This window comes from Anolis carolinensis, chromosome 2, assembly GCF_035594765.1.
Source record: "Anolis carolinensis isolate JA03-04 chromosome 2, rAnoCar3.1.pri, whole genome shotgun sequence".
Classification (NCBI taxonomy): Eukaryota; Metazoa; Chordata; class Lepidosauria; order Squamata; family Dactyloidae; genus Anolis; species Anolis carolinensis.
In genome coordinates, this window is record NC_085842.1 from 187671221 (window position 1) to 187743309 (window position 72089).

At 43.0% G+C, this 72089-nt stretch overlaps 1 protein-coding gene across 1 annotated transcript; it reads right to left on the bottom strand.

Moving 5' to 3' along the window:
* Positions 1–18481: 18481 nt before the first annotated feature.
* icam1 (intercellular adhesion molecule 1) lies at positions 18482–45433 on the bottom strand. The gene is made up of 7 exons (XM_062971324.1): positions 45015–45433; positions 34624–34884; positions 32203–32520; positions 29864–30142; positions 26587–26868; positions 23642–23884; positions 18482–21541 (listed from the first exon to the last, which is right to left on the bottom strand). The coding sequence occupies exons 1-7, from the start codon at positions 45067–45069 to the stop codon at positions 21348–21350; spliced, it is 1632 nt and encodes a 543-aa protein (XP_062827394.1). The 5' UTR covers positions 45070–45433; the 3' UTR covers positions 18482–21347.
* Positions 45434–72089: the final 26656 nt, after the last annotated feature.

The following is a 72089-nucleotide window of genomic DNA, read 5'->3' on the forward strand; positions in this document are numbered from 1 at the left end:
CTGTAAAGCCCATTGCGTAGCATTTTGTTCATTGTGGATCCTGCTTTCATTGCAAGTGGTTCATTCTGTAGTGCATGGCATTCTGTTCATTGTGGACCTTTTCATTGCAACTGGTTCTGTACAGCCCAGTGCATGGCATTATGTTCCTTGTGGATCCTCCTTTCATTGCAAGGGGTTCATTCTATTAAGCCCAGTACTTACCATTGTACTAATTGTGGACCCTAGGATTGTGCTCTTTGTGGACCCTTATTTCATTGCAAGTGCTTAATTCTGGTATTTAATGGGCTTTGAAGATTGAACCAGTTGCAATGAAATAAGGTTCCACAAAGGTCACAATGCTACGTATTGGGCTTTACAGAATGAACCAGTTGCAATGAAAGAAGTGTCCATAATGATCACATGCTACGTACTGGGCTTTACAGAATTAACCAGTTACAATGAAAGAAGTGTCTATAATGATCACATGCTATGTACTGGGCTTTATAGAATGAACGAATTGCAATGAAATAAGGGTCCATAATTAGCACATTGGTAAGTACTGGGCTTTATAGAATGAACCTCTTGCAATGAAAGCATGATCCACAAATGAACATAATGCTTTGAACTGGGCTTTCAGAATTAACCACTTGCAATTAAATAAGAGTCCACAATGAGCACAATCCTATGTACTGGGCCAGAATGAACCAGTTGCAATGAAATAAGGGTCCACAATGATCACAATGGTATTTAATGGGCTTTGACGATTGAACCAGTTGCAATGAAATAAGGTTCCACAAGGGTCACAATGCTACGAACTGGGCTTTACAGAATGAACCACTAGCAATGAAGGAAGGGTCCTTAAGGAACATAATCCTATGTACTGGGCTTTATAGAATGAACCCCATCCAATGAAAGGAGGATCCACAAGGAACATAATGCCATGCACTGGGCTCTACAGAATGAACGACTTGCAATGGAATAAGGATCCACAATGAACAAAATGATATGTACCGGTCTTTACAGAATGAACCCCTTGCAATGAAAGCAATTAACAAAATGTTATGTACTGGGAAATGTACCAGTCGCAATGAATTAAGCGTACATAATGAACACAATGCTGTGTACTGGGCTTTACAGAATGAAATAGTTGCAATGAAATAAGGGTCCTTAAGGAACATAATCCTATGTACTTGGCTTTATAGAATGAACCCCTTCCAATGAAAGGAGGATCCACAAGGAACATAATGCCATGCACTGGGCTCTACAGAATGAACGACTTGCAATGAAATAAGGGTCCTTAAGGAACATAATCCTATGTACTTGGCTTTATAGAATTAATCCCTTCCAATGAAAGGAGGAACCACAAGGAACATAATGCCATGCACTGGGCTCTACTGATTGAACGACTTGCAATGAAATGGGTCCACAATGAACAAAATGATATGTACTGGTCTTTACAGAATGAACCTCTTGCAATTAAAGCAAGATCCACAAATGAACATAAAGCTTTTAACTGGGCTTTACAGAAGCAACTACTTGCAATGAAAGAAGGGTCCCTAATGATCACAATGCTATGTACTGGGCTTAACAGAATTAACCACTTGCAATAAAATAGGGGTCCACAATGAGCATAATCCTATGTACTGGGCTTTACAGAATTAACCACTTGCAATAAAATAAGGTTCCACAATGATCACAATGCTACGTACTGGGATTTACGGAATGAAAAGCAGGACCCACAATGAACAAAATGCTATGTACTGGTCTTTACAGAATGAACCTCTTGCTATGAAAGCAAGATCTACAAATGAACATAATGCTTTGAACTGGGCTGTACAGAAGCAATAACTTGCAATGAAAGAAGTGTCCCTAATGATCGCATTGCTATGTACTGGGCTTTACAAAATTAACCACTTGCAATGAAATAAGGTTCCACAAAGGTCACAATGCTACGTACTAGGCTTTAGAGAATCAACCACTAGCAATGAGAGAAGGGTCCGTAATGATCACATGCTACGTACTGGATTTTACCGAATGAACCAGTTGCAATGAAAGCAAGATCCAGAATGAACAAAATGTTATGTACTGGGCGATGTAGTATGAACTTGCAATGAAATAAGGGTCCACAAAGGTCTCAATGCTACGAACTGGGCTTTACAGAATCAACCAGTTGCAATCAAATAAGGTCCACAATGAGCACAAGCCTATGTACTGTGCTTTACAGAATGAACCAGTTGCAATGAAAGAAGGGTCCATAATGATCACATGCTACGTACTGGACTTTACAGAATGAACCAATTGCAATGAAATAAGGGTACATAATGAACACAACGCTATGTACTGGGCTTTACAGAATGATCCAGTTGCAATGAAATAAGGGTCCATAAGGAACATAATCCTATGTACTCGGCTTTCCAGAATGAACCAGTTCCAATGAAAGGGTCCACAATGACCAGAATGCTATGCACTGCGCTTTACAGAATGAACCTCTTTGCAATGAAATAAGGGTCCACAATGAGCACAACCCTATGTTCTCTGAATCTCCTGGTGCACTGTGAAAGAATTACCGTATATATTCGAAGATAAGCCGAGTTTTTCAGCCCTTTTTATGAGCTGAAAAAGCCTCCCCTGGCTTATAATCAGGTCGTCAAGCCGGCAGCAGAGCCTGGAGGTCGTTGCTTATAATATATGATATATTTATCTCTCATCTTACCCTTCCCTTATCAGTGTTTACTTTTCCAAAGCCTCCCTCGCACTTAACCAAGGGAATGTTTTGAAAAGGAAAAGAAGCCCTTGCAAGTCAGGAAGAAGAAAAAGTAAACACTGATAAGGGAAGGGTAAGATGAGAGATAAATATATCATAATTATATACCCATAATATTATATACCCATAATACCCATTAATTTTCCCCTGAAATATTTGTTAATCTCTGCTACAGATATATAGGCCTTTTCCCCTGCAAGCCTAAATGCGCCTAAATATTTGTATCAATCTATATACATTAATTTTATCTATGAATTTCCCCCTCATATGTTTGCAAGTCTTTGCAAATCCTATACAGATATAATTATTGATACATAGATGTCTATATATATATTAATATAGATATATAGGGCTTGCAAATATTGCAGGGGAAATGCACACACACACACACACATATAGAGATTTCTAGATAGATATAAGCATAAATATATATGTCTTGCAAATATTGTAGGAGGAATGCACATATATATATAGAGAGAGGATTTGCAAATGTTTCAGGGGAAATGCATATGTAAAATTAGTATATATAATTATAATCTATATCAAGCTCTGCATTGTTTATTGTAGGCATTGAATGTTTTACTGGTTTTTTTTGGTGGAAGCTGGCCTGTCCCCATGGGGAGATGGGGTGGGGTACAAATGAAGTTTTATTATTATTATTAAGTTATTGTTAATACCATATTGTTTTTTGGCTCTACTTTTCCATTTAGAGAGCTAGTTTACTGTTTATCTTTGAAATACGGTAAATATTCAAAAATCTTTAACCTACTGATGCCTCAATATAATTTCATTGGGATCTATTTTCATTTTGAAATTTACCACTATCTGCTGCATTTCCCACCCTCGGCTTATAAAGTCAATAACTTTCCCCAGTTTTTTGTGGTAAAATTAGGTGCCTTGGCTTATATTAGGGTCGGCTTATACTCGAATATATATGGTATGCCAATTTGGGGAATCATTTTCTAATGTGGTGAGGCATAATTCCAAGGAAATTCATGAGAGGTTATTACAGGGCAAAATGGCCCAATAGAGCCGCATATAATTCATAATTTTGCTTTCTACTTTTTCGATAACACCATCGGAAGGCATCAAATTCTTCTGCTTATTGTGTTTTTAAACTAATTCTTTTTCACTGACTCCCTGGAGCTGAAGATGTTATTAATAGCTCTTCCACACACCCACCTCATTTTTATTTTAACCACCCTGTGAAGTAGGTTAGACAAAGATGTGATAAATTCAATGGAAGTACATAAGGTTGACGGGGAGGCTGAGATATATATACATGTAAAGTGTGTTGAGCAGATAGGGTGGAAATGTTCCACAAATGCAGTGGAATACAGTCAGACCACATTCAGCAGGGTTAGAGACACAGGATCCCCATGAACATCAAAAATTGCTATTTTTTAATCTGAGAGAACCTCTTTATTAATTTCTAAGTCATCCAGCACAACTCTCTGCTTGGTTCACCAAAGATGGCCATAAAATCACATCAGAAGACTTAGAAATTCTAGGGAGGTGCTCCATCTAGAAAACTTTAGGTTCTCTAGCATGACTGGAGAAAGCTAGCCATGGAATCACACTGGTGGACTTAGAGATTCCTAGAGAGAACAATTTAAGTCCATAAATAATTAAATCTGCAAAAGTCAAATCTGCAAATGTGGGAAGCTTACTGTATTTATAATCATGCTTTATTTATACACAGAGTATTACATTTATGGTTTAGGTTTCTCTTTACATCCAGCACTAAATTCAGTATGTATGCAAATACATTTCTCTATTTAAACTAGTAGGAGCCTCCGGTGGCCTAGGGGATAAAAGCCTCATGACTTGAAGGTTGGGTTGCTGACCTGAAACTGCCAGGTTCGAATCCCACCCGGGGAGAGCGCGGATTTAGCTCCTGCCAAACTAGCAGTTCGAAAACACGCAAATGGGAGTAGATCAATGGGTACCATCTTGACAGGTAGGCAAAAAAATGCTCCAAGCAGTCATGCTGGCCACATGAACAGGAGGGGTCCACACTTGCATATAATCCAGTTCAAAGCAGATAATCTGCATTTTATATAGCAGTGTAGAAAGGGCCTATGACCTCTTTCGATTTTTCTTCCATAGCCCAGTGGCACAGTGGGTTAAACCCTTGTGCTGGCAGGACTGATTTCAAGGTTGGGTTGCTGACCTGAAGGTTGTTAGTTTGAATCCAATCCGGGGAGAGTGCGGATGACCTCCCACTATCAGCTCCAGCTCCATGCGGGGACATAAGAGAAGCCTCCCACAAGGATGGTAAAAACATCAAAAACATCCAGGTGTTCCCTGGGGAACATGCTTGCAAATGGCCAATTCTCTCTCACCAGAAGCGACTTGCAGTTTCTCAAGTTGCTCCTGACATGGAAAAAAAGGTGTTGTCATTCATCAGTAGATGGTGCTAACGCACAGCTTTTCAGATGGAATGGTAGCTGAGTGTCAAACAACTGCCAAATCTTGATAGGTTTGAAGAGTTCTGAAGATGAATTCTTGCTACTGCACATATAGCAAAAATAACCTTCTTGAAGATGAACCCAGGAAATAGATTTTTGGTAGGTAGATTTATTACTTTTACACATACATTCTAACTGAAAGATCTACACCACCTTGCTCAACCATTTGAAAATTTAGGATAAGGGACATGATTTGCATCTTTCTAGATCTTATTACATTGTATCCAACTCCTACAACTGTGTGAATATGCTTGATACCTGAGACCTTAATATCACTCATATTGCATCTGAGGAAGTGGGTTTATATCCACAAAAGAATAAGAATATATCCATGCTAGAATATATCCATGCTAGAATAAGAAGACTTTTTCATTCCCTCTATTTGTTCTTTTTTAAATTTTATACAAAATGTTTCTTGTGGTATACTTTCAAGTCAAGACCAATTTAGCTGTGACTTGGCCAGATTTGCTCAGAGGAGTTTCCTTTTTCCCTTAGGTGAGATAACGTGCCTTTTGTAAGGTCACCCATTTGGTTGTCTAGCTGAGTGGGAGTCAAATCCAATTGTTCTGCACACAAAATAGGTGTTTATTAATGCACAATTTCACACAAGGTATGGGTTTTTATTTTGAATTTTTTTTCCACTTTTACAAAAGTCCTGCATCCCTACTCTATTGATCCCTATAATACGTCCCTATAATACAGGGCTGACTGTACTATGGAGGTTGAAATCAATCAGGAGAGAATTGTATTACCACTAAGATCAGCAGTGAGGCATTCCAGATGGACAGGTTGCTTACCTGTAACCATGTTTCTTCGAGTGTACTCTGTGAATTCACATTAATGGAGAGACTGTGCCTGCGCGGGCTCCAACAGATACTCTTCCAAGCTAAAAGTTTGAAATTTGGCGGTAACCCTGCCCCTCTCCCCGGAGGGCATAAAAGGCGCCCTTCGTGCTCACTCCCCAGTTCCTGCGCCGCAAAGGCGATGAGAAAGGGAGAGGTTTGCACGTGGGGAAGGAAGGGCGGGATTGTGTGAATTCACAGAGTACACTCAAAGAAACACGGTTACAGGTAAGGAACCTGTCCTTTTTCTTCGTGTACTCTGTGAATGCACACTAATGGAGATTAGCAAGCTAAGGTATAGGTAGGTGGGACATAGCAAACCCGACAACGAGTTGAGTGTCCGAAATAACACCTTTATTCATGCACAAAGTGCAAAAAAACAGGTAAGTGCAGTAGTAAAGAAAGTTGTAACCACACATTAGTGCAACACAGATCCTAGAAGACTCAGGATCAAGAACATATACAAATAACAGTATCACATACCAATAAGTATGCAATATTCATAGAGAAAAAATAAAACAGATGTAAGTACAACAGTGTTCCAGAGCGAAGGCACTGGGAGATGCCTGCGACGAGGCAAAGCACGGCCCCGAGAGAGGAGAAGTGCCATTCTAGCAGCAACCAGCGAGCTGCAAGAAGGAGAAAGAAACCTATACCGTTGATGAAGGCAATGGCAGGTCATAGTACACAAGCATTGTGCTGAGGAACAACCAAACATATCAATAAAAGGGTGTCTGAAAAACATCCATACATAGTAAGAAGGCAACAAAACTGGCTTTGAGTAAGACAAGAAATGTTATGAAAGGCAGGAGGAAAGGATTGACCTGGCGAAGGCCAAGTCTCGGAGGTTTTTTGAGTCCATCCTGTAATGGGACACAGACGGGGTAAACCAGATAGTCGCTTGACAGATGGAATCGAGAGGGATACCCCTTAGGAAGGCAGTAGAGGTAGAAAGACCCCTCGTCGATTGAGGGCGGATCGATGGGGGGGGGGGCGGCGGGCGTTTAGCCAGCTGATAGGCCAGTTTGAGCAATCCAATGAGAAAGTCTTTGAGAAGAAATTGGTTCGCCCAGCTTGTGGGTAGCATATGCCACAAAGAGTCTGGGAGATTTGCGCATGTCCTTAGTCCTGTCCCTGTAGAAAAGAAGAGCCCTTCTTACGTCAAGAAGGTGAAGCTTCCGCTCCAGAGCGGAAGTTGGGTTAGGGAAGAAAGCAGGAAGGACAATATCCTGGTTAAGATGGAAGGCAGAGACCACCTTAGGCAGGAAGGTGATGTCTGGACGAAGAACGGCCCTGTTGTGGTGGAAACGCAGGTAGGGTTCATCCACCCGAAGGGCAGCCAGCTCCGACGGTCTGCGCGCAGAGGTGATAGCCACAAGAAAAGCAGCCTTCCAGGAGAGAAGGTGGAGGTCAGCGGAGGCCATAGGTTCGAAAGGTGCCGAAGCAAGTTGAGAAAGGCTCCATTCGGGGGTTGGGGGTTGAACTGGGGGCCATAGGTTGTTGTAACCCCGAAGAAAAGTCTTGATAAGATTATTAGAGAAAAGAGAAGGTTGCCCACGACTTTGAAAGTGCCAGGAGAGAGCAGCCAGGTAGGATTTCATTGAAGCCAAAGAGAGTTGACGATCCGCGTGAGAGAGAAGAAAGTCTAGAACTAGCGGAATCGAAGTAGAGGAGGGATTGACGGCTCGGTCCCGAAGAAAAGATTGAAACTTAGCCAGCTTGTATGCATAAGCCCTTGACGTAGCCGGTTTATGAGCAGCACGGAGGATTGCTTGTAGGTCCGGGTGGAGGGTACTCAGGGAAGTATCCTCCAAGCTGTCAGGTGCAGCGACGGAATGTCGGGATGGAGCACGTGCCCCTTCTGCGAGGATAGGAGATGAGGGAGTGTCAGAAGTGTGTGGGGGGACCCCGTGCACATCTGGAGAAGCGTTGGGTACCATGGCTGGCATGGCCAGGCAGGGACTATCAGGATGGCTGACGAAGGCCTCAGAAAAAGTCTCTCTATCACCCTCGAGATTAGAGGGAAAGGAGGAAAGAGGTAGACGGGTTTGGCTGTCCAGTCGAGAAGAAACGCGTCTCTGAGACAGCCCGGGACTGAATTTGCAGGGAGTCCCGCTCCGAAGCGAGGGAGCTGAGCCTTCGAGGGGGAGGCAAACAGATCCAGTTGGCCAACCCCAATCGTTGAAGACAGAGTGCAGGACTTAGGGATCGAGGCGCCACTCGTGGGGGAGGTCGCTATCCTGCTTAAAGTCCGCTAGCGTGTTTTGGGCACCCGGCAGGTGGATTGCTGAAAGGGATATGTGTCTCGCTATGCACTATAGACAGATGTCCATCGAGAGAGCCATCAGTTTCCTCGAGCCCGTGCCTCCTTGTTTGTTTACGTAATACATGGCTACCGCATTGTCTGTCTGAATTAGTAGTCTTGTGGGGAAGAAGGCGAGCAAAGGCTTGAAGGGCGTTGAAAATTGCCAATGGTGCTAGAAAGTTTATGTGGTGAGACTTTTCTTGAGTGGACCAAAGGTCCCTGACCGTGAGGTTCGACATATGTGCTCCCCACGCGAAATTGGAGGCATCGGTTGTAATGGTGACCGATGGGAGTGGGGGGTGAAAAGGTAGTCCCGCACAAACATTCGCCGGGTTTTGCCACCAACGAAGGGAGAGGCGAACCTGGTCGGTACCGTGAGAAACATCAAGCTCGGGTGCTGTTGGGGTTTGAAAGTGTCTATAAACCATCTTTGGAGAGGTCTGAGACGCAGCCTGGCGAACGGGGTGACTATGACCGTGGAGGCCATGTGACCGAGAAGGTCCTGGACAGCATGGGCTCGAACCCTGCGGTTATGTAGAAGGAGAAGAAGATGCTCCTGGAGGGCCAGAAACCTGTCCGACGATAGAGAGGCCATTTGCGTGAGGGAGTTGAAGAGAGCTCCGATGAATCGAATTTTGGTGGCCGGTGTCAGCTGAGACTTTTCGGTATTCAGCTGAAGACGAAGCCGTTGGAGCAGAGAAAGAGTCTGAGAGACATGGCTTTGAAGGGATGAGGGCTCGGCAGTGACAATCATCCAATCGTCCAGGTAAGGAAAGATCATTATGCCTTTTTTCTTAGATGAGCTGCCACAACGGTGACTACCTTGGTGAAGACCCGTGGGGCCGTGACGAGACCGAACGGGAGAACTGTGAACTGGTAAGATTGTCCCAGGACCCTTGAAGGAGAGAAAGTGTGGGAGCGACGTAACGAGACATGGAAATACGCGTCCCGCAAGTCTATGGAGGCGAAATAGTCTCCACGTTGGAGCATCGGGAGAATGGAGGCCACCGAGACCATTCTAAATTTTGAAGGTAAGATGAAGAGGTTTAAGGCCCGCAAGTCGAGGATGGGCTGAAGTTCTCTGCCCCTTTTCGGAACCGTGAAGTATCTCGAGAAGAAACCTCGAGAGTCCTGCTCAGAAGGAGAAGGCTGGATTGCGCCTTTGGCCAAGAGGGAGTCGACCTTGGTGCGGATCTCTGGCAAAGGGTTGGTAGAAAGGATGTGGCCTGTGGGAGGCAAGCTTTCAAATTCCAAGGCATAGCCGTCCCGGACAATTTGGAGAACCCAAGCATTTGAGGTGACAGACTCCCATTTGTGGTAGAAAGGAGCTAGAAGATCTTGGAAATGGCAATGGGGAGGGTTCGGGTCGAGGTTCACCAAAGGCATGGCGGTGGCAATGGTATCGAAGATAGAAATGGCCTTGAGAGAGTGGGCGTCAGGCCCGTCGCTGAGGTTGTGGCACTGTGGCTGCACCTCTACCTCTATTTTTTGAGGCTTGATGCTGACGGCCAGGCTGTTGCTGATGGCTGTGCTGACTCGAACTGGACGATCGCCGAAAGGTTTGATGGCGAAAAGGTTGAGGAAAGTGACGGTACCTTTGGGGGAACCATCGGGTCCGTTGAGCGTGAGGCTGGTCGGTCCCGCACTTAGATGCAAGAATTTTGAAATCATGGTTGGATTTCAATTTATCGTCAGTCCCCGAGTTGAAAAGTCTGAGAGTGTCAAAAGGAAGGTCCTCGATTACTTGTCAAGAAGAGGAAGAGAGGCCCGAGGATCTCAGCCAGGCGTGGCATCTGATCGCGACCACATGAGCAATCATCTTTCCGGCGGTATCGCCGGTGTGTTTTGCCATCTGAATTCTATGGTGTGCAAGAGAGTCCGCCTCCTGTTGGAGGGTCGAAAGAACTGAGTGGTCTTCGTCGGAGAGTTTAGAGAAAAGGGGTTGGGCCTTTTCCCAGAGGATCTGTTAGTATGCGCCCATACAGGCTCCGTAGTTTGCCATTCGGCACAAGAGGAGTGCACCGGAATAAAGCTTCCGACCTACTGCATCAAATCTCTTACCCTCCCTATTGGCTGGAGAGTTAGACTGCCGGCCAGAGGATTGGGAGGCTTTAACCACCATGGAGTTGGGGTCGGGGTGGTGTTTTAGCCACTCTAGGGCTTCGTCATCTGTACGGTACCAGGCCTCTATCTTTTTAGAGGTTGGAGGTATCGAAGATGGGGTTTTCCAAGAGGCCTGGATGACATTTCCAAGAGGCCAGGAAGGAACAGCAGCAGCATGGCTGGCGGGGCTTGAGCCTGGACCCTTTTGAAAATGGGGTCGGTGACGGGCTTCGAGGTTTGCTTAATTTCCATCCCCAGAGCGTCTGCCATTCTGACCAGTTGGTCGGAAAAAGCTCAGATATTATCTGTCGGGAAAGGTGGGTCGACCTCATAAGCATCATGAGGTGGGGAGAGATCGAGACCAGGGGAGATGACAGACGGCGAAAGAATCGATTCTGGGTGTTCGACCTTGAGGTCATCCTCCACGGCTCCTTGAGGGGACCGGGGAGGAGAAACAAGCACAGTGTCCTGATGAGGTATCGCCTCAAGAGCAGCAGCGGGCTGTGGGCGATTGTCTTTAGAGGCAGAGGCCTGAACTGCTCGAGCGAGGCGGGTCATCTGCCTTCCCCTTTCGGGTGTCTGAGCCAGAGGAAAAAGTTCTTGCCGAGCCTGTGGACGTGAGGGAACCGGCTGGGGAGCTTTAATTACTGTGCGTGTCGAGCGGTCAAGTGACACCTGGAGACCTCCTTCCGAAGACCGACCAGGAGGAGAAGGAGATCGAGGGCGTTGTGCCGGTTGGATCGGGGAGGATCTTCTCGAGGAAGCAATTGAGGAGGAGGGAATGTCCTTCTTAGAAGAAGTAGAGGAGGAAGACCGTTGGGTCATACACCTCTTGGCAGGAGGTTGCTTTGACGCGACCCTTATGGACTTTCCCGGTGTCAGTGGAATTTGGCACACAGCCGCCGAGTCGGATTGGGCCCTCCTGGATTCCTCTTGGGCCCTTTTGAAGGCAATCTTCATAGCGGAAGAGGATGGCGGTGAAGCCATACAAGATCGAGTGGAGACGACAGAGGCCATGGAACTCGAAGTCGATGAAGGGTCCATCTTGCTCGACCGGGTCGATACAGTGGCTGTAGTGACCATACAGGGTGGTTTGGAGGATTTACCCTTCGAGGTCTTCGAGGCTCTGGATGAGACCGAAGCAAGTGGTTTAGGAGGCCTAGTAGCCATCGAGGCCAAAGCAGAGGCTCGGGAGCAAGAGACTTCTCGTAGAGAGCTTCTCGAAGTCTCACAGCCCTGTTTCTTCGGGCCTGGGCTGTGAAGGCCAGGCAGATCCGGCAGGTACCGACGACGTGACTCTCACCAAGGCAGAAAAGACACTTGGCGTGGCCGTTGGAATCCGGAATTTTAGCGGCACATTGAGTGCACCGCTTGAAGCGCGTAGTCGACATAAGAAGGAACGAAGAGTCCGATATGAGCTTTGCGGCGGAAAAAAAGGAACTGGGGAGTGAGCGCGAAGGGCGCCTTTTATGCCCTCTGGGGAGAGGGGCGGGGTTACCGCCAAATTTCAAACTTTTAGCTTGGAAGAGTATCCGTTGGAGTCTGCGCAGGCGCAGTCTCTACATTAGTGTGCATTCACAGAGTACACGTAGAAAAAGTATAGATTTCAAGTCCCAGCAACCCAAGGCAGTATAGTTTATACTGAGAATGCTGGATATTGCAGTTTGACAACATCTGATTCCCATTCTGGCTTCCACATTCAACTCAATGACACTTTCCAAAGTGTTTCACTAAGGATGCTGTCTGTTCTGCAATGAAGCAATTAAAAAAAAATAAGATAGGAGGAGAGATTGGAAATTGAAGTGGCAAAGACATAACCAGACTAGGAAGAATTTGATGCTACCCTGTTTCCCCTAAAATAAGACATCCCCAGAAAATAAGACCTAGTAGAAGTTTTGCTGAATTGCTAAATATAAGTCCTCCCCGAAAGTAAGACCTAGTAAAGTTTTTGTTTGGAAGCATGTCCAACGAACAGAACACCAGAGCATGCAGGATCGGTAAATGTACATACCATAGAGTGTTGCACAGTAGAGTCTCACTTATCCAACATTTGCTTATCCAACGTTCTGGATTATCCAACACATTTTTGTCGTCAATGTTTTCAATATATCGTGATATTTTGTTGCTAAATTCATAAATACAGTAATTACTACATAGCATCACCGTGCATTGAACTACGTTTTCTGTCTAATTTGTTGTATAACATGATGTTTTGGTGCTTAATTTGTAAAATCATAACCTAATTTGATGTTTAATAGGCTTTTCCTTAATCTCTCCTTATTATCCAACACATTCGCTTATCCAACGTTCTGCCGGCCCGTTTACGTTGGATAAGCGAGACTCTACTGTACATGGAAATAATGGTAGTAACAAGAAATTCTTGATAGGATTCACAGTTTGTCTGGTTATGCTGGTTTATGATGACAACTATTGTATATAATAAATGTTCATTTTTTTGTTCAACAACAAATGTGAATTCTTCATGGAAAAATAAGACATCCCCTGAAAATAAGACCTAGAGCATCTTTGGGAGCAAAAATTAACATAAGACACTGTCTTATTTTCAGGGAAACACGGTACAGATAAAATGCAAATAAACTGCAACAAAAGAGAGCAAGGCAAGTGGCTGTTAGTTCAGCTGGGTTACTTGTGTTTTCTTGGAATAGTTGCTGAGCTTTTGAAAAGGTTAGCTGGTTTTCTCCCCCCCCCCCCCCCCCCCCCAAAATTTCCGGAGAGTAATGCTCCAGCTAATTTGATTTTTATGGTCTTTGGGAGCTGAGCACACAGGAAATGGGGGCCTTTCAATTATTTTGTGAGTATATTTTTTCAATTAGACCTACCATGTCCAACTTTCACAAAACCTAAAGACATGTGTGGCACCAAGGAAAAGGAGGGAAAGGCGTGCACCTTTACCTCCTTCTCCTTTGCCTTCCTCGGCAGTGGCTCCCTCCTCCTCCACCAAGGAAGGCAAAGGAGGAGGGAAAGGTGCGTGCCTTTCCCTCCTTTGCGTCACATGTGCCTTCCTCAGCGGAGATGGAGGTAGCAAACTAAGACATCCCCTGAAAATAAGACCTAGCATGTCTTTGGGAGCAAAAATTAATACAGTAGAGTCTCACTTATCCAACATAAACGGGCCGGCAGAATGTTGGATAAGCAAATATGTTGGATAATAAGGAGGGATTAAGGAAAAGCCTATTAAACCTCAAATTAGGTTATGATTTTACAAATTGAGCACCAAAACATCATGTTATACAACAAATTTGACAGAAAAAGTAGTTCAATACGCAGTAATGTTATGTAGTAATTACTGTATTTACGAATTTAGCACCAAAATATCACGATATATTGAAAACATTTACTACAAAAATGGCTTGGATAATCCAGAAGCTTGGATAAGCGAGGCTTGGATAAGTGAGACTCTACTGTATAAGACACTGTCTTATTTTCTGAGAAACATGGTAATCTATTAATTTCTTTCTCCAATCTCTCTTGAGTAGTTCTTCTTTCATGATTTCGCTATAACCAAAACCAATTGTTGGTACAGTGGAGTCACTTATCCAACGTTCTGGATTATCCAACGCATTTTTGTAGTCAATGTTTTCAATACATCGTGATATTTTGGTGCTAAATTTGTAAATACAGTAATTACTACATAGCATTACTGTGTAATGAACTACTTTTTCTGTCAAATTTGTTGTATAACATAACGTTTTGGTCCTTAGTTTGTAAAATCATAACCTAATTTAATGTTTAATAGGCTTTTCCTTAATCTCTCCTTATTATCCAACATATTCGCTTATCCAACATTCTTCTGGCCCGTTTACGTTGGATAAGCGAGACTCTACTGTACCTAATTCTTCTCTTCCTTTTAGGTTCCAATGATCTTTAAAAAATCCCTATAAGATCTTATTTCATCTTTGGATATTGGTCTTAGGAACGTTTCTAATGCACATAACCAAAAAGGAGTTTTCTGTACCATCCCTCTTCTTTGTATTTCATAGAATCATAGAATCATAGAATAGTAGAGTTGGAAGAGACCACATGGGCCATCTAGTCCAACCCCCTGCTAAGAAGCAGGAAATCGCATTCAAAGCACCCCCGACAGATGGCCATCCAGCCTCTGCTTAAAAGCTTCCAAGGAAGGAGCCTCCACCACAGCCCCGGGGAGAGAGTTCCACTGTCGAACAGCTCTCACAGTGAGGAAGTTCTTCCTGATGTTCAGGTGGAATCTCCTTTCCTGTAGTTTGAAGCCATTGTTCCGTGTCCTAGTCTGCAGGGCAGCAGAAAACAAGCTTGCTCCCTCTTCCCTATGACTTCCCTTCACATATTTGTACATGGCTATCATGTCTCCTCTCAGCCTTCTCTTCTGCAGGCTAAACATGCCCAGCTCTTTAAGCCGCTCCTCATAGGGCTTGTTCTCCAGACCCTTAATCATTTTAGTCGCCCTCTTCTGGATGCTTTCCAGCTTGTCAACATCTCCCTTCAACTGTGGTGCCCAAAATTGGACACAGTGTGATTCCAGGTGTGGTCTGACCAAGGCAGAATAGAGGGGGAGCATAACTTCCCTGGATCTAGACGCTATTCCCCTATTGATGCAGGCCAGAATCCCATTGGCTTTTTTAGCAGCCGCATCACATTGTTGGCTCATGTTTAACTTGTTGTCCACGAGGACTCCAAGGTCTTTTTCGCACACACTGCTGTCAAGCCAGGCGTCCCCCATTCTGTATCTTTGATTTCCATTTTTTCTGCCGAAGTGAAGTATCTTGCATTTGTCCCTGTTGAACTTCATTTTGTTAGTTTTGGCCCATCTCTCTAGTCTGTCAAGATCGTTTTGAATTCTGCTCCTGTCTTCTGGAGTGTTAGCTATCCCTCCCAGTTTTGTGTCGTCTGCAAACTTGATGATCGTGCCTTCTAACCCTTCGTCTAAGTCATTAATAAAGATGTTGAACAGAACCGGGCCCAGGACGGAGCCCTGCGGCACTCCACTTGTCACTTCTTTCCATGATGAAGACGACGCATTGGTGAGCACCCTTTGGGTTCGTTCGCTTAGCCAATTACAGATCCACCTAACCGTAGTTTTGTCTAGCCCACATTTTACTAGTTTGTTTGCCAGAAGGTCGTGGGGGACTTTGTCGAAGGCCTTACTGAAATCCAGGTACGCTACATCCACAGCATTCCCTGTATCGACCCAACTCGTAACTCTATCGAAAAAAGAGATCAGATTAGTCTGGCATGACTTGTTTTTGGTAAATCCGTGTTGACTATTAGTAATGACCGCATTTGTTTCTAAGTGTTCGCAGACTACTTCCTTGATGATCTTTTCCAGAATTTTGCCTGGTATTGATGTGAGGCTGACCGGACGGTAATTGTTTGGGTCATTCTTTTTTCCCTTCTTGAAGATAGGGACCACGTTCGCCCTCCTCCAATCTGCTGGGACTTCTCCCGTTCTCCAAGAACTCTCGAAGATTTCTTCCATATTGTAAGCAGATTTGGTCTTACAATTTATTTTAATAATTTAATTATAATTTATTTTAATGTATAAGTTACTTTGAGTCCTAATTTTGGGGGAAAGACAATGTCTAAATAATGGGATGTTGCCGCTGGTGACAAGACTGTGGTCATCTAATGTTTCTTTTTTGTGTGGGGTTAAGACTCCTACTAAGAGAACCCTGGAATCATATTCTGAAACTGGACAACAAACAGTTAATTATTACTTCAAATCTAAAGTCATGGTATTTACTAGAAAAAAGTGAAGCATAAATGCCAGGTTGGTAATAAGCCCATTGAGCAAGTTATGTTTTTCAAATATCTGGGCATTTTTTTTCAGATAAGGGGCACATGGGATATTCACATTAAAAACACCATAATACCCAAAGGAATATTAAAGCAATCACTAGGATTCTTCTATGGAAAAAGGAGGACAACGTAGTCCTGCAACTACCCAGGTATTTGTAGCAAGAGTTATTCCTCAGTTTCTAAATGGGACACATGTATGCACTTATAAAAATGATAACCCTTTCAAAACCCTTCAAATTAAATTCCTGCACACACTGTTGGGTGTCTTTCCTTGTGTTTCAGATGGGTCAAATTTCAATTGAGAGCCAGATATGGCTCCTTAAGACCCACTATTGGTTAAAATAGATTTTTTGTCCAGTGGACCTGGCCCCTCTCACTTTAATAGACAAGTTTTAGACAAAATAGAAATCTATGTTGCAGGAGAAGCTGAGAAGCTTAGGGTTTTTACTTGCCAATTTCTCCCAGATGCCCTTGCAGCTCCACATCCCGGATACGTTGCTTAATTGTGAGTTTGGTTTAAACCCTTGCATATGACAAAGCCATATGCATGATGTGAAACTGTAAGGGTATCTGGGAGAAATTGGCAGGTCCTCAGAAATTTAAAATAGCATGAGGTTGCTTATTCCAACAAGCTACTTTTTCAACCTAGACATTCCCAAATTCAGGAAATTATTCACCCTGGCCAGATTTAATCTTTTGCCATCAACATTACTGCAGGGTAGTTTCACAGGTATCCCCTACCATGAGTATGCCCATGCGTTCAATGTCTAAATAAGGGTGGTGGTGGTGAAGATAATACCAAAGATCAAGATGATTAAAAAGGCATTCTTAAAGGGCTGCAGCTAGTACAGTGGGTTAAATCGCCAGCTATAGAAGATCTTGCCAACTGGAAGGTTGACAGTTCAAGCTGCAGGCAGGGTGAGCTCCCACCGTCAGCCTACTTTCTGCCTACCTAGCAATTCGCAAACAGCAATATGAGTAGATAAATAGGAACCACTTTAGCAGGGAGGTAATAAGGCGCCCCTGAAAAACACGCCAACAGGTTTGATCGACAGGCTCCTCAGCGTGGAAGAATGGAACAATAACACCTCCCCATGGCCAAGTCGAGCACAGCCTCCAGATGCCGGAAATGGAAGGGAAGTCTTGCCTCTTTTTATGTATTATCTCTGTCAATTGTATAATGGCACTGAATGTTTGCCATATATGTACCTGTAATCCGTTCTTGAGTCCCCTCGGGGAGATAGAGCAGAATATAAAGTATATTATTTTATTTCTTAATAGATTTTTCATTCTGGAAATACACAGAAAAGATACACAAACACCTAAGCCAAATGTAAATTATGTGATTGAACCACAATTGCCCATTAAGGCTCATCTAGAAAGATCTATTCCTTGTAGTAACCTATGGATGTGCGAGTGGGAAGGCTGAGCGAAGGAAGATAGATGCTTCTGAACTGTGGTGTTGGAGGAAAATTCTGAGAGTGCCTTGGACCGCAGGAAGATCCAACCAGTCCATACTTCAGGAAGTAATGCCCGACTGCTCACTGAAGGATATTAGAGGCAAAGATGAAGTACTTTGGCCACATAATGAGAAGACAGGAAAGTCTGGAGAAGAGAATGATGCTGGAGAAAATGGAAGGAAAAAGGAAGATGGGCCAACCAAGGGCAAGATGGAGGGATGGTATCCTTGAAGTGAATGGCTTGACTTTGAAGGAGCTGGGGGTGGCCACAGCCGACAGGGAGCTCTGGCGTGGGCTGGTCCATGTCACGAGGAGTTGGAAGCGACCGAATAAAAAAAAAGAAAGATCTATTGTCAAGAGGTTACAACATGATGCAGGCATCATGAAAGGATATACACTGTGGGGTTGCTCCTGGATGTCTTCATAATGTTCTTTCACCTTTAGGGCTTATCATGATTTAGCCTTGCATTAAGGAAGTGTTGGAAACGACTGAACGAATAAACAACAAAAAGAAAAGTCAGGAGATGTTTTGGAGTTTGGCCAAATCATAGAGCCTTTCAGGACAAGTCTGAAAGTTCCAGGCTCCTGATTGTCCCAGTGTAGTCTGTGTAGATAATGCCCTAGTATGCTTTAATATCTTGATGGAAGAGAACAGCCATTAAGGAAATATCAATATAGTTCATGTATCCCTTGCAAAATTACTGCTATGACTTACTGTCAGAAATAGTAAGTGTTTCCTAGGAAAACAGAGACTCAACATGTTGAAGTAAATGTTTATTTTACAAAATTTAAAAAATAGTGTTTTTTGAGCTTCATTATATTCCCATCACCACTCACTACTGTTTTGTCTTCTAAGTACCCAGTTGATAGCATATGCCAAATTAAGGGATCCATATTTCTCTCCTTTCAATTTTTTTTTTATGTCAGGAACAACTTGAGTCACTTCTGGAATGAGAATTGGCCGTCTGCAAGGACGTTGCCCAGGGGACACCCAGATGTTTTTACCATCCTTGTGGGGGGCTTCTCTCATGTCCCCGCATGGAGCTGATAGAGGGAGCTCATCCGCACTCTCCCAGGGTAGGATTCAATGAAACTTCCTTTCAATGAAACATTCTTATAAAAACAAATTGTGTGATAATATTAGAATGGCATGTTGGTGTGTGAAAGTTGGGATTGGGACAACACAATTTACAACCCCTTCAATTAAACTGTAGCGTTGGAGCAATTCAAGACATACACTTAAATAGTAAAATATTTTTATACATCATGGTGGATTTCAGTGACAGTCTTTCAAAGTTCAAAAGCTGTCATACTGGCAACATCAAGAACCTGTGTTTTTTCCTCTGTTTGTCTTATGCTCAAAGGCTGTTTCACGTATATTACATGTATACCTAGAAAAAAAACCCCCATTATTCATGAGGTAGTCATGTGGGTGTTTCTACAATGACTGTGGCTTTAAATCTCCCTTGCACCCATTTCACTGCATGTGAAACATAGAGCCTTTCCAGACAAGAAAGAAGTATGAAAGTCCTAGGTTTTGCTCCTGTACATTTTATTTTGGAGCTCGACATAATCCCCCCCCCCCCTTTTTTAAGGAAGGACCCGAAAGGACTTTTCATTCCCAGTCCCCAGATCAGTTTAATTTAACCCACTACAGGTTGGGTATCCATTACCCAAAATGCTTGGGACCCGAAGCCTTTTACTTGTTTTTGGATGTTGGAATGTTTTGCATACACATACATACACATATTCTGAAGGTAATTTTGTGCAATATTTAAAATTTTGTACATGAAGCTAAGCTTGTGTACCATCAGATAGCATAGGTATCATTATCCTAGTCACCTAGCTGGGCAGTTTTGGATTTAGGAATAAGGGATGCTTGACCTGTATTTCCAGACTTGAAATATGCTTCATTTTGTTATACCAGAATTAAGATGGCTATTATTAAGAAATCCAGGCTGTATCTACACTGCCATATAATCCAGTATCTGAGCCCAGATTATCTGCTTACAACTAGATTATGAGTCTATACAGCCATATAATCCAGCTCAAATCAGATAATCTGGATTAGAAACTGGATTATATGGCAGTGTAGAAGGGGCTCCAGTGACTGATTTCAAGATAGCAGATTCAACAGAGATTAAGTGGAATGCTTGCAAGAAAATGATCATAACTATTAAATAGTGAAAGCACTTGAAAACATGGATTGTAAATCTTGAATAATAATTTAAAAGAGCTCAATGGAAGTGGTCAAAGCCAATTTCTGAAAAGCTACCTGAGTTTAGATGAGACATAGGATTAGAGGATGAAGACGCAAGGCAAAAAGGATGGAAAATTAAAATATTTCAAGAAAGAATGTGGATTCAAAACCATACAGGAAAAATCAAAAGGAGCATCTCAATACTTCCAGAGCCTTTCCTCCTTTCTGGATAAATTCTGATGCATGTATAACAGAATACAGGAGACTGTATCTTTGAGACAATAGTTTTGGGTTTTTACACTCATACTACAGAGCAAGTTTAAGTTAAATTTCGCTTTAGCTTTGTGTGTGGACAAAGGCTTGATTTGGATTAATTTATACCAGCAGAGGTGTTAAACTCCGAGTGTGCACACATACATTTGCCACGGTGGTTCTCAACCTGGGCTTCCCAGATGTTTTTGGCCTACAACTCCCAGAAATCCCAGTCAGTTTACCAGTTGTTAGGATTCCTGGGAGTTAAAGGCAAAAACATCTGGGAACTCCACATTGAGAACCATTGATCTAGCACCTCCAAGTGATCTTTTAAAGGTACACCCTTCCTAAAGGGGATCTTGCTTTCAATCTCAGTCGGTGGCATGCCTGCATTCTACACCTATCCTTCAAATCTTCTGGCTAGGAAGGGAATTCAGCTTCACATTCTTAAAAAAGAGTCAGCCTAAGAGTTATGGCATGCAGAATGTCTAAACAACAGAATCTTGACTTTATGTACCAGGAAACACCCTGGATTTCCTGCTGTTTTGATGCGGGCTTTGCCATCACACATGCTATAAAAGGCCTTTCTTGAAGTTCAAACATGTGCTGCAAAAGGCCTCCCAGGACATCAGGTGCAGAGCAGGGCAGGGAGCAGTGTCAGCAGTGACAATGACAACCGTATTTTCACAGAGCAATGTGTTTGTACAACTGTTTAAAATCCCCAAGCACCTGGATGGTACAAAGAAGGATCAACACAACCTATGTTGCTGGGGAAAGAATGGCAATTGTGGTGCTTCCAAGCTTCCATCCAGCCAAATCCTTTTGGATGCAATCAGGTTTTAACCAAGGTATCTGCAGTTGTTTGACTTCTTCTGGAGCCGTGAGGCTGGAGGACAACTTTGAATAAAGAGGCAGCCTGAAGCAAATCCTGGAGTCCATCTCTCTGGAGACTCCTGTGTAGTGAATGCTACAATCCTCTGTATGAAAGTGCAAAAACTCGCTCTCCTCAAAAGTCCAGCTGCAGCGCTGCCCATCAATTTTTCAGCACCTGGTGAAGGCTTTCCCCATTTCTTGCCCTTCCCATCAGATCAGGAGGGGAATGACCATAGAGAATAGGTACAGCTTCACGTGGATGACGGACTGTTCTCTTGAGTTCCCAGCAGCCGCCTGTCCATTTAAACACTTGTGTCGCCATTTAGGCGCTTTTCCTCTGCAGCATTTCCTGCTTCTCGCTGAGGCTGTGGTTTTTTAAGATTGTATTTCCCACATTTTTGTGTTGTGTAGTACTTATAGTAGATTACAGCAAACAAAGCGACCATTGCCAAAGCGACCATTGGCAAGATAATTGCAAGGAAGTTGGGTGGAAAAACTGAAAGAAAGAAAAAAATGAAAACAATGTTAGGTATCTTGATAATTCCCAGAGCTGCAATTCTACAATCGTGATTAAAAAAAACAAAAAAACATTTGTTTTAAAGAGAAAGATTTGAGTCCTCACAGCTGATACTTGTGAATTACAAAATTCCAAACACTTTAATTAACAAATCAGCATACATTTTTGAGGAAGCACCACATAGAAGCATACAGTGGCTATCCTGATTTTTGCTTTTATTTATTTCATGTCAAAAGCATTGCATAATAAATAAGTTTAAAAGTGATAAAATATAGGAATCACAAGCAGCTAAATAGTTTTAGACCAAAAGAGGGCAACAGTGACCGCATTGTCCGTAGCTTTAAACAATTCCTCCTCTGTACATGAGGCAGGACATTGTGGACAAGCATACATATGCAGAGTTGTTTGTTCTGCTCCACAGTCACACAAAGTGGAGGATTCCTCCAGGTAGTGCCTGATTTTTGCTGATTCCCCACAAATAAACTCAGGGTCCAGCTGCAATATAAAATGAATGTAGAGTGGTGCCACTTTAATTGCCATAGCTCAAAGCTATGTGATCCTGGGGTTTGTAATTTGGTGAGGCATCAGCATGCTGAGAGAAAAACAAACAGTAATTCCCAGGATTCCATACCAAAGTGGTGCAAAACTACATACACAATACAGTGTAGATTTAGCCTCAGTCTCCACAGCTAGTCCCTTCTTTGAAGTTTCTTTTTTTTTAACCAAAGTTTCTGGTGCTTTCAGGCAATTGTCATACAATTATATGAATAATTTGTGCACATGTACTGAATTTTGGCAGAGGAATATGCTGCCCTGGAGTGTAGTGGAATTGATTGTGTGTTCCTGCATGGCAGAAGGGAGTTGGACTGGATGGCCCTTGTGATCTTTTCCAGTTCTATGATTCTATGGCCCCTGTATAAAATCCAAACTGAACTGGATTAGTAAGTGTGGACTCACATAGCCCAGTTCAAAGCAGATATTGTGGATTATCTGCCTTGATATTTTGGGTTATATGGCTGTGTGGAAGGGCCCTATGAATTCCAAAAGCTGCTTTTCACATAATTATAGATAACGGATTTCTTGCTCACCTATAAATGGAGGCATAGGCTCTTCGGAGTTCTGGACTTTAGCTTCCATAATTCCTCATCACTAGTCATGCCTAGGTGAGTTTAATGCGAGATTAAGCCCCAAAGATTTAGTCTATAGATTCCAAGATATCCACTGGAGGGTCCCAGAACTTGTAATCTAGAAAAGCATCTTTCCTAAGCTCTACCTCTGAAGCTGAAGAGGTGTGACTCCAAATAGGATTGCTTTTTGGCAAAAGCTCTAAACTCAAACAGAACAATCAACTCTGGTTCACAATTATTGATTGGATGCTCTTAGGGCCCTTTATCTCAGAACATCAAGGCAGAAAATCCCACAATATCTGCTTTGAACTGAGTTATCTAAGTCCACACTCAGATAATGTGGGATTTTCTGCCTTGAAATTCTTGGATAAAGGGCCCTTAGATACATTCTCAATCTTTCTGAACTGGGCCACAGTTGAAAATCACTGGTCAGGATTTCTATTTAGTCCCTTTGAAATGAGTTGATTAAGCTATCAATTGAAACTTGCATTTTAAAACAGTAAAATAATGAACACCACTCAGAAACAGGAGAACTCCGGACAGCAAACAAACAAATGCCAGTAAATACCTCCCAAACAGAGGATGCCACTAGGCAACAGAGTCCAGTGTCTCTATGCAGCAGACACTCTCACTGATTGTATAGCAGCTTCAATGCTATTCAAGCTTGCTAATTGCAACATTCAGACTTGATTTAAACTGACATAGGTTCTTTCTTCCACCCTGGACATTCCAGAGATATATACACTCCACTTGCTTCACTGCCAACAGAACCTCTAAAGATGCCAGCCACAGATGCAGGCAAAATGTCAGGAGAAAATGCTGCTGGAACATGGCCATACAGCCCGGAAAACTCACAGCAATTCAAACTTAAAAGACTTTTCTTCATTGGCTATGTAATACAGGACAAAATATTTTTCTAAAAAGCATATTCAGAGTAAGGATCTTAACTTACATTCAACAACTATGGTCACAACCTTCTCATCAAAGCCATGTGGATTAGTGGCACAGCAGTGAACCAATCCATCATGTTCTCTGGTGATAGGTATTGGTATCCCAATAGTATAAGATGTGCCATCTTTCTTGCATTCAACAGTTGGTGGTGGGTTTCCATAGGCTGAACAGGTCAATGTTTCCATGTCGCCCTCCTTCCATGTTAACCTATCAGGGCAAGAAGAACCATTCATCCTGGGACCATCTGGAATGGAAAGGAGGACCTTCATTTATTTTTCTTTAAGTGCAACATAATAATAATAAAAAACTTTATTTCTAACCTACCCTCTCACCCTGAAGGGACTCATCCATTCTCATGATACAAATCTGCTACAGGAATGGTCATAACTTCACACAGAGCAGCATGCACTGGGTGCTAACAGATCATGAGACATTGGTTTGAGTGTAAAAACTACTAAGACACAATTACTGCTACTAAGGAAACAATTAGGGCCAGCTAGCACCTCCCAACAAAGGATTCCCCCAGGCAGGAAGCAGCCAGGCTTTGAAGTTGCAAGGCCATTCAATGCTAATCAGGGTGGCCAACTGCAACATTCACACTTTCCTCAAATAGACAAGAGTTCTTTTTCACACCCTGGACATTCCACAGATATATAAACCCCACTTGTCTAGTTTCCAACAGACCTCGAAACCTCTGAGGATGCCTGCCATAAATGTGGGTGAAATGTCAGGAGAGAATGCTTCTGGAACATGGCCATATTTGCCTGGAAAGCTCATAGCAACCCAGTAATTTTACATCAATATTTTAACAGTGTTGTGCAGGGGTCCCCAAACTTTTTAAACAGGGGGCCAATTCACAGTCCCTCAGAACGTTGGAGGGCCGAACTATAGTGTTTTTTTTTAAACTATGAACAAATTCCTATGCACACTGCACATATCTTATTATGAAGTAAAAAAAAAACAAACAAAAAGGGAACAAATACAGCCTCAATGTTAATAATAATAATCATCATCATCATCATCATAAAAATAATAAAGAGGGTTGGAAGAGACCCCTTGAGCCATCTAGTCCAAACCCCTTTTGCTTTTGTGCAACAAAACATAATCAAACCACCCCTGTCAGATAGTCACTCAATAATAATAATAATAATAATAATAATAATAATAATAATAATAATAATAATGGGATCTGCGCACATCATCCAAAAATACATCACACAGTCCTAGACACTTGGGAAGTGTTTGACTTGTGATTTTGTGATACGAAATCCAGCATATCTATCTTGTTTGCTGTGTCAAACAATGATAGTAATAATCCATCATATATATCTTGTTTGTTGTGCCATACTCTGTCTTTGTGTCAATAATAATAATAATAATAATAATAATAATAATAATAATAATAATAATACCATAATTAAAATGGTTGGAAAAGACCCCTTGGGCCATCTAATCCAACCCCCTTCTGCCTTTGTGCACCAAAACAATCAAAGCATCCCTGACCAACATAATTCAACCACCTACTAACACAGTTAACTTATTTCTATAAGATGTGCCTCTGTATTCATTTTGGAAACTGCCACTGGATACATTCTGTGCAATACAAAACTAAGTGTGCCATTTTCCCCAATGTACATTTAATGTGGTACCTCAAGCAAAGTCTTAAGTTCCTCGGTGGCAGCGGTGGCGGGAAAGGAGCGCACGGGGTGAGCGAGGAGAGAAAGGCACTCACCTTCCCTGCCTCCTCACTCGCCCCGTGCACTCCTTCCTCGGCAGCTACGGCGGGAAAGGAGCGTGTGGGGCGAGCGAGGAGAGAAAGGCACCCGCCTTCCCTGCCTCCTCGTTCGCCCTGCGCGCTCCTTCCTCGGCGACAGTGGCGGGAAAGGAGCGCGCAGGGCGAGCGAGGAGGCGAGGAAGATGAGTGCCTTTCTCTCCTCGCTCGCCCCGTGCGCGTCTTTCTCGGCAGTGGCGGCGGGAAAGGAGCGCGCGGGGTGAGCGAGGAGAGAAAGGCACTCACCTTCCCTGCCTCCTCACTCGCCCCGTGCACTCCTTCCTCGGCAGCTACGGCGGGAAAGGAGCGTGTGGGGCGAGTGAGGAGAGAAAGGCACCCGCCTTCCCTGCCTCCTCGTTCGCCCTGCGCGCTCCTTCCTCGGCGACAGTGGCGGGAAAGGAGCGCGCAGGGCAAGCGAGGAGGCGAGGAAGGTGAGTGCCTTTCTCTCCTCGCTCGCCTCGTGCGCGTCTTCCTCGGCAGTGGCAGCGGGAAAAGAGCGTGCGGGGTGAGCGAGGAGAGAAAGGCACTCACCTTCTCTGCCTCCTCGTTCGCCCTGCACGCTCCTTCCTCGGCGGCAGCAGAAAAGGTGCATGCGGGGCGAGGGAGAAGGGAAAGGCCTTTTCCTCTTTCTCTTTGCCACACGCCCCCTTCTTGGCGGAGGGAGCTACCACCCCGCGGGCTGGATAAATAGCTCCGATGGGCCGCATGTGGCCCGCGGGCCGTAGTTTGGGGACCCCTGGTGTTGTGCATGAAACAATGTTTCTACAAACTGAACTATCAGGAAGCAAAGGTGCCACTACCTTAGCCATCCATTTGAACAATACTGGATTTTTAAGCATTTTGGATTTGGAATTCTGGATGAGCTATTCAACCTGTAGCCAATCTTTATACAGTGTTGTACATTGGGAAAATGGTACAAGACAAATGGGTTATGATCATCACTACCCTTTGATTATCCATGAAGTGGCACAAGTGAAATGCAGGTCAACCACTTTGATGAGAACCAAGTGTATAAATGAATGCAAAGCTGCTTGACTTCCCTGATTCACTCCAACATGTAAATAATATATAAGCCAATGAATCCAAATGTAATGACACTGTCATTTTGTCTTCAAATAGCAAGTATTCTAAATCTCAAGACATTTTAAAGAATACTTGGAACGTGCCCTACTTACAGAAGACGGTGAGACTTTTAGCAGTGTGTTTCACAACATGCTGCCCATCAATCATCCGCTGCACTTCGCACACAAATTCCCTCCCATCATCCTCTTTGTGTGTTTTCACTTCATGCTGCACAAAAAGGTTGTCCAAGTCTCTGGAAGGTAGAATTTCTCTGTTATTTTTAAGCCGCATGACAACCCCCGGGGACACAGGACCATTAGAGGTACAGTTGACCATCACCATGGAACCAGCAATGACTTCTGAAGGGACAAGGTGCAGGACAGGCTCAGGTAAACCTGAGGGTGAACAAACAAGAACAGCCATTATACATTAGATATCTTGACAGAGTGCAATTACTACTTGCCTACATGGGCTCAAAACCCACAGTTTAAGAAATAGTGGTCTAGACCAGTGTTTCCCAAAGTGGGCGACATTGCCGCCAATTGCACCAATTGGGGGAAAGTGAATAACAATAAGGGAGAGGTAGAAACATAAAGAAGAAAATTTTGAACAGTTTTTCATCTTTTGTGTAACAGAATTAAAGTTTTCCAAATGGGCACAGAAAATACAAACTATAGCCCAGTTTGCTAGTATAACTGAATTACTGTGCCACGAAATTATGCGTGTCTAAAAAGTATGTTACCAACATGAAATTTTTGGAAAGCTCTGTTTTAGGGAGTTTGGCACACTCTACATCCCCAGCACAGCATTGCCCAATCTTCTGGACCCAAATGCTAGTTGCAGCATTGTCCCTAAAAACAGTGCTTGGGACTTGGAACGGACTTCGCCCACACTGCGCTGTCCCTGTGAGGAAAAACACACCTCTTCTTCTCACTTTTCACAGATGAAAACTGATACGCCAAAGTGTTGCTTGGCCACTGCAATTTGCCCTTGCCCAAGTCAATTGGGAACTTCCAATTATCCCCCCCCCCCCAATTAAATAGGGTACAAACTACTTCTGAACTTTGAAATCAGTTTGCAACACCTGAAGTGAGCTGAGGACAAAAGGGGGAAATGGGGGAGGAGGAGAGAAGTTGGGACACTTTAAAATCAGCCCAAAAGGTGGGCAGAGGATATACTTGGGACAATCTCTGTCAAATTGGGTCAGTTGGGGAGCATGAAAGCATGGCATGATGAAGCCTCTCAAGCTCCTGAACCAAATGGTTAAGTGCATCTGCTTATCTGGATGATGGGATCGGTTGGATGTGAACCCATCCTAGAATCTTGAATTAATTCTGTTCCTTTCATTTAGATTACTTGGAGGAGGCCCAAAGGGGACCCTAGTTCAATCTCTACTGAGATTAATTTAGGGTGGCTTATTTGACTAAAAGCCTTTGTTAATCAGACAAAATTCTTAACCTGACCCGCTTTGTTGCCGACTTAAATGTTAGGTTCATTTTAATATTGGTGTAGCTTTTTTCTGGCTTCTTTCCCTAGCAGCCTACCCTCAAAAAGAAATTGAAAAAGACTTCAGGTTCAATCCCAAAATGGTATACCATCAGCATATGTGTCCTCGACATATTTCCACTGCTGCAAATTGAGTCCAAATAAGAAAAGTACTGTAGAGTCTCACTTATCCAACACTCGCTTATCCAACGTTCTGGATTATCCAACGCATTTTTGTAGTCAGTGTTTTCAATAAATCGTGATATTTTATTGCTAAATTCGTAAATACAGTAATTACTACATAGCATTACTTCATATTGAACTACTTTTCTGTCAAATTTGTTGAATAACATGATGTTTGGGTGCTTAATTTGTAAAATCATAACCTAATTTGATGTTTAATAGGCTTTTCCTTAATCCCTCCTTATTATCCAACATATTAGCTGTCAAAAGTCAGACGTCAATTAGAGAGCAAAATAGAGTTTATTAAAGCAACAGTCCAAAAAATAGCTCAACAAACTAAAAAGACTTAAAACACTTAACTTTCAGTGTTATTAAGTAAAACAAGCGGGTAAAACCCCAAAAAACAAGAACTGGCAAATAATCTGGATTAGGCAGAGATATAATCCAGGTTAAATTTAAAGTTCTAGAACTTGACCCAAAAGTTCACAATGGGCTGAAAAACGGAGGCATGAACTAAAGCAAGCAGTATTGAAGCCCACAAACCTTTCCCAAAACTCAAAAGTACAAAAAGGAGTTCAAAACAAACAAATGCCCAAACTGAGCTAGGGAACTCCCAGTTGAGAGCAGCAAAGCCAGTGAAACAGCAAGACACTGGCGAGCTCGCAGCAACTGCTGCTGGAACATACACGAAACCAAGAGTTAAAGGAGCAAAGCGGGAAAGCGTTGTCAAGCCGGTCCAAAGTCGGGATAAACTAGCAACGTCAAGCTGCTGCAGAAGCAAACACCAAGCCAGGAGTTTAAGGAGAAGAGCGGGAGAACGTCGTCAAGCCGGTCCGAAGTTGGGATAAGCAGACAGCGTCGGTATCAAGAGTGAAGGTAGTAGTCAGCAACAGCAGACAGCCACGGAATAGAGAGCGACGCCAAGCCACGGATTGAGAGCGAAGAGCAAAGCTGAGTCAAGTTCCGGTCCAAGGTCCAAGAGGTTGAAGTCATCCAAGAAGGTCACAATACGAAATGGCACAGAGAGCCAAAGCAACGAGGGCGAACAGCAGCTAATACAAAATAGTAATAACAGTGCAGTCCAGGAAAACCCACACAATTCCAGCCCTCCGTTGCAGAATAACCCAGATTAAACTTACATCCGTTGCAAAGTCCCAGTCCAGTCTGCCATGCCCAATTCCTCCGTTAACACCTGTTCCCCAGCATCCATTTCCACCTCAGGATCCCCACATGAATCCTCCTCAGAAGACTCCCCATCAGTCTCCCTTACCCTTTTCCTAAACAAATCCTCCAACGAGCCCTCCTCGCGAAGGTTTTTCCTTCCTCTCCTGATCCCATCACTATCATCCACAGTCTCTGAAGGCGCATTCACAACATTTGCTTATCCAACGTTCTGCTGACCCGTTTATGTTGGATAAGTGAGACTCTACTGTAATTTGCATTTAAGTAACACAAGGTGGGATAGTTCTGCCCTGCAGGCTTGGGTAAAAGCAAACTGCTGCAGCCTCTGCTAGCATTTTTATTCTTCCTTAATAACAACTTTGGCAATCTTGACTACTCTGATGTTGGTTCACTGCACCTATCATTTTTTCATCTTGAAATGTTGAAGGGTTGCAGTTCAGGACTCATGAGAAATCTGAACTCTGTCCAGTGTTACTGGGTATAAAACATGGTCTAACATAGAAATTCAGACATCTTGACAATTATAGCTACAATACTCACTGTATACATTCACAGATCTCTCTACTGTTCTGTTCACTGGTCCCAGAGAGACTGTGCAAGTCAATTTGTGAGTTCCTTCTGATGAGAAGGAGACTTGACCCCGAGCACTGGCACTATCTCTTGATGCAGTGACCTCAGGGTTCAGACTCTTTCCTTCATAGGACAGCTCAAACTTGACCTCTTTGGCTGGAAAAACTCCAGCTACATCACAGGTCACAGTTATCTCAGTATCAGTCTCTATAATTGATGGGGTTCCGAGATTAGGATCCATGGGGAAATCTGCCAAGATAACAAAAGTAACCGTGTCAATTATTTTTAAAAACCCACAATAAAGATAACTGCTTCTTCATAGCAAACTCAGGTTCTGACTGCCAATGCTGATAGAAAGCAAGCCAAAACAATAGCTGTGAGAAACAGAAATGAGGACATGGTAGAATCCTGAGATTTAAATATGTGAAAAATTATGAAATCTTTTCCTAAAAAGATAAGGAGATAAATCCTCACCATCCTAACAGGCAACTGTGAAATAAGATTGTTGTTCAGTCACGATCTCCTTTGGTTTGGAGCAAGAAAAAAAGAAATTATAGAATCAGAGAATTATAGAGCTGGAAGAGACCCCGTGGGCCATCCAGTCCAACCCCTGCCAAGAAGCAGGAAAATTGTATTCAAAGCACCCCCAACTGATAGCTCTCTGTTGAACGTGTGGAATCTCCTTTCCTGTAGTTTGAAGCCATTGTTCCGCATCCTACCGTGTTTTCCCGAAAATAAGACAGTCTTATATTATTTTTTGCTCCCAAAGATGTGCTACGTCTTATTTTCAAGGGATTTCTTATTTTTCCATGAAGAATTCACATTTATTGTTGAACAAAAAAATGAACATTTATTATATACTGTACAGTAGCCAACATAACCAGACCAGACAAACTGTGACTCCGTTCAAGAATGTTTTGTTACTACCATTATTTCCATGTACCACTGGTATGTACATTTACCAATCCTGCATGCTCTGGTGTTTGTTTGGTGGACGCCGGGCATGCTTCCAAACAAAAACTTTGTTAGGTCTTACTTTTGGGGAGGCCTTATATTTAGCAATTCAGCAAAACCTCTACTAGGTCTTATTTTTTGGGGATGTCTTATTTTCGGGGAAACAGGGTAGTTTCCAGGGCAGCAGAAAAAGCTTTCTCCCTCCTCCCTAGGACTTCCCCTCACATTTATACATGGCCTGCATCATGTCTCCTCTCAGTCTTCTCTTCTGCAGGTTAAACATGTCCAGCTCTTTAAGCTGCTCCTCATTACTACTAAATTACAATTAAAAATATGTAAACTATGTGGAAGTGAACTAATAGTCAGCTATAGCATATTTCCTTGTCAGTACAGTGACAATTACAGATCAGAGATTGTGCTTTATAAACTGCTGACTGTAGCAGTGGTTAATGAAATTCAATTTTTGAGTGACCACTAAGCTACACGTTTCAGTGTTAAATGTTGGCTAGCACCTTCTGGTTATTGTGAAGATGAAGTAGGCAAGAGGAGAGCCATGTATAACCTTGATTCAAGTGGAAGAATGCGAAAATGTAAATGTGATGAATAAAATTAATGCAGCTGGTCCTATACATTTGTGGGTTTGACTATTGAGAATATGATTATTATTTTGATTAAAATATTCTCTCTAGGAATCTCTAGTCTGTCTAGTGTGACTCTATGGTAATATTCAGCAAATGTTGACCAGAGAGTCATGCTAGGAGACATAGAGGAGGTGTTCTCTCAGAAAAAAATAGTGGTTTTTTTGTGGGTCTTCACTTTCATAGATGTCTTCTATCCCTAACCGCAGCAAATGTAAAAGAATGTGTTAGAACCTGGAGGCTCTTGAAATAAAAGCACGCTCACAAAGGCAAATCCTTGGACACAGCTTTATTTTCCGTCTTACCATAGGCAATAGAAAGATAGCTCTGGGCAATTCCAGCCAATTCTTGTGTATATCATCTGCTGACCCATGAGCCCTCCCACTATCTATATTCTACTAACTACATTCAATTCCCACAAAAGATCCTACGGTTTCTATTTCCCCCAGTCCAGATGGTCCTTATCTGAGATGTACTCCCAGCCTCCCCCTCCTGACAGTCATGGCATGGGGTGCACGAAGTAGCTCAGCTCAAGCTGGTAGAGACACATCCTGACAGAATGACCACCAGGTAACAAAAACAGGATCAACTCTTTGTAAAGAAGTAACCAAAGATCAGAACTTCTGGGCTCAACAAGAGTAATACAGTGCTGCAACCCAAGCCTTCTCTATTACTGCACTTTTCCATACATGACCCAGCCAGTGGGCGTAAACTCACCAACAGGGTCCAGTGATTCAATGTGAGATGCCATTTCAAAAAGTGGTCCTTCTGGTCTCAGATCCAGAGCAGCCTGGCAGGTGACTTCCTCCCCATGGTCTTCCTTCTGCACAGTGAAGACATGGGGCACCACAACATCTTCAGCTTCAGTGGTAGTAGAATTCTCAAATGTCTTCACCAGAAGTTTTTTTCTTCCTTTGAACAGGGTCACCGTGAGGTTCTGGATGGGGGCCACACCAGAAACTTGGCATGTCAACTTGTACTCCTTCCCAATCTCCATCTTTGGCACTGGGTTCAGAACTACATGCTCTGGAGCTCCTGGAATGAAAGTATAGTAAATCTTCACCAAAGTATTTCACACCCTGGAAGTAAGCATTATTGTGCATTCTAGAGATAGTGAATGCCATGTCCAGACTATAAAAATGAGTCTTCTGCTGTCTTCAACCAGCTCCTAATCCCAGTGTCAGTTTCCCTGTTCCTTCTGCAACAAATTTGCAATGGTTTACAGAGCCACTGTGGATGGTAGTTTTAGTGTTGGACTAGGAGTCTAGGAGGCCAGGACTGAACGATGTGCTCAGCTGTGGAAATCAACTGGATAGCCTCTCTCAGACAGAGGAAGCATCCACACAGGCCAGAAGCTCTGAACTGGGCAAGAAGTTGCTGCTGAACCTCCATATGAATTGGACGAGCAGTTGCTCCTGAACATCCAGAGGTTAGAAACCCTGAATTGGGCCAGAAGTTATTCCTGGGCATTCATATAACTTTCAGGGACTTCTAGACCTTGGTGTGGGGTAAAACTGGTTCACCCAATTTTACCCCACAGTAAAATTGGGGAATGTTCAAAAGTTTGAGAAAAAAATCTGGAGTACATCTATATTTCAGGGTTGGTGTGGAAGCTGGATCAACTGTCCATATGGGTCAGTACCCTGCTTTTTTTTTTTTTTGACTAAGTGACTTGAAGGTTGGGTTGCTGACCTGAAAGCTGCCAGGTTTGAATCCCACCTGGGGAGAGTGTGGATGAGCTCCCTCTATCAGCTCCAGCTCCATGCGGGGACATGAGAGAAGCCTCCCACAAGGATGGTAAAAACATCAAAACATCCGGGCGTCCCCTGGGCAACGTCCTTGCAGACGGCCAATTCTCTCACTCCAGAAGCTCTTGACACGAAAAAAAAAGTACCCTGCTGCCCCATGTGGACATCTGGATCAGTCAGCCTGACTGCAGCCTGTATGCCATACCTGCTGCTGCCTTTGTTTGGGAATAGAGCGTGTAGAGCATCTCCATGGAAGCAGCAACACTTCAGACCAGCCCTATGTTGAGATGGCCTGTAGATGGGTCCTAAGAATTGGCAATAAATCTTTGCAAGAAAACTCTATCAGAGGGTTGTGAGAAATCAGAGTTGCCCTGAAGATGCCTAACAACAGCTAACCAATGGTTTACAATGAATTGTCAAAATCTGCTAAATTTATCTGCAATAAGAAGACTGTGTGGTGATTAAAACAGCACAAAGGGAAATGCAGTCAAATATCAGCAAGACATTTTAACATTGGACTTCAGATGCCAAAAATTGGGAAGGGGAAGAGAGGGAAGCAAACACTGGTGTGTCTCTAAATATGCTGTCATGAAGAATATGTTTGAACATATGCATATGTTTGAACATATGCTTTAGATCAGTGATTCCCAACCTTTGGTCCTTCAGGTGTTTTGGACTTATGCTCTCACAATTCCTAACAGCTGGGAAGCTGGCTGGGATTTTTGGGAGCTGAAGTCCAAAACACCTGGAGGATCAAAGGTTGGGAACCACTGCTCTAGTCACTCTCAATTAAATTACTTGTCTAGATGGAGCAATGGATGGCATGACTAAAAGACAACTTCATATGCATTTAATACTCCCCCTCTTAATCCCGCAATACATGGAAGTCTTTCTACAGATGAATGAGGGCTGCTAATGGCCTCCAACATTTCACAGGTGAAAACTGGAACACATTTGGACAAGCAACATAAGATGTCAAACATTATCCCAGACATTAACACAAACACAAACATTATCCAAACATTAACACAAGTTAGAAGAGGCTGCCACAATTTGCTTTTGCCTAAACCTACTTGGAAGTAAAAGATTCTGCCCTCTTCTTTTTTCTCCCTCAGTTGAGTGCAAACTATTTCTGCACATTGAAATCAGTTTCCAGCCATTGAAATAAGCTAAAGACAAAGGTGGAAACAGGATGAAGAGAGTATAATTGGATATTTTAATAGCAGCTGAAAAGTAGCACAACAGAGGGTTAATCAGGATTGCAGCTGGAGGGGGAAAGAATATCCCTTCCTTTGTTTCACAAAGTATAGTCTAGTTAAAGATGAGCAGCATCCTGCAATGTCAGCCTTCCATGAATGGTTACTGTGACACCGTCTGATATGCAACTTACGGTAAACGGTGAAGTTGGCACGGAGAAGCTTTCTGTATCCTCTGTCACAGCGAGCAAAGCACAATGGTCTGGCAGTCCACTGGTCAACTTTGGTGAGGTTGAAGGCTTTCCAGTTGGTCCCAGTTCCTGCCTGAACCCACTTTAAAGATGTCTCAAGACTAATGGCCTTACAGCTGGAACTACAGTTCAGTACAACAGAGCCATTAAATTCCACCATCGGGTTTTGTGGCCAAATGCGTATAAAGTCCTCCTCCTCCGCACCTGAAAAAGAGTAGTTGTGGCTTGTTTAAAAACTAAGTCAATCATAAAGGGAGAATATCAAATAATAACATCCCAGCATACAATGAGATTGGATGACATAAAGAGAAAAAAAGGAAAGACTCCAACAAACAACTGAAAATAGAAGAATGGAGATGAGGATGTGAGTCTGCATTGCCATATAATGGCTATGGGCAGCCTCACTACTCGGGTTTGAATTTCACTGAGTCCATTGAGAAATGTTGTTGTCTTTACATCCTTCTTGCCTCTCTTAAATAAAGATTCAAAGTGGCTTATAGCTTTAAAAATAATACTTTACATTTTAAACCCTACCACTTATGTTCCTTTGTGATATGTACACAAGCATGAAAACAAGGACATATGTGACCAAGCAACATCAGAATGTGCCCGTGTTTCAGTGATTCTAAGGCCCCATCTACACTGCCATATAATGCTGATTCATAATTTAGTTTCATAATGCAGTTTAACTGCATTGAACTGCATTATCAGTCTACACTGCCATGTAATACAGTTCAATGTAGTTAAACTACATAATGAAACTGCATAATATGACAATGTAAATGGGGCCTAAGGTGGCATTGATTCTAAGGCATATATTCTCAGTAGCATCAACAAGGGGGGAAAAGCACCTATGATTTTAACACACATTTTGTTTTTCAAGATTGGGAAAACCAGGGTCTTAGAAAATAAAACACAGTATTAATGAGGAAGAATAAGCATGCTAGGAAAGGAAGCAACAGGTTCCCTTTGTCTGAGGCAACTGGGCTCTATGCACTCCCCCTCTTTCTGCTGAGTTAAATTACTGTAGAACAAACTACTTTCTGAATTTGAACAGCCTTGGAGTGAACGACATCTCAATTCCCCCAGTTTCACTTTTCATTCTGCCCACAGAAGGAGCCTAGAACGACTTTAGACTTGGTGACCTCTTAGCAATTTTCCTCTGCATTTTCCATAACGTCTGTCCTGCTGTTGGTTATGTTTGTCTGATTAGTCGAAACTCTGCTCTTTTTTTTTTACAATAGTTTCCTGTACGCATCTGTTCCTAGCATTCATCGCTTTTTTAAAAGCCCCTTGTCTGATGTTTGGGGATTAAGGCCACAGTGTTCAAGCAAGTGTGCCTATATGCTTTTGGATTTGTCTTGAGGAGATGGTATTGATTTCCTTTCTGCAATGACCCATTGTTTGGCTTTCTCTTTTGACTGCCAATTGATCTGGAAGGGATCACTCTTCACTAGCCACTCCTTATTCTGTTCAAAGTTTAAAGAAAACCAGGCCTTTTCCAGGAACAACTCAAGTGATAAATTCAATCGTCAGAAACTCTTTTTAAAAAGAACCCGGGGAAACTTAAGAATATATCTAACCTGCAGAATTAATGCAGTTTGATGCCACTTGAAGTGCGGTGGCTCAATGCTATGGAGTTATGTGATTTGTAGTTTTACAAAATTTTCACCCTTCTCTGTCAAAGGGGAAGCTTGGGATTCCATAGCATTGAGACATGGTAGTTTAAGTGGCATTAAACTGCATTAATCCTACAGTGCAGATGTACAGTGTAGAGAGAATAAACTGACTTATTTCTGGGTTAAGATGTGCAGGATTACAGTGAAATAAGCAATACACATTATCTGTCACCTGTGAAAAGTGTATCCCAATGATCTTGCTTTGCAATGAAAATGGAATGACCTGACATCAAAACACAAAGAAATGTGCTGCAACAGAAACAAAAGTTTCAATATGGTCATATTTCATTCAGGGAGTTTATTTCCCTGAATTATATTATTGTATTATGACAAAACTAGAAAAGAAGGCTTCCCACTATAAAGAAAAACATCATATTCAAATCAAAGACAATCAGGATCCAAAAAGCAACTTGAGTGAAAGTGCTGTTAATTCCTTTTCCATCTTATTTTCTCTCTCAATCTCTCTCTGTCACAAATGAATCTTTGCCCCATGTACTGTTTGTCTTGCAGGGAGAAACATGTAGATTCAATCAAGCTGAATTATTTAAGTCTACCTCGAAGTTTGCATGGTAATATTATGGCAAAGGTTTAAAGAATATACTGCAGAAGGTACGCCTGGAACTTACTGGATGGATTCTTTCTTCTACAACCATGCAAAAGTTTCCACCTAATCCTCTTACTTGTTTTAACATTCAGATGAAACTACTGACATGACAATGTGTGCCATTATCAGGATTTCTGAATGACGCTACTTAAAAAGCAAAACAAACAAACCCAAAGCTGCAGACAAAGCAAAATAGAAGAAAAACACTGCATCTACACTGTAGAATTAGTGACATTTGATACCCCTTTAATTGCCATGGCTCAGTGCGATGGAATAATAGTTGTTGTTTGATGGCACCAGCACCCTTGGCATAGAAGGCTTGCAAGACTACAACTGCAACGATGTGATTGAATTGAGCCATGGCAGTTAAAGTGGAGTCAAACTGGCAATTGCACTCTACCACATGATTTTGAACAAGATGTGGAAGTACTGAAAACTAAATTTAAAAATAAGGGATATCCTGAACATCTAATCCAGAAGGCCAGTATAAAAATATCAAGAGTTTCGAGAACTACATTTTGTTGGAGGATAGTTCTAAACCTAGAGATAACAAATTAGTATGGCCTCTCACACTGACCAATCTATCCAAACATGCAATAAAAACAGTGAGAAAATTTTGGAACTTGTTGAGTGACATACCAGGATGTGAGAATCCCCCTCTTATTACCCATAGGAGAACACAGAACATCAGAGATATTTTAATACATTCTGATATAGATCCGAAACAATATTCCATAAAATCCAATCTGGTGGGTAACTTTTCATGTCAACACTGCTCCATATGTCCACAATTTGTACAGGCCAAGTTCTTCAAGAATCATTACACTAATTTTGAATACCTGTACCACTAAAGGAGTTCTTTATGCTATCACTTGTTCATGTCTGTTAATGTATATTGATCAGACAGGCAGGGAAATCAAACTTTGAATTATAGAACATAAAAGTAAGATCAGAAATCATTCTATAGATTCTATTTTTTGCAAGCATTTTGAAGATCATTTTCCGAATTACTGAAGCAACAGGCTTCCATTTTAAGATTAATGTAAACGACCTCTACAATTTAGTAAACATGTAAGCAAAAGTTGTTCTAGGCTCAGCTCAGTAGTTTTGGTTTATAAAGGAAACTGAGTCAGACCACTGATGTACAAGCTACTTCAATTGATAGTTCCTGTCTTTTTAGAACCTCTGGCAAATGAGCTTTCCCACTCTGCCTAACATCATTTTGCAGATTGGGTCTTTAGTCCTTCTTGGACCAAAGCATCTGCTTAAATATGAGCTATGCAGTTTGAAATAAACGAAAAATGAGCTGCCAGGCTCTCAAATTTGGGCAAATACCCTTGCCATCCATATATTCCTCTTACCCTTCTGAGAACCTGCAGTTCTTTGGGGTTCAAGGAGGTGCCTTAGTAAATGTGTACTCAGTCGGTATAGCCTCAGACACTATTTTTGTTGTTGTTGTATGTCTTCAAATTGTTTCAGATTTTCACAAATTTTCAAGATTTGTTCAGAGTGGAGTTTGCTTTTGCCTCCCTCTAAAGCTGAGTGTCTGACAGGCCCAAGTCGGGATTGTAAAACCTGTTTTCCATGGCTCGAGAGACTAGGGACCCTTCTATACATCCATATAACCCAGAATATCAGGGCAGAAAATCCACAATATCTGCTTTGAATTGGGTTATCTGGGTCCACACTGCCATATAATCCAGTTCAATGTGGATTTTATACAGCTATGTGGAAGGGGCCTATTGTTTATTCGTTTAGTCGCTTCTGACTCTTCGCGACCTCATGAACCAGCCCACGCCAGAGCTCCCAGTCCACCATGGTCACCCCCAGCTACTTCAAGGTCAACCAAGTCACTTCAAGGATACCATCCATCCATCTTGCCCTTGGTCAGCCTCTCTTCCTTTTTCCTTCCATTTTCCCCAGCATCATTCTCTTCTCCAAGCTTTCCTCATGATGGAGCCAAAGTACTTCATCTTTGCCTCTAATATCCATCCCTCCAGTGAGCAGCCGGGCATTATTTCCTGGAGTATGGACTGGTTGGATCTTCTTGTGGTCCAAGGCACTCTCAGAATCTTCCTCCAACACCACAGTTCAAAAGCGTCTATTTTTATATGGGCCTAGGACATGGAATAATAAATTCAAACTGCAGGAAGAGAGATTCCACCTAAACATTTAGGAAGAATTTCCTGACAGTAAGAGGTGTTCAACACTGGAATATACTGCCTTGGAGTGTAGTGCAGTCTCTGTCTCTGGAGGCTGTTAAACAGAGGCTGGGTGGCCATCTGTCAACAGTGCTTTGATTGTGCTTTTCCTGCATGACAAAGGGTTGGACTGGATGGGCCTTGGGGCCCCTATCAAGTCTAGGATTCTATCAGCCCTGGTCTCCAGTCAAAGTCCAACACGCAATCCATTATTTGGGCTTATCTCAAGTATACTTCGAAACAAGTTGAAACAACTCCAGCAAGAAATTCTGGCTTTGTTAAGGGTGCACTTTTTACAAAAACAATACCTAATCACTCTTTTACAAAAAAGATAAGAAAGCAAGCTAGTTTTAAACAAATATTGTATACCTAAGTTTTAGAGAGGGCTTACTTCCTGCTAGGTCTTCATTTCAGTTCCACCCCAGGCCCTTTCTATACAGCTGTATAAAATCTACACTGAACTGGATTATATGGCAGTGTGGACTCAGATAACTCAGTTCAAAGCAGATATTGTGGATTATCTGACTTGATATTCTGGGTTATATGACTGTGTGGAAGGGTCCCGAGTTTGCAAAACCCACTTCTGGGAAGGTTCAGTCAGTGAGGTGGCCCTGAGCAGAAGCAGAGTGCATTTCTCCAGTATTAGCAGACAGGGATGGTGCAGAAGAGAGATGGCAGACCTGAGATGATCCAACATTCGAGCCTGGGTCACTTTTTCTCTATTCATTTGGCCCAGATGTTTTGTTTTGTTTATTTTGAAAGGCTGAATGAACCCCTTGACAATCTCTATAAACCCCACATCCCTGTGCATGGACTTACAAACAACTAGTTAAGAACGGTGGTGAGACAACAAGAAGTGAGAGAAATCCACTCCTGAAAGAGTTATTATCATGGGGGAAAGGTGTCTCTGCTAAAGCTTTATCACCAATCTATGTTTCCATAAAAAGCCACATTTTTCAAAATCCATTTGTCACAGGGACAGAAAGGGAGGTCTAATCTTCTGAACAGGGGCACAGACAGCAAAACAAACATCACAGGGGTGTTCACCTTCCCTATGCCTTCCAAAGTTTTATATATTTATAGAGATAGCTTTGGAAAGCATAGGGAACGGTTAACACCCATGTTGTTTGTTTTGCTGTCTGTCTGTCTGTCTGTCTATATACATGCACACAGCAAAACAAACAGTGTCCTTCCCTATTTATTTATTTACTTACAATATTTCTACCCCGCCCTTCTCACCCGAGGGGACTCAGGGCGGCTTACAACAACCGGCAAAATTCAATGCCAAACAGATCAATAAAACAGCAACACATTTAAAATCACTAACAACTATTCATAAAATACAACACATAAAATACATTAGTCAGCTAAAACATATATCCTGTTTCCCCGAAAATAAGACAGGGTCTTATATTAATTTTTGCTCCCAAAGATGCACTAGGTCTTATTTTCAGGGGATGTCTTATTTTTCCATGAAGAAGAGCTCACATTTATTGTTGAACAACAAAATGAACATTTATTATATACTGTAAAGTAGTTGTCATCACAAACCAGCATAACCAGACAAACTATGAATCCTATCAAGAATTTCTTGTTACTACCATTATTTACATGTACAACAATCTATGGTACCTCTTGCAGTTTAGGTTTCACAAGGTTTCCACGCTGATTTCTCTCTATTCTAGTTTCAATGTAGTCATGAATGATGAATAATATAATATAGTATAATAATAATATGATAATATAATAATAATATAATGATATACAATATATTAATGAGATAATATAATAATAGGATATAATAATAACAGAATATGATAATAATATGGTATTAATAGGATAATATAATAATGGGATATAATAACAGAATAGCATAATAATATAATAATAATAGGATAATATAATAGAATAATAGAATGGAATAGAATGATATAAAATATATTAATAGGATAATATAAAATGGAATATAATAATAAAACAGAATATGCTAATAATAAAATAATAATAATATGATAATAGAATAGAATAATAGTATAGAATATAATGATATAAAATATATTAATAGGATAATATAAAATGGAATATAATAATAATAGAATAATAATATGATGATATAATAATAATAGAAAAATATAATATAATGATATAAAATATATTAATAGGATAATATAATAATGGGATATAATAATAGTAACAGATATGATGATAATAATATGGTAATAGAATAATAGTATAAAATAATAAGTTTCATGGCATAGGATAGGAATGAGAGGAGAATCCCTATGCGTCCTGTACCTTAGGAGGAGTGGCAAGCCCTCTTCCTTCCCTCCCACCCTCCCTTGCCCTGGCTCCAGGAGCCTATCAGCAGGGCCGGCCGGAGATATTTTTTGATGTGAAGCTGCGTGGGAGGCGGGGCCAGGGCGAATAGTGAGGGGGGCGGGGCCAGAGTTGGCCCCCCCCCCGCCCAGCGTGCCCTGGCCCCGCCTCCCACGCAACGTGGGAGGCGGGGCCAGGGCACGCTGGGCGGGGGGGCGGGGCCAGAGCTGGCCCCGCCTCCCACGCTACCCCCGCTCGCCCGTCTGGCCATTTCTAGCAGGCCAGAGTTAGGGCCAGCTAACGGCCTGGAGGAACCTCCGCTTAACTCTGGCCTGCTAGAAATGGCCAGACGGGCGAGCGGGGGGTAGCGTGGGAGGCGGGGCCAGCTCTGACGCCGCTCCCCCCCCCCGCCCAGCGTGCCTTGGCCCTGCCTCCCACGCAATGTGGGAGGCGGGGCCAGGGCACGCTGGGCGGGGGGGCGGGGCCAGAGCTGGCCCCGCCTCCCACGCTACCCCCGCTCGCCCGTCTGGCCATTTCTAGCAGGCCAGAGTTAAGCGGAGGTTCCTCCAGGCCGCGATTGCGGCCTGGAGGAACCTCCGCTTAACTCTGCCTGCTAGAAATGGCCAGACGGGCGAGCGGGGGTATCGTGGGAGGCGGGGCCAGCTCTGACGCCGCTCCCCCCCCCGCCCAGCGTGCCTTGGCCCTGCCTCCCACGCAACGTGGGAGGCGGGGCCAGGGCACGCTGGGTGGGGGGGCGGGGCCAGAGCTGGCCCCGCCTCCCACGCTACCCCCGCTCGCCCGTCTGGCCATTTCTAGCAGGCCAGAGTTAAGCGGAGGTTCCTCCAGGCCGCGATTGCGGCCTGGAGGAACCTCCGCTTAACTCTGGCCTGCTAGAAATGGCCAGACGGGCGAGCGGGGGTAGCGTGGGAGGCGGGGCCAGCTCTGACGCCGCTCCCCCCCCCGCCCAGCGTGCCTTGGCCCTGCCTCCCACGCAACGTGGGAGGCGGGGCCAGGGCACGCTGGGTGGGGGGGCGGGGCCAGAGCTGGCCCCGCCTCCCACGCTACCCCCGCTCGCCCGTCTGGCCATTTCTAGCAGGCCAGAGTTAAGCGGAGGTTCCTCCAGGCCGCGATTGCGGCCTGGAGGAACCTCCGCTTAACTCTGGCCTGCTAGAAATGGCCAGACGGGCGAGCGGGGGTAGCGTGGGAGGCGGAGCCAGCTCTGACGCCGCTCCCCCCCCGCCCAGCGTGCCTTGGCCCCGCCTCCCACGTTGCGTGGGAGGCAGGGCCAAGGCACGCTGGGCGGGGGGGGGGGGGGGAGCGGCGTCAGAGCTGGCCCCGCCTCCCACGCTACTCCCGCTCGCCCGTCTGGCCTTTTCTAGCAGGCCAGACGGGCCAGGGCGCACTGGGCGGGAGGCGGGGCACCGTCAGGGCGGTGCCCCGCCTCCCGCCCAGCCTGACGGCGCCCCCCGGGCCTGCGCCCGAGGCGGCGGCGTCAGGTGCCTCATTAGTGGGGCCGGCCCTGCCTATCAGAAGCCTTGGGGGTGAAGGGAGCATGGCCAGGACGGAAGGAAGAAACGGCAGCGCAGCAGCAGCCACGGAGGCTGGGGGACAGGCAAGGCAAGGACAGCAAGCACTTTCTCTCCCTCCCTCCCTCCCTCCGGTGTGTATGAATGAGTGCTGCTTCTGCCCTGCAGCCATGTTTCCCAATGGAACTCTGCTGCAGCCTTAGTTGCTAGGTCTTACTTTCAGGGGAGGCCTTATATTTGGCAATCCCGCCAAACCCCTGCTAGGTCTTATTCTTTGAGGAGGTCTTATTTTAGGGGAAACACGGTAGTTACTTAAAACCACTTTTCCATGGAACCATTGCACATAAACCTAAATTCAGACCATGTCAATATATTGCTTATTCATTAAATGCTTGCACACAAAGCCATGTCTTAACATTCTTCCTGAAGCCCAGGAGAGTTGGGGCCTGCCGGATGTTACTGGGGAGGGAGTTCCACAGCCGGGGAGCCACCACTGAGAAGGCCCTGTCTCTCGTTCCCACCAGCCGCGCCTGTGAAGCAGGTGGGACCGAGAGCAGGGCCTCTCCTGACGATCTTAGTGTTCTTGATGGTTCATAGGAGGAGATACATTTAGACAGGTAAGTTGGACCAGAACCGTTTAGGGCTTCGTAGGTCAAAACCAGCACTCTGAATTGCTATATAGGATATGATATATCTTATCCTATCTGATTTGTCATTGAAGCCTTTGGGCTTCACGCAAATCAACCATTTGCCAAAATATATGATCTGGTGCTTTTCTTTTCCATTTCTGGCTGAATATCTTATCCATAGGTTCGTCCCATCGAACAAGCAGTCTGCTCAAGGCCCGCTTGTGGTCTCTTGGTATCCAATTAGTTAGTCGACATATAGATAGATAGATTTTTTTTGTGTCAGGAGCAACTTGAGTCACTTCTGGAGTGAGAGAATTGGCCGTCTGCAAGGACGTTGCCCAGGGGATGCCCGGAGGTTTTTGATGTTTTTACCAGAATGGAGCTGGAGCTGATAGAGGGAGCTCATCCGCACTCTCCCCGGGTGAGATTCAAACTTGGCAGCTTTCAGGTCAGCAACCCAACCTTCAAGTCACTTAGTCCACTACGCCATCTGGGGGCTCTGATAGATAGGAAGATAGGAAGTGTAACTAGCCATATATATATTTGGCTGGAATAAGGTAAAGGTAAAGATTTTCCTCTGACATTAAGTCTAGTCATGTCTGACTCTGGGGGTTGGTGCTCATCTCAATTTTTAAGTCAAAGAGCCGGCGTTGTCCATAGACACCCCCTAGGTCATGTGACCGGCATAACTGCATGGAGCACGGTTACCTTCCCACCAGAGTGGTACCTATTGATCTACTTACATTTACATGTTTCCAAAATGCTAGTTTGGTGGAAGTTAGGGCTTTCGGTCAGCAAGCTCAGGAGCTCTGCGGTTTTACCCGCTGTGCCACTGTGGGCAGTTACACTTCCAAAATGTTTCTTCTCCGACTTACATACAATTCCAACAAGAACAAACCAACAGACCCCACCTTGCTCCTAACCTGAGAACTGCCTGTACTCTCATAGGGTTTCCTTGATCAGTTCTTTCTGATGAAATATAAGTTGCTTTTATATATATATATATGTAAGTCCTGAGAGTTGAGCCTCTTCCACACAACTGAATAAATTCCTAAATTTTCTGCTTTGAACTGGAATATATGGCAGTGTGGACTCAGATAACCCAGTTTAAAGCCAGTATTGTGGGATTTTCTGCCTTGATATTCTTGGTTATATGGCTGCGTGGAAGGGCCCTGGGACTTTGGTGAGGCACCATCACTCTTTGGCAGGGAAAGTTCAAGACCTTCCATGACGGATACTAGCACTGAGCGATGGAAGTTTACGCAGTATCACGCTGCATTCATTCCACAGTGGAGATGCTCCCATGGCGGTCTCCCATCCAAACAGGCACCAGTCCAAAACCAGAGAGGGTTGGGTGCCTTTGGGATATGGCGCCTTACCTCTTGCGAAAGCCCAGGCGTTCAAGGCGAGGCAGAAGCAGAGAAATCTCCGCATCGTGCAAGTAATCCAAAGTGCGGTGGGAGAAACACTGATGAGATCCCTGGAGAAGATCTGGGAAGGCAAACGAGAACAGCAGGCTGATCTGAACGGTGGCAAAACTCTGAAGAAGAAGAGAGGATGTTCTTCAGGAGCCTGTTACCTTTGCTCCGGGAAGCAACTTCGCCGGGGTTTATATACCACAAGGCGGTTCCGCGGATCCATCGCTCACGGAGGAGGAGGAGGAGGAGGAGGAGGAGGAGGGGAAGCGCTGCCCTCTTCTTCCTCCCCACCCCGTCGCCACCGTATAGGCGGGAATTCCCTCCCGCCAGCCTTGGGCCCGGCGGGAAAGTCCCAGCCCCTACCAATCTCAGACCCCGAACCAGCGAAATGCACACACAGCTACAGTGTCACCAATGAACTTGTGGAGTGGGGGGGGGGGGGGGGGAGCTTCGTGGGTGGGTGGTGCCCTTTGCTTTCCATCCACCCCTCCACCCCTTTCCCCGAAAAACGAGGCATTCCAGAAAGAAGAAGTCGCTTCGAAGCAGGGGGAAATACCTTCCTATTGCTAGAGAATGGGTGCAAGTTGAACACCGCTTGAACTGCCATGACTCAGGGCTATGGAATCTTAAGGAACAGTCTATGTGCCTGTATACAAATGTGTGGGTGTGCCAAGATTATCTGAAGAAAAAGAGATTATTTATGCTATTACATTTCCAAAATACTTAAAAAAATTGTATGCACTAAACCACTCCTATATTTTTAAAGTAGTAGATAAATAAAAATGTACAGCATATATTTCCATCATAATAGAAATGTGAAAGATAATTGCTCTTTTTTGAATGAAATAATGCTTGGGCTTGTCTCAAACTAGAGTTCAAGTAGCAAAAGACACACCATGTCACTGGATGGGGCTTTCCTCATACAGTAGAGTCTCACTTATCAAACGTTCTGGATTATCCAACGCATTTTTGTAGTCAATGATTTCAAAACATTGTGATATTTTGGTGCTAAATTCGCAAATACGGTAATTACTACATAGCATTACTGCATATTGAACTACTTCCATTATTCTATTTGATTTTAATTTGATTTTAATTGTTAATTGAGTTTTGATGGTCTATTGCATTGTTTGCTTAAGTGTGTAATTGTCGATTTTACTGTATTTTATCGTAACATGTTTTAACTGTTTTACCTGTTTGTATTTTTGGGCTTTTGTCCCGTGTTAGCCACCCCGAGTCCCAGACGGGAGATGGTGGCGGGATAGAATAATAATAATAATAATAATAATAATAATAATAATAATAAATATATATTATAATAATATTAATAAATAAATAAATAAATAAAAATACTTACTTTTTCTGTCAAATTTATTGTATAACATGATGTTTTGGTGCTTCATTTGTAAAATCATAACCTAATTTGATGTTTAATAGGCTTTTCCTTAATCCCTCCTTATTACCCAACATATTCACTTATCCCACATTCTGCTGGCCCGTTTATGTTGGATGTGAGACTCTACTGTATATATATGTGTGTGTCTTGGACAGCTTTCTTGGCCAGCCATGGCTCCCAAAGTGATCCATTTAAGGTGGAATCAAGTGTCAAACAGAGATGTGTTATTGCCCCAAGCTAATTTTCCATCTTCATCACTATGATGCTTCATCTTGTTGATGGGAAGCTTCCCACCGGAGTGGAAATCATCTACCGGACAGATGGCAAGCTATTTAACCTCAGCAGACTGAAAGCCAAAACCAAGGTCACCACAACATCTGTTATAGAACTCCAATATGCCGATGATCAGAGCCGGCCCTAGGCAATTTTCGAGTGTAAGCAAGCAGCATTTTGGTGCCCCCCCCCCCTCCCGAAACCAATCACTGAAAAATAAAAGGTAGAAGGTAGAGGTGAATAGAATATATATGTGTGTTATTATATATATATATATATATATATATATATATATATATATATATATATAGTCCCTGCATATGTGTTTGTGTGTGTGTGTATGTGTGTGTGTGTGTATACATACACACAATGTGGAGAATATGTGGAAAGGTAGATAGATAAGTAGGGAGCCACAGTGGAGGAACCTTCCCGGGAGCAAGGCCTAATAATAATACAGTAGAGTCTCACTTATCCAAGCCTCGCTTATCCAAGCTTCTGGATAATCCAAGCCATTTTTGTAGTCAATGTTTTCAATATATTGTGATATTTTGGTGCTAAATTTGTAAATACAGTAATTACAACATAACATTACTGCATATTGAACGGCTTTTTCTGTCAAATTTGTTGTAAAACATGATGTTTTGGTGCTTAATTTGTAAAATCATATCCTAATTTGATGTTTAATAGGGTTTTCCTTCATCCCTCCTTATTGTCCAAGATATTCGCTTATCCAAGCTTCTGCCAGCCCGTTTAGCTTGGATAATACTACTGAATTGGATAATAATACTGAATTGGATAATAATCTACTGTAATAATAATAATAATAATAATAATAATAATAATAATAATAAATCATCCCTTGCAATATCCAAGATGGCTCACTGCTACAGAATCTTGGGAGCTGTAGTTTGGTATGGTACCATTATTGGCAGAGAAGGCTAAGCTGTAGGAGTTGAAATCCAATCATATATCCTCCCTATGGAATCAATTATATATGCACTTTTAGCTATGATTTATTTTCTATTTTATTGTGTTGTGTTTTTATTATTGTATATGGCATTGAATATTTGCCTTTGCATTTGGAAGCTGTGCTGAGTCCTTTTGGGGAGAGAGGGCAGGTTAGAAATAAAATAGAATAATAAAAATTATTTATTATTATTATTATTATTATTATTATTATTATTATTATTATAAAATATCTGGAGGACTAAAGTTTGCCCATGCCTGCTCTATACTGCACTTTCCAGAACTTTCCAATCACAATCTGCTATTGAGCTGGATACATGATTAAGACATTATTTCCAGCTTACTGAAGTTGGCTGTATATATTTTGGCTGAGGGGGCAAAAATTGCCTTAAAGCCATCTTGTGCAGCTTCAAAACCCCAACACTTGAGAACATTTTGCACTATAGCCAGATATTTCCAAGGTCGTACCCAAAGGGCTTGGCAAATATACCCTTTTTTGAGATTGATCTAAATCAGGCATGGGCAAACTTTGGCCCTCCAGATGTTTTGGACTTCAACTTCCACAATTCCTAACAGCCAGTATTTGAGAACACAGAAATGCTGGACCACTCTAAAAGCCACCATGTCAGACTACACAGAGAAGCCATTGAAATCCACAAGAAGCACATGGACAATTTCAACAGAAAAGAGGAAACCATGAAAATAAACAAAATCTGACTACCAGTATTTTTTTTTTAAAAAGCTAAAATCAGGACAGTAAATAAAGAACAACACCCAGAAAATGGGAATTCCAGACAGGAAACAATCAGGGCCAGCTAACACCTCCCAACAAAGGATTCCCCCAGGCAGGAAGCAGCCAGGCTTTGAAGCTGCAAGGCTATTCAATGCTAATCAAGGTGACCAATTGCAACATTCACACTTGCCTCCCACAGACAAGAGTTCTTTCTCCCACCCTGGACCTTCCACAGATATATAAAACCCACTTGCCTAGTTTCCCACAGACGTCCAAACCTCTGAGGATGTCTGCCACAGATGTGGGTGAAATGTCAGGAGAGAATGCTTCTGGAACATGGCCATAGAGCCTGGAAAACTCATAGCAACCCATCCAGTAGGCTGTTGCTGAACAACCTATGAACTTTTAGCATTAAAGGAAAAAATGCCCAGGATTTTCTTACTTTACACAAACTGTTGGCATGTCTGGAGAATAGAATGCTTCTATACCAGGCAAGGGCAAACTTTGCCCATGTCTGGTGTTAGGAACTGTGGGAGTTGCAATCCAAAACAAACTGACAGGAAATTGGGAGTTGTAGTTTGGCATGGTACTGGCTCTCTTCTGCAGGGAAGGCTAGGGACTTTGTAAAACTACAACTCACATGATTACATGGCACTGGATCTGTTGCAATTGAACTGGTCCAATAATCCTTTCCAGGAGCTCTCCTTGAGATATCCTGACAGTGCCTTGGACCGCAAGAAGATCCAACCAGTCCATCTTCCAGGAAATAATGCCCGACTGCTCACTGGAGGGAAGGATATTAGAGGCAAAGATGAAGTACTTTGGCCCCATCATGAGAAGACAGGAAAGCTTGGAAAGGATCGTGTTGCTGGGGAAAATGGAAGGAAAAAGGAAGAGAGGCCGACCAAGGGCAAGATGGATGGATGGTATCCTTGAAGGGACTGGCTTGACCTTGAGGGAACTGGGGGTGGTGACGGCCGACAGGGAGCTCTGGCATAGGCTGGTCCATGAGGTCACAAAGAGTCGGAAACGACTGCGTGAATGAAGAAGAAGAAATGAGGAAAAAGTATGAGGCTACATAAATGGGAGAAAGTGTGATGCAAATTCATAATGCCCTTTCACCCAAACTTTATTATTTATTTTGAAACACACACAAATATATTCCAGGTGTTTGATTAGTTTCAGACTAGGGGATTATCTGCACTGGACAAAAAAACCCCACCCAGATAAAATTTAAAACCCTGGATATACCCTAATTGATCACTGATTGCCCCTCAATATACAGTGGCTTCTGGTAAGTATGTCAAAGGGTTTTTTTTTTTGCTTTAGACCCACTTTGGGCAAAGTTGGACAATACTGTGCGATTTGCTAGAAAGTCTGGAGTGTCCTGCAGCTTGAACCCCTAACCCCCCCCTCCCCCTGCTACAGGCCTGTCAATATCTGCTTGAGCTAGTGCCTGGAGGGACTCTTAATTTTTTGCGTCTCATAGACTTAGCATGGGGATTTGGTTCACCAGTTAAAATTCATAAGTAAACCAGTTTTTTTAACCTGAAATTTTTTTTGGGGGGGGGCTGAACCCCTAACACCCCCCCCCCCCCCCCGCTACAGGCCTGGTGACAACACCCTTTCCTTATGCTCATCAGAAAGGAAATTGTTTGTGCCCATGTCACTTCACAAAATATTGACTTCACATAATGATCAACCTACTTCAAGTCCATCTTTTAGCTGCAAGAGTCTCCTTTCTGTGGCCATTTATTGACCAGTGGAGAACAGAGGGTTCTTGGTTTCAGTAAGTAATTGTTTTACCTCTGGCTATAAGAACTTAACTGGATGCTTTTCTGCTGCCCCCTGTTCTCTATCAGTCATTAAATGACTGCAAATGTGGACTCATGCAGATAAAATGTAAGTTAGGGTGAAAGATGTAACAATCTGTAGTTCCAAACGAAGAACATTTCTGCTGCATCTCTCACTCATTGTTAGAGATTTCCTTCCAAGCTGCAATGAATATAAGGAGAAGGGAGGAATGGAGGGGGGCTGGATCAGGACCATGGGGGAGGGGGAGGGGGCAGTTTTCAAACACACTTAACCACACACATTCAACATAATATTTTAGTACACTTACATGCAGCTTGGTTTGCTGTTTGTTCATTAGGGGGAATATCTTAATAGGAAAAAGAGTGGCTAAGGTAACAAAATGCAGCTCCATACCTACCTGTCACACCAAAAACTGTGGGACTGATTTCTAAGAAGACACACGAAGCACTGTTGAATTGGGGAAACGGCATCTGGAATGGAGCTATCATCCAGTATTTTAATGCAACCCACTATATCCAGTTCTGTACTACCACAGCTGCCCCCCAATATATAAAAACACTTGAAGGGCCAAAGTTTGCCATGTCTGGGATAGATAGTAAGGACATATAAAGTACAGAGATATCTGTACTAATATTCACTGTAGAGCAACAGTACGTTTAAATTAAGACATAACAGTTGATTCCATTGCTGAATCTCCTACTGTCAAATTATTATTATTATTATTATTATTATTATTATTATTATTATTATTATTATTATTATTATTATTATTATTATGTTTAAGGTTTGATACAGTCCAGTAATAAACATCACAAGCTCTAAAATACTTGAGACTATATAACACATACCAGGAGGACATATTAGGCACTGCTATTTCTCCACTTTCTCCACGCAAAATAACCTTAATATTTGATTTCCCATCCCTCAAGCTAATAATACTAATCCAACTCATATTCCGTCCCTTGTGTCTACATAACACATACTCACCCTCTAGCTATCTTCCAGAGGAGTTTAATATTCGAAACCCATTGGCTCTTTCTAATGTTCATTTCAAAGATTGGCTTCAACCCATTAGAACTGGTTCTACCCCTGGGGCAGGTCTGAATAAATCTATATCCACCTCCCTGTGAATGCCCTCGAGGTATCTAAAGAATGCCATCATGTCACTCTGCAGTTTTTCTTTTCCAGGCTGAACTTCCTCAACCTTTCCTCATGTTTTGTTCTCCAGAACTCATTCTTGTTGCCCTTTCCTAACTTGCTACAACTTATTAGGTCTTTTTTAAAGTGAGCCATCCAGAACTAAATGCAGTTCTCCAGATGAGGCATGAGTAATTAGAGCACCCATGCCAGGGCATCAGGAAATCCTCTCTTTGTTTGAGTACAAACTTTAAAGAAACAATCTAAGGGACTGAATCCCACTCCACTGTTTCATAAACTGAGGGTCCCATCCACAAATGGGATCTCCTTGGTTCAAAGTTTAGGTCACGAAAAGTTTAGCAACAGTTAAGGTTTGATGAATGCCATCTAAACATGTGCATGAATCAATGAATGAATGAATGAATGAATGAATGAATGAATGAATGAATGAATTTGCAGTATTTATATTCTGCCTTTCTCACCCTGAAAGGGATTCAGGGCGGATCACAGAACATATATATGCGGCAAACATTCAATGCCGTTTTATGCACAACTAGGCCTATAATTGGAGCCTCCGGTGGCGCAATGGGTTAAACTGCTTGAGCTGTTGAACTTGCTGACTGAAAGGTAGGTGGTTCGAATTCAGGGAGTGGGGTGAGCTCCTGCTGTTAGCTCCAGCTTCTGTCAACCTAGCAGCTTGCAAATGTGAGTAGATCAATAGGTACTGCTCCAGTGGTAAGGTAACAGTGCCCCCTGCAGTCATGCTGGCCACATGATCTTGGAGGTGTACATGGATAACGCCAGCTTTCTAGCTTTGAAATGGAGATGAGCACCAACCCCCTGAGTCGGACACGACTGGACTTAACGTCAAAGGAAGCCTTTACCTTTACCTTAAACCGACAATTATACATAGATAAGAGGTATATATATTGGCTTTACCCATCTTTTCGACATCTTGGAAAGTGTTGTGCTTGATTCCGGCCATGGGAATTGCAGTCTCTTCATCGGCCTGCCGAAGAGCTAGTGTGTAACTTCCTCCTTTGACTTGAATTGCCAGCATTCCTTCTGGTTGCCTCAGAATACCTCTCCCACTTTTTAATGAGCGGTACCTATTTATCTAATCACATTTTTTTTTGGCTTTTGAACCTCTAGGTGGACAGAAGCTGGGCTAAAGGCCAGGAGTTCACCCTGACTCGGCCTTGAACTGGCAGCCTTTCAACTAACTACCACTGGTGTTTAACCTGTTGTGCTAAAGCTGGCCAATCTATTGGCAACAACGAAGTGTTCAAAGTGGATTCTGCAGAAAATCAGTTGATTTAGCAAACCTTGCAGGTGATGGTTTATTATAAAAAAATGTCTGATTTTTACACCTTATTTATTTATACACTTATATACCTGAGTCACATAAAGATTTCTTGGGCAGAAGGGGGTCGAAAAAATTAAGAAGTCCCTCATATAAGTTCAAGAACTCCTCAAGGCATCAGAATAAATGCCATGGGAGCTGTCATTCAGCACTGAAACAGAGATGGCATTACATAATTGCCAGATATTTGCCATTTTCTTAGGCAACATATAAACCAACTTTGTCTCAATATTGCAAATAAGTTAGGGTCCTTCCACACAGCCATATAGCCCAGAATATCAAGGTAGATAATCCACACTGCCATATAATCCAGTCCAATGAGGATTTTAAGCTGCTGTATGGAAGGGGCCTTAGGGTAAGTTTTAAAATAAGTATTTTACTTAGCCAACCCAAAGTGCCACTGCGGTGAAGGAGGTTCTTCTTTTATGCTGTTTTTCTTAATTGGATATAAATAAGCAAAATTAAAGTACTGGAATAAAATTCAACTGACAGACCAGCTGGTTTTGTTGCATAGAAGGGGAAAGTGAGTTCTGTGTCATTCCTTACAATGTATTCAGCCTCTCTGCACCCCACATGCTCTGTGAGCAACAAGATATAGGGATTTCTGCTTTAATTGCATATTTTAGTAGGCTTCTAGCCCTCTTGGCTACAATAGTTTGAAATACTAACCCTAAAAAAGTTATATATTGAAACGTATTTACGTTGAATAAAGGAAGGGCAGGGAAGAAAAGAAAGGCACATTAATTTGATGATTCACAGTGATTCATAGGAAGTGAATGGGGCTTTCCATTGTGTAAGGGTTATTTTGGCAGATGAGTTAGCAATCTAAGGTATGGAAAGGGAACTTACACAAAATTGCAACAAGAATATGAACCTTTTTATTTTTGGAAACACAGCAGTTCATCTTGCGACACAGTGAAAGTGAAAGAGCAAAGGTGCCACAGGACTGCGTGACGTCATGCATGACAGTAATGTAACCAGGTTTTGCAGGTCTTATGTTAAGAATTCATCATGAGAGACAAATGATGAGCTAGTCCAATTTGGAGAGGACAGAGTTGGGACAGAGACAGTTTTAGCAGAAGACCACAAGCTGAACATGAGACAGCTTTGTGATGTGACAGCTAAAAAGGCCAATGGAATTCTAGGCTGCATTAAAAAGGATGTCTAGATCAAGGGAAGTAATAGTCCCAATCTAGTCTGTTTTAGTCAGACCTCACCTGGATTATTGTCCAATTCTGGGCATCACAATTCAAGGGGGATATTGACAAGATGGAACATGTCCAACAAAGGATGATGAAAATGATAAAATATCTGGAAGCCAAGCCCCATGAGGAGCAACTGAGGGAGCTGGGTATGTTTAGCTTGGAGAAGAGAAGGCTGAGAGGGAACATGATGGCCATGTGTTAATATTGGAAAGGATGCCATACTGAAGATGAAACCATCTTGTTTTCTGCCATTTTAGAAATTAGGGCACAGTAAAACTTGCCAAGATGAATGAATTGATAATAAATGTTGGAAATGTAGGACAAAAGAAGAGAGTTTTTTCCACATGTGGTGGACCTGTCATAAATAACAACTCTGGGGGCGGTGCTCTTCTCCATTTCCAAGCCGAGGAGCCTGCATTGTCCATAGATACCTCCTGATCATATGGCCGGCATGACTGCTTGGAACGTCTTTTTGCCTTTTCCTGCCAACCTATTTATCTACTCACATTTGCATGTTTTTGAACTGTTAGGCTGGCAGAAGCTAGGGCTACAGCAGGAGCTCACCCCATCCCAAGGATTTGAATCACCAACTTTCAGGTCAACAATTCAGCAGCACAATGGTTTAACCACTGCAGCCCCAGCATATTGGGCAGCTGTTAAGGAAACAATCCAAGGAGCCAGGTGGATTGACTGTGTATAGACAGCAATTGGAGGATGGAGGGTGCCTAATTGTACCCTATCTAAATGGAGCTCAGCCCTGAGAGAACTTTTCTAGTCTGGATGAAGGGACAACAAAATGGCAATTGAAACACAGTGTGAATAATGGTGAAGTGATACGTTCTGTGGTTCACATATCAAAGGGCATCTGTCTAGTCTGAAAATGAGAATAGATCTTTGAATCATGGTTTCACAAAGTCGGAAGGGGCCACAAAAGCCAGGTATAATTCAAGAAGTCATTAAAGAGACTTCAATAGAAATAAGGATGAAAAAAATCTGTCCCTTGCTGTTTTTTTTTTAAATCTTAAGTCTATCCATGTTCTTCCTCTCCTCCCCAAAGACAACTGAGAGTACAGTTAGTTTTGCAGAATTACTGATGTTACGCCTAAAATGGATAGGTAAACATTATTTCCTTATCTTGTAATTTTCAGAAGAGCAGATAAAAGTCAGAACAATTTGTTGTTTAGCACAAGATGTGATGATGAATGGGTAGCACTGGCCACAGATATAAAACAACTTTAAAAGAGTTAAGTGACTTTCATTGAGTATGATAGGTCTTGTGTGCTGAGGCAGTGTCTCTCTAAAGACCAGATCATGGAGACTAAGGGCCCTTCCAGGCAGGCCCTATATCTCAGAATCCGATCCCAGGTTTATTCCAAATTATCTGTCATAATTCATATAATCCAGTTTAAAGCAGAAAACCTGGGATTAGGTCCTGGGATATAGGGTGTAACGGAAAACCATATTTTATTGGAGATTTTTGTCTATGTTATTTAATGTTGATTCAGTGGTAAAGGTGGGCAGGAGTTAGCTACTGCTGATTGGCTGTGAGTCACCATGGTAACATAGCTGCTTCTGTAGAAATGTAACTATTTCGAAGCTAGCAAGAAAGGGGTGAAGCTAGCTGGATGAAAAAGGAGGGAATGTTTTAAAAAGAGCCAGTTATTGAAGTTCTCTAGCCGATGAGCTAGGAAGAAGACGTCTGTAGTTCAGTTATGTTCAGGTTCTAGCTAGGGAGCTAGAAAGAAGATTCTAGAGTTAAGTGCAGGTTCTAGCAAGAGGAGCTAGAAGAAAGACTTCTGTGTGTTCAGTTTAGTTTCTAGTCTGTGTGTTAGAAAGAAAATATATGTGTACAAGTGTGAACTACTATTGCTGTATTAAAGTATAAAAGGATTTGTTTATGTCCTGGTTCTCAGCTGGGTGTTGCTGAGGGAAAAGTAAAAGAAACTGTTGAGACAAAGCTTCAGTCAAGTTGTTGATGTTAAAGAATGAAAGATATTATCTATATGATGTACAAATGAAACTGAAGAAGGAAACCTATGCAACAAGTTACGCTTTTTGGACTAAAGAAACCATAAATAAATAATTCTTTGTTTTTAATAAAGATGGTGTTCCTGAGTGGTGAATTGCTCTACCTAGAGTCAGCAGAAGATTTGTCTCACATACTTCCCCTGAGTGTCACATCATCTAATACATGCGCATGCACATGCTCAAGTGTTTATAGCTGGCAGTGGCTGGAATCCTGAAAGAAGGATTGCCCCCTGCCATAGTGGGATTTCAGAGATACCGTATTAAAAAAGCATGGCAAAGGTGTGGGATATTAAGAGGAAGATTCCCTTAGCCCAGGGGTCCTCAAACTTTTGAAGTGGAGGGCCAATTCATGGTCCCTCAGATTGCTGAGGGGCCGAATTATCATTGGAAAAAAAAACCCCAACAAATTCCTATGCTCACAGCACATGTCTTATTTATAGTGCAAAAAAAACCCCCCCAACATTTATTTATTTACAGTATTTACTACATTTATACCCCACCCTCTCTCATCCCGAAGGGGACTCAGAGCAGCTTACAAGTTGTATGTACATACAATATATTATATTATTAGCATAGCACAATATTAGCATTATATATTACTATATTGTACTATACCATTATAACGTAATATTATTAGTAACATTACATTTAATATATAATATATAATTAATATTATTATATTATACAATATTATTATATTGTATTATTATTAGCCGCCCTGAGTCCCCTATTGGGTGAGAAGGGTGGGGTAGAAATACTGTAATAAATAAATAAATATTATATTGTATTACATTATAATATTATTATCAATATTATATGTATACTCAATATATTATATTATTACCATATCATTCATTTACAATATTTCATTTACAATATTAGTAAATGAAAGAACAATACAATATTTAAAAATAAAAATAATTTTAACCAACATACTGTAAACTTATCAGGATTTCAGTGGGAAGTGTGAGCCTGCTTCTGACCAATGAGATAATCAAGTAGGATTGTTGTTGTTGTGCCTTTAAGTCATTTCAGACTTTGGGCGAGTCTAAGTCTAAAACTGAGGGTGGGGGCCAGGTAAATGGCCTTGGAGGGCCGCATCCAGCCCCCGGGCCTTAGTTTGGGGACCCCTGCCTTAGCCTAAATGTAAAGGGCTTTGGGCAGGGTGTCCCACATTTAATGGTGGCAGTGGTTGGGATCTTGAAAGAGAGATTTTCCCCCTGCCTGTTTGAGAAGACACTTCCAAGGAAGCCCCTCGGATACTGGACCAGTGTCTGGCCGCTGTATTGGCCTGGATGAGGGCGAACAAGCTGAAGCTCAATCCTGACAAGACAGAGGTCCTCCAGGTCAGTCGTACGTCTGATCGGGATATTGGGTGGCAACCTGTGCTTGACGGGGTTGCACTCCCCCTGAAGGCGCAGGTCCGCAGCTTGGGGGTCCTCCTGGACTCTGCGCTGACACTTGAGGCCCAGGTGTCGGCCGTGGCTGGGAGGGCCTTTGCACAACTAAAACTTGTGCGCCAGCTGCGACCATACCTCGAGAAGTCAGATCTGACCATGGTGGTCCATGCCTTAGTTACCTCTAGACTGGATTACTGCAATGCGCTCTACGTGGGGCTGCCTTTGAAGACGGCTCGGAAACTACAACTAGTACAACGATCGGCAGCCAGGTTTCTAACTGGGGCAGATTACAGGACGCGCTCAACGCCGCTGTTTAAAGAGCTCCACTGGCTGCCATTTATTTTCCGAGCCCAATTCAAGGTGCAGGTTATCACCTACAAAGCCCTTAACGGTTTGGGACCCACCTACCTTCGAGACCGCATTTCCCCCTATGAACCCGCACGACCTCTTCGCTCGTCGGGGGAGGCCCTCCTCTCGCTTCCATCAACTTCGCAGTTGCGGTTGGTGGGGACGAGGGAGAGGGCCTTCTCCGCCGTGGCCCCCCGGCTGTGGAACTCGCTCCCCAGGGAGATTAGGCAGGCCCCTACCCTACTCTCATTCAGGAAGAGCCTGAAAACTTGGCTATTCCAGAAGGCCTTCGTTGACTGATCCTTGTGGGATCATGTTATTTACCTATTAAGCAGTAGACCCTCTGGATTGTTTTTAGGATTCATTCCGCACTTTAAGTATTACACCTGCTGTATAATTATCCCTCCCTGATAACTTGATATTGCTTTGCACCTTGGCCTGGATCTTTTGACCCAAATCGGGATTTTAATATTATTGTGTATATTGACTTTTATGACTGTTTTTAATCATGTTGAAGTTTTACTGCTCGGTTTAATGTTTTATCTGATTTGTGCTGTCGTGTCTGGGCATGGCCCCACGTAAGCCGCCCCGAGTCCCTCCGGGGAGATGGGGCGGGATATAAGAATAAAATTATTATTATTATTATTATTATTATTATTATTATTATTATTATTATTATTATTATTATTGTTTTGTTTTTTGTTTTTTTGAAGTAACCCTTGCATAGGGCCTGTCTGGAAAGGCCATAAAGGACAACAAGGACTAGATTCTTGGAAGCAAATGCTAGATTTAATGAACTCTTGGTCTGACACACCAATGTTTTTCTGAAGCCCCATCTACACTGCCATATATTTCAATTTCAAACTGTGTTATATGATCTAGTATCTAGATTAATGTAATGCAATTTAATCGAATTGCACTGCATTATAGGAGTCTACACTGACCATGTAAGGCAGATTCAGACTGCTTCATATGGCAGTACAGATGGGGCTTTAGCTGCTACAATTATCCTTTTCCACAGTAATAAACAATGGGAAATGTGCATGATATCTGAGAGTAGGGTTCCCATACAGCTCTTGATCCTAACAGAGTTCCTCTGACCCATGCCAGACCTCAAAAATGGTTGTGTTTTGACTGGGAAAAAGTGTTCTTTGGATGAAAATAACATGACATAAACAGTTTTGCCTCTAAATATTGAGTTAGGCTACTAAATAAAACAGCAAGAAAATATTTCCAATCTGAAGGTAGCCATTTAAGGAAGTGTGATTAAGTATCATTCTGGCCCACTTAGCTGATAATATGTGGTGTTACCCCATGGACCGCCTCCTGTACCAAACTATACAATATTGTAGCCAAAAATACCACCAAAAATTGACAAGATCAGCAACTATAAAAGAAACCTGCAGCATCAAAAACAAACCACATTATTCAAATCATCATTTCAATTGGGTAATAATGACAGCTCTGACTGGATTACATGCACATTATTAAAAAGTTCCTAAAAGTACATTAGCACGGTTTTGGACTTGTAGGTATATGGATACAGAACATGTAAACTGGGTTTACAGAAAATGTTTTTGTGGTTATATCTAAATACAGGGATTTTAAAAATATAAAAAGAATGCAGTTCTGCTGAAACACATCCCCTACAGCCCAATAGTGAAGTTACTGGCCTGACTATAATGCCTGAGACTATTTCAACGGGTGCTTGTATTATTATTACAATTAGAGTTACAAGCTGGGTCGATACAGGGAACGCCGTGGATGTAGCATACCTGGATTTCAGTAAGGCCTTCGACAAAGTCCCCCATGACCTCTGGCAAACAAATCAGTCATATGTGGGCTAGGCAAAACTACGGTTAGGTGGATCTGTAGTTGGCTAAGCGAATGAACCCAAAGGGTGCTCACCAAAGGGTGCTCATCCTGGAAAGAAGTCACAAGCAGAGTGCCGCAGGGTTCCGTCCTGGGCCCAGTTCTGTTCAACATCTTTATTAATCACTTAGATGAAGGGTTAGAAGGCATGATCATCAAGTTTACAGACAACACCAAACTGGGAGGGATAGCTAATACTCCAGAAGACAAGCTGAATTCAGAATAATACTAACAGACTAGAGAGATGGGCCGAAACTAACAAAAAGAAGTTCAACAGGGACGAATGCAAGATACTTCACTTTGGCAGAAAAAATGAAATGCAAAGATACAGAATGGGGGATGCCTGGCTCGACAGCAGTACGTGTGGAAAAGACCTTGGAGTCCTCATGGACAACAAATTAAACATGAGCCAAAAATGTCATGCGGCAGCTAAAAAGGCCAATGGGGTTTTGGCCTGCATAAGTATAGTGTCTAGATCCAGGAAAGTTATGCTACCCCTCTATTCTGCCTTGGTCAGACCACACCTGGAATACTGTGTCCAATTCTGGGCACCGCAGTTGAAGGGAGATGTTGACAAGCTGGAATGTGTCCAGAGGAGGGCAACTAAAATGATCAAGGGTCTGGAAAACAAGCCCTATGAGGAGTGACTTAAAGAGCTGGGCATGTTTAGCCTGCAGAAGAGAAGGCTGAGAGAATACATGACAGTCATATATAAATATGTGAGGGGAAGTCATAGGGAGGAGGGAGCAAGCTTGTTTTTTGCTGCCCTGGAGACTAGGATGCGGAACAATGGCTTTAAACTATAGGAAAAGGGATTTCACCTGAACATCAGGAAGAACTTCCTAACTGTGAGAGCAGTGCAGTCGGAAGTGCCTTGAATGCTATTTCCTGCTTCTTGGCAAGGGGTGGACTGGATGGCCCATGAGGTCTCTTCCAACTCTTTTATTCTATGGTTCCTTTTAGTATGTCACGATTTCCTTTGTTGCGCAGACAGAAAAGGTAGGGCTTGGAGACATTATCCATGATCTAGAGCCCCAGAGGTTCCCCAGTCATGGTTAAAATAATAATAATAATAACTTTATTCTTGTATCCCGCCACCATCTCCCCGAAGGGACTCAGGGTGGCTTACACAAGGCATAAGGTGTCTAAAAGCAGGGCATGAAATAAAACACAATATAAAATACAATTGAATAAAACACATAAGCATGTAACAACAGTATAAAACACAGAATAAAACAGCGTTCATCTGTCAATGGATATAATCATCAACAGGCTGTAAACAATAGGGCCAGGAAATGGGAATAAGTACAGAGCTGTAACCATGGGACGAGGACATGGGATATAGTGCAAACAGAATAAATGCATATATCAACTAGAGTAGGGTTTGAATTCTATTTCATCTGTTTCTTTCGTGGTTTTGTATCGTTCCATCCATTCGGATTGCACGGAACGGCACAACCCCACAGGAACAAAAGAAACAGTGGAATGAACAAAGAAAAGGAACGGTAGCCATTTGGTTGGCTGATTTTTGGCACTTGGCTGTAGGCCCTGGCTGGCAGGGCTTACAGCTGAGTGCCGGGCATTCAACACTCATAAGCCCGGCTTGCAGGGCCTATGAGCATCAAGTGCTTGGTGCTTGACTGTAGGACCTGGGAGCCGAGCCTATGAACCATCGAGCACTCAATGCTTGTAGGCCCGGCTTGCAGGGCTTACAAGTCATCAAACACTCGATGTGATAGCACGGACCCCCCACCCCCTTTTTTCTTGAAATTCATCTGACCTGCAGCGGAGGGTTCCACAAATCCGGATCGCCTGCAAAGTGGGAGAACATTCTGACCGCAACAAATTATTATTATTAAAGTCTTTTCATTGCTTTCCCCAGCCCTAACATTGTAACTAATCCCCCAATAAAAGTATCCTCTTTTGTCTTGAAACTCTCTCCAGTGGCTACTTTGTATCCCTTTCTCTCTGACTCCTGCATGGAAAAACCTCTCTCCTTTCTTCCACTAACCTAACCACCATTGAGTGGAATGGCAGATGGAACAATTTAACCCATAACTTTATCAAAAACACTCCAAGCATGCCTATCTCTTATATTTAGCACTCTTTGAGGCTCCTGGTTCTGGCACCACCAACAGCGCCCGAATGGGTCCAGTTTGAAGCTCCAAATCAGCTGACTGTCAAAAAAACCCGGTTCCGTTTGCTTCTTTCTCCGTAACAGCCGCTTCTCGGCTCTCACGGCTGGCGGGCTGTTTCCAGGGAACTTGGACTTCTCTCCAAGGCTGCTGGTGGCAGACTGCCATTCCCTGGGAGAGAAATGTAGTTTCCTCAAGGACCAGCCGTGATCCTCCCCCGTTCATCCATTCATCTTCATTTTTATGAATGACCGGACTTCTCATTCATATGTTTGCCTTCAGTTCTATGAATCGCTGGGCTACCAAGAACTGGAATTAACATGAATCCCTTCGCATTATTATCGTCTGAACTGCTTATGAACTTTCCATGAATTGCATGCTTATATGTTTATGCAGGTCTTCAGGTCCCTTCAGAAAGAGGACAGTGTTGGGTCTTGCTTATTCTCCCTGGGGAGGGTATTCCAAAGCCAGGGGGCACCACCGAGAAGGATCTCTCCCTCAGCCTCACCAACCATGCTTGAGACGGGACCAAGAGGGCGGCCTCCCCAGCCGATCTTAGAGCCCTTGCCGGCTCTTAGGGGATGCAGTCATGAAGATGCACAGATGCACACTTTTTTTAATGTGAAAGTGTAAGGAAGAAGGGAATGACCTGCAAAAGGGAAGGTAACATGATAGCCATGTTTAAATATGTGAAAATATGTTTAAATATGTCATATTATAGATGAAGCCAGCATATTTTCTACTTTTCCAGAGACTAGGGGTCCATCTACACTTAAGCCAGTTTTATACTGGTATTGAATAAAGTGGTTTTGCTGTGCAGACCAGGAAATCCTGGAACCAGTTTGAGGCCTGGATGGTGATGGCACAAACTGCAGAACACTGATGTGCATTAAGGGCTTCCTTTTGCACGCTTCCATGGCCATTTGTTGGCTGCCATTGCTTCTTCCTTAATTAGTATTTCCTGTTTTACAGATATGACCATAACATTTCTGGCCTGGACCTTGATTGCCCTGTTCCAATTCCCTCCAAAGGAAAGAAAAGTTTATTGCTTATCTTCTCTTTCCAGTGAAACTAATTGTTTATTATTACGATTTTTATTCATTGCACATCTTAGATAGTCCTGTAGAAATTAAATGGTCAATCTATAGGCTACAAGATTTAAAACAAAGCTGTTGAGGTTTCCGTTGTTAGCTTGGTTTGTTTGTGATAGATCATAAAAAGGAAACCATCTTTCTAGAAATTGTCTATTCAAGGTTTTCCTGTTATTCCATTTGTTCTATTTCTTTAAAGGCCACAGGAAGCATCACTTTTACTTGGCTACTATTTAAAATGAAAGTCCAGCATGGTATAATGGCTTGAGCATTGGACTATGACTCTGGAGATCGGATAATATAGAATTGTACACTGTGATTTGTAATTGTACTGTGATATTGTACATAATGTACACACTTAATAAAAAGTAGTTTTTTTAAAGTCTCTGGGGACTAGAGTTCAACTTTGGGCAAGGATGTCAAACACAAACCCCTTCAGAACAATAATGGGACTTGATTTTGATATCCATGGGGGTCTTAGAACCAAATCTCATTGGACTGGCAGTCAGTGCAGCTAATGTAATAGTGAGGTGGTATACTATAATGGTGGGTCATTTCATACAAAGAATGGCAGAATGGTGGGGTTGGCCCATTTTTTCCAGTTCCCCATCTTTCACAGTGCTGATTTAAATAGGTATCCCCATAGAAGTAATTCAGGGGAGGGGGAGATACGGGAAAGGGAGGCATAAATTAATTCGGCCTAGGGCAAGAAAAAGAGCTCTTATAGATTTAAAACGGCCTCCTGATATGGTAAACTTGGGTGCCCAGGCTGGCGGTCTCTCCAGGTTAAAGGTGGTGCTGTTGAACGCCAGGTCTGTCAATGGAAAAACTGGATGAACAGGCAGACCTGGCGTGCATAACGGAGACCTGGTTGGATGAGGCTGGGGGTGTTAACCTCACCCAGCTTTGTCCACCAGGTTACACCATGCAGCACCAACCAAGATCTGGAGGGAGGGGAGGTGGTGTCGCAATAATCTATAAGGAGTCCATCCCCCTGACCAGGTGCCCCATCCCACAGTCAACCTTGTTTGAATGTGTCCACCTGAGGGTAGGTGACCGGGACAGACTGGGGATTCTGCTAGTGTACCGACCACCCCACTGCACTACAGTCTCCCTGCCTGAGCTAGCGGGGGTGGTCTTGGGCCTGGCATTGGAGTCCCAACAGCTCATTGTTCTGGGGGATTTCAATGTCCATGCCGAGACCAACCTTTCAGGCGTGGCTCAGGACTTCATGGCCTCCATGGCAACCATGGGGCTGTCCCAACGAGTATCTGGTCCCACCCACAGAGCTGGGCACACGCTTGACTTGGTTTTCTGTCACGGATGGGAGGAAAATGGAGTTGTGGAGGAGCTTACCATCGCTCCGTTGCCATGGACCGACCATCACCTGATCAGGTTTAGACTTGCTGCGCCCCTTAACCTCCGCAGGGGTGGAGGACCCATTAAAATGGTCCGCCCCAGGAGGCTCATGGATCCAGACGGTTTCCTGATGGCTCTTGGGGAGTTTCCCGCCACCTCGGCTGGTGATTCTGTCGATGCCCTTGTCGCTCTCTGGAATCGGGAGATGACTAGGGCAGTAGACACGATCGCTCCGGAACGTCCCCTCTCGAGTACCTGAGCTAAACCATCTCCTTGGTTTACTGAGGAGCTGGCAGCAATGAAGCGAAAGAAGAGGGGACTAGAGCGCGTGTGGCGTTCAAAACCGAATGAGTCAAACCGAACACGGCTGGGCTCTTATCTTAAGGCTTATGCCGCAGCAATAGACGCTGCAAAGAACTCTTTCTTTGCAGCTAATATTGCGTCCGCACAGAACCGTCCGGCGGAGCTGTTCCGAGTTGTCAGAGGTTTGTTATATCCCGTCCCTCAAGACGGGATCCCTGACAACTCGGCAGCCCGCTGTGAAGCATTTGCTCAGTTCTTTGCGGACAAAGTCGCTTTGATCCGCTCTGGATTTGACACCATATTAACGGCAGTCTCCGAGGATGTAACAAGTGCACCTGCTTGTCCTATTTTGATGGATTCGTTTCAATTGGTTCAGCCCGAGGACATGGACAAGGTGCTTGGAGAGGTGAGGGCGACCACATGCATCCTAGACCCCTGCCCATCCTGGCTGGTGAGAGAAGCCAGAGGGGGATTGGCCCAGTGGGTGAAGGTGGTGGTGAATGCCTCCCTTCGGGAAGGCATATTTCCAGCGAGCCTTAAATTGGCTGTGATCAAACCGCTGTTGAAGCGGACCCCACTCAATTGGAGAACTATCGGCCTATTTCCAATCTCCCCTTCTTGGGCAAGGTCGTGGAACGTGTGGTGGCTGCACAACTCCAGGCATTCTTGGTAGATACTGATTTTCTGGATCCGGCGCAGTCTGGCTTCAGGCCGGGGCATGGTACCGAGACAGCCTTGGTCGCCTTAGTAGATGATCTACGCCGCGAACTGGACAGGGGGAGTGTGTCCCTGCTGGTTCTGTTGGGTTATCTAAGCAATCATGCATGCATTTTCAATGTGGGATGGTTTATGTAGTTAGTTATGTCTGTTGCTTAGTAACCTGACAAGCTGCATTCCAGAGTTGATGACACCATTTAGTGGGTTTTGCATATGAAATGGGAAATGGGTGTATCCTTTCTGGGGACACACAGGAAGTGATGTACAGATGCCTCTTCCTGTCTCTTCCTCTTCGCTCCTGATCATGCCATGCTGATGTTCCTGTCTGTTAAGAGATATGTAGTTTCCTGAACTGTTTTTCTTTGGAACTAAGATGTTTTTGCCTGTATGACCATCATCATACAAGATTGTGAGTAAACATATTTTTGCTATTTTATTTGATGTCTCTGATGCTTATTTTATGCGCATGATTTTTAAAGGGAAAGGGAGGCTGGATATTTTGTCTTATTGTTTATTTTCTTTTTACCTCTGCTCACATAAACCCCTAGTTTTCTGCGTTTTTACTGCTCTGCACTAATATTTAACTAATATTGGAATCATAATCTTAACAGGTTATGAAAATATATTCCTATTAGGTTATGGGCCCAGACACAAAAAGGGGATATATTTTTAAAAGAGCAATTTTAAGAGGTAATATTTTGTTTTGACTCTTTGTTTGAAGAGAAGTTTCAGAGCTTCTACAGTACAGAAAGCTCACACATTGAGAAGGCATTTCCTGCTTCTTTTGTTGTGGCTGAGGCTTGAAGATTGCCTGAAGGCAAATCCTTTTGTGTTTTAAATAGCCTGGCTGCATGGTCGCCATTTGAATGTTTGCAGGCCTTGGCAGCCAGAGGCTTGACTTTTAAAAGGACATTTTTTTTCCTCCTCCTTTCTCCTGTGCATGTGCTTATCAGAGAACCATTTTGATTTTTCTTTTTGGCCCATTTTTCATTTTAAGCCAATATTTTGAGATTTTGATTTTGATCTTTCACTCTTTTTGGAATTCCTATATTTTTGATTGAAGAATTTTGATTTTTGGAATTTTGTTTGAAAGATGGATGATAGAGAGAGAATGTATTTGTTGAGAGACGATTTGAACAGCCATAATTTTCATTATTGGCATGATAAAGTGTTGATACTCCTTGAGTATGAGAGAGTGTTGGATTGTATTGAGAGAACATGTCCAGAGTCTAATGAGGAAGCTATTTCAGATTGGAAAGTGAAGGATGCAAAAGCCAGATATTTGATCACTTCTTCTCTGAAAACTAAGCAAATGATGTATGTAAGAGATTGTGTAACAGCCAAGGATATGCTGGATGCACTAAAACGCACATTTGGCCATATTCCAAAGCTGGCTGCTATTGGATTGTTGAAGAGACTTATGAAAACAGAGCTTAAGGATAAGAAAGAGTGTGATAAACATTTAGAAAATTTTACAGAAATGCTTGATAAGTTAAAGATGTCTGGTTTTAACATTGAAGATTTCCATAAAGTTGGATTATTAATTGGCTCTTTGGGCAATATTTTTGACCCATTTTTGTCTTCAATTGAGTCCAATCCAGATATAACTTTTAATTTGGCCGTTGCAAGGTTCAGAGACTTCTGCAATGATCAGCATAGAAGTTCACATGTGGATAGCCCCAAAGCAAATGAATCAAGTCGCCACCCTCATAGGGGCGGAGTTTCAAGGGACAGCCCAAAGGGGAGTACATGTTTTAATTGTGGAAAATTTGGTCACATTGCTAGATTTTGTCGCCTACCAAAGAAAGATGGTACGCCATCTGGTGGCAATAAGCAAGTAAAGCAACAAAAGAAAGTTTTTACAAACAAGCCTGCTGGAAACAGACAATCACATAGAGGCTTGATGGTTGCTCATTCTATTTTAACAATTAATGAGAACAAAGACAAAGTAGATGTTTGTATTGTTGATTCAGGTTGTACACAGCATAGCTCAAATAACTCTGAGAATTTTGTTGAACTGAATCAAGGAGTTAAAGGTGATTTGAGAGTAGCTAATGGAGATTTATTGAAAATAAAAGGATCTGGAAAGTGTATTGTGAAATGTAGTTTGCCTGATGAGGTTGCTGTAACTGAGATTTCAGATGTTCTTTACATTGATTCACTTCAATGCAATATGCTAAGTTTTAGTTCCATGGACAAGAAGGGATTTGCAATTCATTTTGAGAATGGTCAATGTGATATTACAAAAGAAGGTGTTTTATATGCCAAAGCTTTTGAAAAGAATGGAATGTATGAATTGTGTGTTTCATCTGAGCAAGCCAACATGGTTAAGACACATGTTGATGGAAAGAATCTTGAAATTTGGCATAGACGTTTTGGTCATAGAGATGCAAATGCAATTCTGCAGTTGCAGAAGGACAATTTGGCTACAAACCTTGAGATAAGCAATACAGCTTTTGATAAATGTGTAGTCTGTGTTCAACAGAAAGCAGTGAGTCCCTCTTTTCCTGTCAACACTGAAAAGAGATCTACTAAGATTCTAGATTTAATTCACAGTGATATTTGTGGTCCCTTTAAGACTTCATTTGGAGGAAATAATTATGCAGTTATTTTCTTAGATGATTTTTCAAAGTTTTGTGTTTCTTATATTCTGAAAGACAAATCTGGAGCTCAAGACATGTTGCAGAGATATGTTGCTATGGTGAAGACTAAGTTTGGATGCACACCAAAAGCTATTCAAACTGACTGTGGTAGTGAGTACACTTCACATCGCACACAAAGGTTCCTGGGAGAGAATGGAATTCAGCATATTAAGAGTGTTCCTTATACTCCTCAGCAAAATGGAGTGGCTGAAAGGAAGCTTAGGTCTCTAGTTGAGATGACAAGGTGTATGTTAAAAGATGTAAATCTTCCAGATTGCCTCTGGGGCGAAGCTTTTGCCACTGCTACTTTTCTTCAGAATTGTCTACCAACGAAAGGCGCTACTAAAACTCCTTTTGAGTTGTGGACTGGTAATGTGCCAAGTATGAAACGCATCAAAAAGTTTGGAAGTATAGCTTATGATTACATTCCCAAGCAGAAAAGGCACAAGTTGGACTGTAGATCTGAACAAACTATTTTAGTTGGTTATGCACCTGCAAATAAAGGCTATAGAGTCATGAACTTAATGACTGGTGAAGTATCTACATGACATGTAGTGCATTTTGATGCACAGAGCAAAATCAATCTAAAAGGGACTGTGCTAGATTTTTCAGATGAAGAAGAGAATACTACTTTACAGCTTACAGAGTCCATTGATGATGTACCAACAATTTCTTCAATTGACACACTGGAAATGTCACCGGAGTTCATCCAGAGAGGCAAGGAACGCACCACAGACGCTAGAGGCAGTACACAAACAGGAGGGTCAGAAGATGATGCTGGTGAGTTGTGTCCTGGAGTAGATGGATCTGCGGAGGTAGGTTGTCTTCCAGAACAAACTCACAGATATTCATTGCGTCCTAACAGAGGTGTACCACCCTCAAGATTGTCTTACCTTGCAGAGTCAAAATTATCCAGTGAACCGTCTACTATAGAAGAAATTAAGATGCTACCTGCCACAGAAGCTGAACAGTGGAGGAAAGCAGCACAAGAAGAGATTGATGCTCTACACAAGAATGGAACTTGGACACTAACTGAACTTCCACCTGGTAAGAAACCAATTGGATGCAGATGGGTATTCACATTTAAGAGACATGCAGAAGGAAGAATTGAGCGCTACAAAGCGAGACTAGTTGCTCAGGGATTTTCTCAGAAGTATGGAGTTGATTATGATGAAACTTTTGCACCTGTAGTGAAACACAGCACCATAAGACTACTTCTAAGCATTGCAGCTTCAAAGAAGATGACTGTACGACATCTAGATGTTAAGACTGCATTCCTGCATGGAAAGATTACAGAAAGTCTATTTATGAGACAACCACCTGGTTTCGAGGACAAGAGAAGACCTCACCTTGTTTGTAAACTTCACAAGGGTCTATATGGACTTCGTCAATCAGCGAAAGCCTGGAATGACAAATTAGATGAAATGCTGAAGCAATTGGGATTCAAGCAAGGAGAAGCAGATCAGTGTTTGTACACTAGAACCAAAAATGGACATTGTACTTTTATTCTGACCTATGTAGATGATCTTATTGTATCAACTGAATCAGATGGTGATTACACCGAGGTTGTACGACATTTGAGCAAACAAGTTGAATTGAAAGAACTTGGGGATGCTATGTACTATCTTGGAATACAAATCAAGAGAGAGGAAGATGGATCTTTTCTCTTGAGTCAGAAGCAAAAGATTATAGATTTGCTGGAAGTTACTGGACTTCAAGATGCAAAAACAGTAGCTACACCAATGACTACAGATTTCTTGAGAAACAATGAAGAAAGTGAACTTTTGCCAAACAACAACCAGTATAGAACTGCTATAGGAAAGCTCCTATATTTAGCTACCAGTACCAGACCAGATATATCGTCTGCTGTTGGAATTCTAAGCAGAAAGGTCAGTGCACCTACTCAGAGAGATTGGATAGCTGTCAAAAGAGTTGTAAGATACCTGAAAGGAACAATGGACTTACAATTGAAGTTACCAGCAAGTGACAAACCAAGATTGATTTGTTACTCAGATGCTGACTGGGTTAGTGATTCTTCAGATTGTCAATCAACTAGCGGATATCTGTTTATGTACGGAAATGGTCTTATCGCTTGGGCCAGCCGGAAGCAAGAATTAGTGGCTAAATCCACTACTGAAGCAGAATACATAGCCGTTTCCCTAGCATCAGATGAACTTTTGTGGCTTCATCAACTTCTGACTGACTTTGGAATTGATGAGCAGAAGCCTATTCAAGTGTTTGAACCAAAGTTGTATCAAGTTTGCCAAGTCTGAGAAGATGATGATGCGTACAAAGCATATTGGGATAAGGTACCATACTGTACGCAAACTTTCTCAAGATGGAATGGTTGAATTGACATACTGTCCAACAAAGGAGATGGTGGCGGACATTTTGACTAAACCGTTACCTAGAGATGGTTTCCAAGACCTCCGTGTCAAGATGGGACTAATTGTTTAAAATGCATGACAGATTGAGGAGGGCTGTTGGGTTATCTAAGCAATCATGCATGCATTTTCAATGTGGGATGGTTTATGTAGTTAGTTATGTCTGTTGCTTAGTAACCTGACAAGCTGCATTCCAGAGTTGATGACACCATTTAGTGGGTTTTGCATATGAAATGGGAAATGGGTGTATCCTTTCTGGGGACACACAGGAAGTGATGTACAGATGCCTCTTCCTGTCTCTTCCTCTTCGCTCCTGATCATGCCATGCTGATGTTCCTGTCTGTTAAGAGATATGTAGTTTCCTGAACTGTTTTTCTTTGGAACTAAGATGTTTTTGCCTGTATGACCATCATCATACAAGATTGTGAGTAAACATATTTTTGCTATTTTATTTGATGTCTCTGATGCTTATTTTATGCGCATGATTTTTAAAGGGAAAGGGAGGCTGGATATTTTGTCTTATTGTTTATTTTCTTTTTACCTCTGCTCACATAAACCCCTAGTCTTCTGCGTTTTTACTGCTCTGCACTAATATTTAACTAATATTGGAATCATAATCTTAACAGGTTATATTCCTATTAGGTTCTGCTGGACCTCTCAGCGGCCTTCGATACCGTCGATCACGGTATCCTTCTGGGGCGCCTTGCCGGGATGGGTCTCGGGGGTACTGTTCTTCAGTGGCTCCGGTCCTTCCTGGAGGGTCGTTCCCAGATGGTGTCATTGGGGGACACCTGCTCGGCCCCACAACCATTGACTTGTGGGGTCCCGCAGGGGTCAATACTGTCCCCCATGTTGTTTAACATATACATGAAGCTGCTGGGAGAGATCATCCGGAGTTTTGAGGTGAGGTGTCATCTGTACGCAGATGATGTCCAGCTCTGTCACTCCTTCCCACCTGTCACTAAGGAGGCTGTTCAGGTCCTGAACCGGTGTCTGGCCGCTGTGTCGGACTGGATGAGGGCGAACAAATTGAAACTTAATCCAGACAAGACAGAGGTCCTCCTGGTCAGTCGCAGGGCTGAACAGGGAATAGGGTTACAGCCTGTGTTGGATGGAGTCGCACTCCCCCTGAAAACACAGGTTCGCAGTCTGGGGGTTCTCCTGGACTCATCGCTGAGCCTGGAGCCCCAGGTCTCAGCGGTGGCCAGGGGAGCCTTTGCACAACTCTGCCTTGTGCGCCAGCTGCGCCTGTTCCTTGGGAGGTCTGACTTGGCCATGGTGGTCCACGCTCTGGTTACAGCTCGTTTGGACTACTGCAACGCGCTCTACGTGGGGCTGCCTTTGAAGACGGCTCGGAAGCTCCAACTAGTACAACGGGCGGCAGCCAGACTAATAACAGGAGCGGCTTACAGGGAGTGTACTACTCCCATGCTGAGCCAGCTCCACTGGCTGCCGATATGCTACCGAGCCCAATTCAAAGTGCTGGTTTTGACCTACAAAGCCCTAAATGGTTCTGGCCCATCTTACCTGCCCGAACGTATTTCCCCCTATGAGCCTTCTAGAACTCTTAGATCATCGGGGGAGGCCCTGCTCTCGGTCCCACCAGCCTCGCAGGTAAGGCTGGTGGGAACGAGGGACAGGGCCTTCTCGGTGGTGGCTCCTCGGCTGTGGAACACCCTCCCCAGCAACATAAGGCAGATACCAACTCTCCTAGGCTTCAGGAAAGCCTTAAAGACATGACTGTGCACACAAGCTTTTAATGAATAAGAACATGGACTTTACATGACCTGTACGAAGACTTGAGGATTCTGGATGAATGGATTTTAATCTTGGACATTCTTAAAATTTTATATAATGTGATTTTATTTT

Coding starts and splice junctions, on each gene's coding strand:
- icam1 (XM_062971324.1), bottom strand. CDS start 45,069: ATGCGGAGATTTCTCTGCTTCTGCCTCGCCTTGAACGCCTGGGCTTTC. Junction 32,521..34,623: donor TGCCAACTTCACCGTTTACC/GTAAGTTGCATA, acceptor CTTTCATTCCAG/GAGCTCCAGAGCATGTAGTT. Junction 21,542..23,641: donor TGTGACCATAGTTGTTGAAT/GTAAGTTAAGAT, acceptor TCTTTCTTTCAG/TTTTTCCACCCAACTTCCTT.